This window comes from Beta vulgaris, chromosome 4 (genome assembly GCF_026745355.1).
Source record: "Beta vulgaris subsp. vulgaris cultivar EL10 chromosome 4, EL10.2, whole genome shotgun sequence".
NCBI classification, from domain to species: Eukaryota; Viridiplantae; Streptophyta; class Magnoliopsida; order Caryophyllales; family Amaranthaceae; genus Beta; species Beta vulgaris.
This window is the reverse complement of record NC_079205.1, coordinates 52,753,559-52,822,721: the sequence shown is the minus strand read 5'-3', so window position 1 is coordinate 52,822,721 and position 69,163 is coordinate 52,753,559. Positions and strand designations below refer to the sequence as shown.

At 36.0% G+C, this 69,163-nt stretch overlaps 3 protein-coding genes and 1 long non-coding RNA gene across 9 annotated transcripts; 1 reads left to right on the top strand and 3 right to left on the bottom strand.

Moving 5' to 3' along the window:
• The first annotated feature begins 191 nt into the window (after positions 1-191).
• On the top strand, positions 192-2,089 carry LOC125496288 (uncharacterized). The gene is made up of 2 exons (XR_007272957.2): positions 192-1,062; positions 1,901-2,089. It is a non-coding gene; the product is annotated as an uncharacterized LOC125496288 (long non-coding RNA).
• A 1,490-nt stretch (positions 2,090-3,579) lies between these two features.
• LOC104890827 (hypothetical protein) lies at positions 3,580-10,122 on the bottom strand. The gene is made up of 5 exons (XM_010676432.4): positions 9,252-10,122; positions 8,303-8,420; positions 7,610-7,962; positions 6,415-6,513; positions 3,580-5,770 (listed from the first exon to the last, which is right to left on the bottom strand). The coding sequence occupies exons 1-5, from the start codon at positions 9,917-9,919 to the stop codon at positions 4,429-4,431; spliced, it is 2,580 nt and encodes an 859-aa protein (XP_010674734.3). The 5' UTR covers positions 9,920-10,122; the 3' UTR covers positions 3,580-4,428.
• Positions 10,123-11,205: 1,083 nt separating this feature from the next.
• LOC104890826 (DNA polymerase zeta catalytic subunit) lies at positions 11,206-35,408 on the bottom strand. 6 transcript variants are annotated; one of them, XM_010676428.4, is made up of 23 exons: positions 35,110-35,406; positions 34,919-35,001; positions 34,378-34,435; positions 32,458-32,507; positions 32,244-32,356; positions 31,087-31,129; positions 30,203-30,271; positions 29,701-29,838; positions 29,440-29,599; positions 29,251-29,342; positions 28,758-29,156; positions 27,052-28,438; positions 25,713-25,931; positions 25,212-25,519; positions 24,603-24,745; positions 23,103-23,694; positions 21,802-21,948; positions 18,391-18,666; positions 18,089-18,196; positions 16,147-16,352; positions 13,365-13,668; positions 12,209-12,826; positions 11,206-11,865 (listed from the first exon to the last, which is right to left on the bottom strand). In XM_010676428.4, exons 1-23 carry the CDS (start codon positions 35,222-35,224, stop codon positions 11,692-11,694), a joined length of 5,802 nt encoding a protein of 1,933 aa, XP_010674730.1. In that variant the 5' UTR covers positions 35,225-35,406; the 3' UTR covers positions 11,206-11,691. The 6 variants fall into 6 exon arrangements, with proteins under 6 accessions (XP_010674730.1, XP_048497673.1, XP_010674731.1 ...); XM_010676430.3 differs by lacking the exon at positions 11,206-11,865 and having other exon boundaries at positions 12,758-12,826; positions 13,365-13,440; positions 13,554-13,668; positions 35,110-35,408; XM_010676431.4 differs by lacking the exons at positions 11,206-11,865; positions 13,365-13,668 and having other exon boundaries at positions 12,523-12,826; positions 35,110-35,408.
• A 7,293-nt stretch (positions 35,409-42,701) lies between these two features.
• LOC104890828 (probable linoleate 9S-lipoxygenase 5) lies at positions 42,702-55,225 on the bottom strand. The gene is made up of 10 exons (XM_010676434.4): positions 54,870-55,225; positions 46,835-47,127; positions 46,498-46,738; positions 46,019-46,360; positions 45,581-45,666; positions 45,346-45,453; positions 44,954-45,258; positions 44,434-44,697; positions 43,720-44,239; positions 42,702-43,187 (listed from the first exon to the last, which is right to left on the bottom strand). The coding sequence occupies exons 1-10, from the start codon at positions 55,060-55,062 to the stop codon at positions 42,954-42,956; spliced, it is 2,586 nt and encodes an 861-aa protein (XP_010674736.1). The 5' UTR covers positions 55,063-55,225; the 3' UTR covers positions 42,702-42,953.
• Between the last annotated feature and the right edge of the window lie 13,938 nt (positions 55,226-69,163).

Here is a 69,163-nt window from a genome sequence, read left to right as displayed (position 1 = left end):
ACTTAATTATACGTACGTTGTGGTCTTGTGGATCTTAATCAAAAGTCATACTAGGAATCCGTCTATTTCATTACTTAAATAATCATGCATTCATACTTAACAGTTTCTACTTTCACAGTTTCACTTTCACATCATTATTCATTTATAATCTATTTTTACATGAATCATCAATCATCTTGTTTATAATTAAAAATATACTAATTAAACTTCTAAAGTTTATAATTTTTATTATTTTACAATATTACTAATTACTAAACAAATTTACAAATTAATACTAGAATTACAAATCGGTATTACAGAATGTAGAATTATAAATTTTAAAATAAAAAAAAAGAATTAATTGTCTTAACTCTTAACCTTAACCATTTGATTTGAGAAAGAGTAAATGATCCAACCAATGAGATTTTTAAATCCATGTGCTTGGTCACTCTTGATGTTCATTGGTCAAAAAAATATGTCAAGGATCATGATTTGAGACCATTGATTAGCTAATATTAAATCTGAGCCATTTATTTCTTTAATCTCTAGAATCAGAAATCTGAAATAAACTCACTAAAATCTTAGCCATTCAATGATTCAAGCTCAAAATCCAACGGTTGATATTAAACCCAAATGTAACCCTAAACCTCCTCCCTAATCCCTACTATATAAACCTTCTTTTAAACTCAACCTCATTTCTTCGCCTCTCATTCTCTCTCATTCCCTCTCAATCTCTCATTCAGTCACTCTTTCTCGTTCTTTCCCTTTCAAACCCTAAAAAAATCTTAAAAACTCTGTAGTTTTTTTCGATCAATCTCTCTGAGTCTCTTACTCTCTCATTTTCGCTCTCTATCTTATTTTCTTCGCCTCTTTCAGATTTTTTCGTTTATCTTAATTACAGTTTACGGGTTTGTGTTTTCTTGATTTCTTTTCTAGGTTTTGGAATTTTGGTGAAGAAGTGACGAAGTGAAGAACTGAAGATCTGAAGAAGAAGACGTTGATCTGAGGAAAAAAAGAAGTGTTGATCTTCGGAAAAAAAGAAGCCAAAAAAAGAAAAAGAAGCAAGTTTATCTTTTGTCATATGTGAGATCTAGAATTTTTTATTTTTATATATTGAATTTTTCGTTTTATTTTTTCTTCGAATTTTTCGTTTTCTTTTTTGTTCAAATATTTGGTTCCTTTTTTGTTCGAACTTTCGTTTGATTTTTAGTTTTTTTTGGGTTATTTCTTTACTTGTTTTTGGGCATATGTTGTTTAATTTTTTTTACTTCTTTGATTTTTCAATTTCTGTTGTAATTTTTGGGGTTTTCGTTTGTTTTTTTAGGATTTTTGTGTGATTTTCGATTTCTGATTGATTGGCGTTATGTTCTTGGAATTGGGTGTGGGTTGGTGTTTGTAGATGGTTGGGGGTGCTTGTGTATCGTAGTTTTTTTTTGGAATTGCATGTTGATCTTTCATTTCTTCCCTTCGCGCTCCTTTTCTCTGACAAGCTGTCTTAAAATAGCACTATATGTTCTTCAGTATTTATAGTCTTAACCTTAAATTTGACTGTGAGTTTAGGGTTTAGGGATTTGGGTGGGGTTTGTTCCCAATAATTTTCAACTTTGAAGAACATTTGAACAAGCTTTGATTGATTTGGTAATTTTGGCAAAGGATCGTCAGACTTGGTTTGCAATTTATGTTACTATCATCTTTTACCAAGTACAATTTTGCTTCAATTTTTTACTTGTTGGAGGTTATCATTATATTAAACACCTGGATTATAGTGTTTAAACTTGTTATTTTTATTATTGAAGGATTATCTTGACTGTTATTATGGTCAGGATTTGTTTATATGATTTTTTTGGGTTTTTGAGTGACAATAAATTGCTCCAATGAATTCGATACTAATTTTCTTCATTTATTTGTTTCTTTGTTGTAGAAATCGGTGGGTAATTTCAAAGAAACAAGAGAATTATCACAAGATTGCTGCTGCTGATGACTTTGAAATGCATTCAGAAGTGTGAAGATATTTCCAAAGAACATACTTATCAATTTATTACTTGTATTTAGGATGCCATTTTTGTCTTCTTTTTGCAGTTCTTCAAATTTAGAAAGTATTTTTCTACTATGTATTATGTATTATTAATTGTGAATCTTTGTAATTACATTCACATTGATGAAATATAAATATTATGATTTTGTGATTTTGTTTTACTTTACCTTAAGTTTAAAGTCGATGATTTATTTAAATTTGGTATTAGTTTAAAGTTTATAAGAAAAGACTTAAAAGAAATATAAGTATCATATATGAGTTACGACTAGATATCTCGTCGCAAAGAAAGATACGAGTGACGACCATACACGTTTCTCGTCGTAAAAGACCATTTGTGACTAGATTAAGGATATTTACAATGAGAAATCTTGTCGTAGTTGACACATTTTCTTGTAGTGAAAAATTATATAAATTGATCAAAAAGAGTACTAATTTACTTATTGTTGTCGGGTTGTATTGGGTCGGAATGGTGTTGGGTCGGGTTTAGTTGGGTCGGGTGGTAAGTGGGTTGGGTCGAAATTGGGTTGGGTCACAACTGGGTTGGGTCAGAACTGTGTCGGTTATAGCTGGGTTGGGTCAGAATTGGGTCGTTATAACTGGGTTGGGTGGTAACTGGGTTGGGTGATAACTGGGTGGGTTTAACTGGGTCACTGGCGGGTGAAGTTGGGTGCGGGTTATTTTGGGTCGGAAACAGGTTGGGTCTGGGTCGTTGTTCACGGGTGCAATTGGGCACGGGTCAAACTGGGTCGACCCAACTCAGGGGTTACCAATTCCACGGGTTAAACTTGGCACGGGTGCACGCTGGGTCAAAATGGGTCGGCTTTCCAACTGACCACTCTCGACTCGGAACAGGTTGGGTCTGGGTCGCATGCGGGTTCACCCGTGGGTCGGCCCAGTTTTTGACACCCCTAATTGCACCTAATTGGACTTATTGAACTTTATTGGACCTGATTGTAACTCATTGACATGATTACCCTGTGTTTGTATAATATGGACATATTAACTTATATGCTAGTATTATAATTATGGACAAAAATTCGCACATTCTCTCACTTGAAGAAAAAGCTTTTCCATTTTGAGAGTTTTCACCCCAAAACTCTATCTTGTAACTCTCTCTACCAAACATCTCCATAACTCTCTTTTTTTTTTTCCCCAAAACTCTAATTGTCGAACACCGCAGAATTGGTAGGACCATTCCAATAAAAAAGGGGGTGGATAAATTAATAAAAGACAACACAAAAAAGAAAGTGGATGAACCAATAATAATCGGAGAAAGTACAAAAAGAGATGGTCAAAGATTATTTTTCTTCTAAAGGTAAACATGATAGATTCTAATATGACAATGCATTATTTATTTTTCTTCATGATTTCAATTAATATATTTGGAGCAGAGAGTTTTGGCTAAAGAGCCAGATTTCAAAAATCAATGATATGTGCATAACAGATCTACAATTATAGTTTCATGTTTCTGTACACGTCTTTTTTAGAACCTATTATGATCTAACAGATTATTACACTAAACTAAATGACTTATGTAATCAACTATATGAGCATGTTTATCATCATCATCATCATCATCATCATTAATGATTTGTAAAAGACTATTTCAACGTAATCATTTGCACCTTTGCCATACAGTGTCATAGAAATTTAGGACACCAAATCAACAACATTGAATCTCACTTCAATATTCTCCACGAATCAAACAAAACCAATAGTTACACGGCTTACACCCATCCCCATATTGGATCGACGTTATCCTTCTTTTGTGATGGGGAAGAAATGAAAACCATCTATCTTTTCCATTTCATGAAAACATCTTCAGTTCCTCCCCGGCATATCTCGAATACAGCTCGTCAATCTCGTCAATCCCTTCAAATACAACGTGATGCGACTCGCATAATCATGCTTGGCCAATCATTCTAACATACCTTTTTCATTTGGGAAATAAGCTTTTTGCAAGTGTTGTAGCAGTGGAATGAGAGGAGAAATCATGATTACGAGAATGTCTCAACTTTTTGTAAAAAGTGGGTGACACCCATAATTCAGCTGATGCGTATATTCAGTATTCTGGAGCATAATCAAGAACGCACCAACTTAGAGAGGACGTAAGGGGTGCACCCCTTACCTGTAAAATTGTCTCCGCGATGCCCTTATTTGAGAATACATACTCCCATTTCTCCCACATGCTATGAGGATTTTCTTCCTCCTTTTGTTGAAAGGACAGCAATTCCAGTAACGTTTCCAACTCCACAATATCACAATTTCTCCAGATTCAGTCACACAACAAAAGCATCATTGTTGCCAGCACTGAATCTCATCAATTTGATTTATCATGAAACCATATCTCCCATGTCCATGTCAAAATGCTGATGGAAACCACAACACAGGTCTAGTTTGGTTCATATTCATTATCATCTTCGCTGCCTGAGGGGCCTATCATGATCTGTCCAATTATTATCTGATTCATTAGATCTCCGTCCTCCATGACCTGTTCGTGATTGTTTGAACTCATTGAAGTTCTGCATACCTCTTTGTCTCATACTAGTGCTCTTTCTCCCATGTACATTGTCAGATGAACCCCTCTGACTACCACGAGAGCCTCCCCTCATGCTTTGTCGTCCACGTTCATTTTCAAATGAACCCCTCTGACTGCCACGCAAGCCGCCACTCATGCTTTGTCGTCCATGTAAATTGTCCGATGAACCTCTCTGACTGCCACGAGAGCCTCGGCTCATGCTTTGTCCTCCACGTACTTTGTCAAATGAACCCCTATGACTACCACGAGAGCCTCGAGAGGATCTACCAAAGTCATCATCAGAATCACTGCCCTTCACAAAACTGCCACTCTGTCGACCTCCAAACCTGTTCTGTTTTCTGATTTGGTTCGACTTCTCACCATGTCCAAGACCCCTTTCATCAGAATCATAATAGCTCTCCCTACGGTGTCGGGATGTGGAACCCTCTTCAACATCATCATCACTACCAAAAACAAGCCTATCATTTTCATCAGTGACAAAATCCATTCTTCTGGATGGGCCACGTGAAGCATTATTTTTATGACCAGCATCAGCAACATGACTAGATTTCCACTTAGGATGAACTGGAAGGTCCTCATCTGAATCAAAGTTCATATCATCATCCCCTGAACCAGACATAGATCCTTTTTGATGGAAAGACCTGGATGCGTTGGGGTAAGAACTAGATCTTGTTTTACTATAACCTGGAATATCATCGTCACTTTCAGCATCAGAATAGCTTTCACTTTCCACATCAGAAAAACGAAGTGAAGAGGCTTCCTGCTTCTGGTTTCTGTTTTGATTGTCTAGCTCATAGCTGTCAATGTCATCATCCTCATCTTCAAAATCATCAAAACCCATACTGCGCTTTGTTTGCACAGACCTTGGAGCTGGAGGTTCTTTCTCCTGAAGCCTTGAAGTTCTGCTGACCCCGTATAGGTTGTCCTGAGGCCTACTGAAGGTACCATTTTCTGGTGGACTATCCAGATTTTGATCTTCATTCATTGCACGAGCATCTGCATACTCAAAAGCTGCAACATCTGCCCCATCTGATTCATCATCATCAAAATCGAAGTTCCAGGCATTAGAAACTTGTTCCCTGTTAGGAGTCCTTTCAAGCCTTGAAATTGGTCTCTGCTGCCTTCCTTGCATCTGATTCTCCACATATTCATCAGGAGGTCGCTTATGCTCGCAGTTGAAACAAGTCATATTTCTTCTGTAGTTTAAGAAGTTGCATCTGCGAACAGATAGTTGCAGTTTGAGCAACGATGTCAGATAACTAATAAAACATCATGCAAGGGATCAAAGGAATAAGAAACACAGGTAGGAGCATAGGTTTCTAATTTTTCTCTCTGAAGATCACAAAATTCCGATGCACATATGTACCATCGCATTGGCAATCGAATTGTAATGTAATGTAGACATGTCTCTTAGCAAGTCATCTATTATTCATAAAATATAGTTTTTTCCGAAGCATCTCTGTGGAGATCTACTTCGAGAGTTTTTCATAAATGTTTCTGTCAGATTCAATGTGATTCACTGCTCTTTTTTAAAATAAATACATAAAGGACTCCTGGGCATGTAACATCGTAATTTCTTGATTATCATAATTTTGATTTATAATCTCTGCATAACTCCTGGGCTACAAATCAATTGGGGAAAGGAGGGAAGGGAGGGGGGGGGGGGAGGAAGCTGCCAGCTAAGGGAAGCCTGGATGGATTCAGAACATGGGAAACTAGCATATCTAGTTAGCTTGATGATTTAAGGGTAAAGCCACATTATGCTCAAGAGGGAAAGAGAAAGATATTAAATCAGTTATTAAGCAATCACATTATCACTAGAACTCTAGAAGACTGCAGATAATAAAGAGCAGGGACTCACTGGGGGCATTCCCATTCTCCTGGAAGCAACTGCCTTTTGGGACGTTTTGCATCACATTGCAGGCAAACAGAATTCTTGGCAAAATTCATGAAATTGCACCTGCAGTCAATGACAACCAGGATTAACAGATAACAAGAAAAAATGGAAGCCACACCAATAACTGTGGATAACTAATTTCTCCTGTCTATATCATTCATCCTTCTATTTAGTCTATATCACCAAATTTTTAGATTCAACCCAGTATCTTTACTATAGAATCATGGATTCAGAAAAAATCTAGTGGCACATTAATCAACTATTGGCAGGACTAAATGAAATTAGATTAGAATCATGGAATTAAAACTCTTCCGTTTTGTAACGGATTCTGGATTTGCCGTTCCGCGAAATCTCATTAAGGAACGCATATAAAAATCACAAACTTGTCGCCGCATTGTCCGTTCCGTAACGTGAACTCGCCGCGTTAGAACGCTTTTATCCTCGTTACATCCGCTCTTTTCAAACGTTATGATTTAATTATATAGCTGATGAAACATGATATTATGATAGATTTGATTATATTATGTTGTAACAATGCGTCAAGAACTAAAATAAGGCAAATAAGGTTAGAACATATTAATGTGATTTTTTTTAAAAAATTCACGACGCAACGGCCGCGATATATTCTATTTTTCCGTTACAAACCATTCCCGCGACAACGCGACCGTTCCCGCAACCGCTTTTTTTTTTCCCTAATTAGGATTCCAATTTACATAATTGGACATTCCATAATGAGAAAAGCAAACGTAATTTTGAAAGACCCAACATCTGCAAATTGCCACCACATCATGCAGCCAATAACATAGCAGACAATTATTCACTGTTTAACCCAAAAAAGCAAACCGCCCATTTTTAACCCAAGTTTCGCAACCTTTAAGCCCTATTTTTGCACACTTTGATCAAACTAACAAGCAAATCACTACATTAGTAATACTTTATAGGTAAACTTCAATCATAAAGTAAGAGCAGATATAAGTTGGACAACAGGAAATATAATTGACAAAGAACAGTGCCCAAATAGCAAAAATTTGATAAGAGCAGTCAGCAGAGGGGATACTTACCAAACTCGACATTATGAGTAAAGTTAGCACCTCAAACAAACTGAACAAGAATAAAAGCAGAGACAGACTTCAAACTGTAAATGAAGAAAAAGACATACTTGGGACATAACCAATCACCCTTTTTCATCTCAATGTCATCACGTCCAACTCGTCTCTTGGGCGGAGGTGGTGGCTGCTTCACCTTTGGTGGACGCTTCTTGATCACTGGAGGAGGGAGATTGGGATCTATCGGCACCGCACTTAACCTGACAACCTCGTGAAGTAATTTACGGACTATCGATTTCACAGATTTGTGCTTCAACAAAGCCTTATTTTCAACTGATCCATTTATGGGATCAAAGCCATAAGTCATAAAGACACGCATCAAATCGATTGTCCTTGCCTCATCCTCCTTATTAGTAACCAAATATGCTCTTTCACAGTTATATCTTAAACTACAGGAGCTGCAAACCTGAAAGCACATGAAACCCTTTGTTAAAACTGCAGAATGGACTGAAAGCAATTCAACATAATTGTTTCCACTCAACAGGCTCGAGTTTGATGGTAAAGCAAATAACAAACTCCAAAACTGGAATTCCCGCAAATATACAACAATATATGTACACATGTACCCAATCACAAATTGACACAAAGACAAAGACATCGATCCCGCGTACTAATTTTTACTTCAGAACCCAAATGTATATCAGTATATCTATAGCTAACTGAGCACCTCTCACAGCAGGCAACACTCAGTTCTGTTAAGTATGGAGAACTATGACTTAGCCAGTAAGCAAGTGAGCAACACTTACATCTCCTTCATCAAGATGAGCATGTTTCCTCAAAAGTTTTGCAGAAAATACCACCTTCTTGTCTGCACTAGGACATCCATACCCAACAAGTGTTTGTATATCCTGTCTCGAAAGTGACCTGAAATCAATTCCCATTCAAAACCAACAAAATAAAAAAAGGAAGAAATCCATAATAGTGCAAACTAAGGCAGCAACCAGGACTGATCCGACCACAAAATCAACCATCGCAGCATGAACAGGTAATGCAAGTTTCTTCTTTTCTTTGATACCATTTCTTCCTTTATCATTCTTACCAATGATTTAAAAATCAAACAAGCAATACAACCTCCAATTCTAATTAGTTACAACACTTTGACTTTTACACTATTCATAATACACATTTTGACCTGAAAAGTATCACTGACGGCCCGTTTGATAAGAGGCCATAACTGGTGGGAATGGTAATGCATTATAATGTAAATTTGTTCTGGAAATCCAATGTCATTACCTATGGTAATGCCTACTCCATCTCAAGATATCCATCTTCCTAAAATCTCATTACTATCCATTACCACTTGGAAAGGTGGTATTGGGTGGCAATGGAAATTTGCAAAAGGAAGCCCGTGTTTTGTGAAAAAGTTTCATTCTCATGGTCACTGACAAGAGAACTTCTTTACAATTTACACTAAATTTCATTAGCACTACCACTATTTATTACCCCTAACCAAATGGGCCCTGATATATAAAACAAATTTTAGTATGCAAGACATTATTGGATTTACATCAATATAAACTTACAAAATATAACATTTTTCTATAACTTCCACTAATACATAATTATAGATACTACTACCATTCAAAGTTGTGCCTTGGCAAGGGTAATCCGTAATAGTCAATTAGTCATAGAGTTGCAACTAATAAAAAATGGAGGAAGAAGTTTTAATCTTCTTAGAGAGCAATGAACAATTACCTCAAAATATCGAAGCGATCTTTCCCAAAATTAACAATGGCAGCATTAACAGTCTTCCAATCCCTAGTAAAATCAAACCCTTCTTCTTCAGCAAATCCAGACACATCAACTGAACCCAATGCTTCAATCATCTGATCCTCATCTTTCCTTCTATGATCAAAATAATTCTGCTGCACTAACCTCTCCATCAATGCAACCCATTCCGGCCACGGATGTACCAACTCAATCTCTCTCTTCATCAACCCTACCTTATTCACCTCCTCCTCTCTTCCTACCACCACAACACTTCCCTCTGAATTCCTCACTACTTCATTTCCACCACTAAACCCTAACCCTAATTTATCATTATCGCCATTATTCACAGTATTCTCATTAGCTTGATTGTTCTGCTTCTTTTGTGATTCCCGCCAAGCTCGAATTCGCTGAAGAGCGTCGTCTTTCTCGGCGCGCTCTTTTTCGATTTCGTCGATTTTATCGAATACGAAGCTCAAGCGAGAGGAGAGAGAGGAAGGTTTAGGAAGTTCTGAGGAAGTGGAGGTGGTGGATTGGTGTTGAGAGGAGAGAGAAAAGTGTCTGATTAGAGGAGAGAGAAAATAACGGTGGTAGTGTTGATGGTGGTAGTGGTGGTAATGGTGGCGAAGGAGGAGAGAGAAAGAAGAAGGTGCCATGAAAGAGAGGAGAGAAAAAAAAAGGGGGAAGAAGTAAGAAGTGTGTTTAAACTTTAAAGAAGGTGATTAAAACCCTGCATAAACCCTTGAGTTTTGATTCTTTGGAGAAGAGAAACAGAGAGAGTGGAGTGGAGTAGAGTAGAGGGAGATTGATGATTTAATTTGGGCCCCTATGAAATTGAAATGTAGTCCTCTTTCAAGCATGTAGCCATGTGGGTTGTGCGTCAAATCCTTCAAAATGTAGTGAACACACAACAAGGACATAAAGTAATAGGTGAAAAATTAAAAAGATTGGGTGGTGGACTAGATTGCTAATGTTGTGGTTTAGTTAATTCGTTTTGGATATGTATTTGTCTAATAATTTTATTTTATATTTTGATTGTGTAAATGGTTTATTAGGTGTTTCTTTACGTTTTATATTGTCTCATAATATCTTTTACAACTTGTTCCATTGCAGTACCTTTGACCAACTCCAGGTCTAATAGAAACAAACTCTACAACTAATCCAGTTGTAATAACAGAAGTGGCAGAATTCAGTGGATTCATAATAGGTTCCTCAAAAAAAATGATTAATGATACAATCAAATAATGCATTATGACTTGCTAAGATCCATCTAGTTGAAATGACAAATTGAAAATTGAAGTAATACTATTATTAGATCATTAGTATTTTTTTTCTCTTTTTCTAAAAAACTTGACACAAAAAAGTAGTTTGAAAATTGATGAAATTAGGAGGGATACTCACACTAATGCCTCTAGATCGCAAGAATTTGTCGAAACCAAATGTACATGTTAAATTTAGCAATTAAAGAAACAACATTAATTGTACACTCGGGTGTGCTATTGGCATTGTATGCCGAAGGTTTTTTTTTGCTCATTTGTATTGTGAATTTCGTATATTTGGATGTTTCAGATGAACAATGAGCAAAATAATAGCCTAAAACCCTTAGGTGTACCATGTTGACAGTATATTATAAAAGTTGTAAAATAAAAACCCCGTCATTTAAATAATATATACCTTTTTCTAAACAATATTCTACTATATGATACTTCCTCTATGTTTTTAAGTTAGACCCTTTTTAGACACACTTGCCGAGACACTAATTTGAACCTTATATCTCCCATTATCAATAAGTAAAAATTACAAAAAGTTGGTACTTGGATAATATGCATTGAGACGAATCTAACAAGATTCCACGTGACTATATTTTTTTCTTAAATACAAATCACATGAAATAGTGAAAGTCATGTATACAAATAGTATTAAACCAAAACAAGTCATCTAAAAAACAAAAGAAGTATTGGTGGAAAAAGCACATGAGATGCCTTATACAATTAGTGTATCCTCAACAAGGAAATAGAAAAAGAATAACCAACATGAAGAGCGAAAAACTAAGCAACGGGACAGTCATTAGTTTAACATTTGAGACATACAATTGACATCTATACATTAATACATATGCCCAATTTCTAATGCTTACAGAAAACAGGCTTCCATCAATCTTACATTAGATACATTGACAACATTCTATAATTATATTTATACACCAGGGTGATGTGACTACAGGCTACAATATCTGTACAAAAAAAAGGACACTAGGGCCAATAACATTGGAACCCTGTTGAGCTCATGTATTAAATAAATTACACATTCACATTCAGGGGAAAAGGGAAGGTGAAGACACTCCTACCTCTTGAACCTAGACATGGCAAGCATCTCTTATCCCACTCGATTACAACGCGGTATCCTTTCAGAAAAAAACCGAGCTGGTTTAAAACCACTCTGCCATACACCTAGGATAGAATCCTGCTTCAGTTGCAATATTAGAGAAAGCCAGCAGTTCTTTCTGAACTTTTCGCCTCTCATAATATACCGAGCATGCCAATGATGTACACTTGACACCACTTTCCACCAGCCAATCTCCACCTCCGCAATGCCGACAAATCTGTAAGACGCAAAGCAAATAATTGGTCCATCCATTGCAGAAAAAATTGTGGGTTTGAACATAAATGTTCATCATAAGGCAGCAGACAAAATAATTCTAATGCTGCGCATGGGAGGTCAGGTCAGGATCAGATACCCATTTTAATAAGGTGGACAAGAACCATCATATGGCATTAGATGCTATAAAATTACTGCTTATGTCTAATTCTTGATCAATAATAACACGACATACAAGATAATTCTACCAACAAGGTTGATGAATGATGAGGGCTATATGACTAAAACATAAGTGGACACAACATCAATATTGCATTGTTAGCAAGAGGGACAGCTAAAATACTCACAGCAACAAGGTGTTGGATATCTCTCTCCAACTTTGCGGTTCTTCCCGTCATAGCTGCAGCAGTAACGTGGCCATTCTTATGACATTTGTCACAAAGATGGTTAGATGCTTGTTGGACAAGTTCTCCACAGAGGACACAATGTTTTGAGGAATAGTAATAATCGATTCTAGTTCGGAGTGAATTTGCAGCAAAGTGTTTCTTTGTAGGAGGATCCCTAACTGGACGAGGCATCTCCTGGAACCACTGGCTTAAATCAGCACCGACAAGCCCAAATACACGCTGTAAAGCTGGTATTATCTGTTTTGTGATGTAATACAAATCATTCAATCTGTATGGAGAATCAATGGACAGGAGATCCTGTGGGTCAACAACCAAGTCAAACAAACGAGCACCAGGCTCTCCATGCACCACAACATAAGGCACACGCTCAGCATATCGAGGTTCTGCCCTTGGATCCACTCTCATTGCTTTAGAAGCAACAATTGCTGCTGGAGGCAGTGATGATGAAGTCCGTGTGCTGTAGGTGCCCAACCTGACCTCTTTTGCAAAAACAAAATCTTGAATTGACACCCTTCCAGAGAGGATTCTGGACCATTGGCGTTGTAGATAAGCTCTAACCTGAAGAGCAGCCAGAAGGTACATAATGCAGAGACATTCTATTTTATTTTTGAAGTAATACAAAACAGAAATTGACATAAATATAGTGCCGGTATCATGTGAGAGTAAGTTAGCATAGTCAATCATCAAAAGTAGAGGAAATTTCTATTTTCGAAAGATAAGAAAGAAAAGTCCATAAAACTATAAGAGCATTTTTTTTACTCCTTTTCTTCTGTGATTGGGAAGATTTAAAAGTGGGACATGAAATATGTAGCAACCTTTCAAGGGAAAAAATCAATCAAGGAAATATATAGTGAGAGAGAAACACATTTGAATGCGAAGTTCCATCAACACAGTTGTGGAAGTTAAATCACATACTGGACACATATGAGCATAGTTACAGATGATCAGAAGCAGTGATCCCAGGCTAGGCTTCGTATCAGGAATACCGGATGCATGATTATCTCACTTGCTAGCAACAATAAATCAACACATGCCCACGATCTGAACCCAATTTTTCCAATAATAGAAAAATGACTGAATAACACCAGCCTTTTACCTTGGAAATGTCCTGTTGTTCAAAGAAGGTTCTCAATGACTTCTCCAGGATCTTTGCAACAGCAGGACATGTGTCTCTGCGAACAGTTTCGATTCCCTTAGCATCAAATATAGGTTCGAGTTGATTGAGGCTCTCATAACTATATCCTACATATCGCTTTTTAGTAAGAAGAAAGCAGGACTGATAGACCTTCTCCATCTTCAATTTGACTGGATTTGGATTCATCGCTGTAATTGTTGAAGCTATCTCATTTCCAATCTGAAAAGCCTCTTTCAAGCTACGTCCTTTAAGCAGAACAAACATGCTGCGAAATGAAGCAATCCACGCAGGACATACAGACATAATGAGGAACGAGCGCACAGCTTTTAACTTAACAACAGAGAAGAAAGGCAAAAACTACTGGAGGACATTCATATTCAATTGTTCCTGAGCTTGCTAAAGGGGGGATTCAAGTTCAAAATATGGTTTATTGTAGCTGAACCACCAAACACTAAGCCAATTTGATTCGTGTTAGTAAATAATTTCCAAACAGAGAAGATTCTTTCAAGCATTAAGGAGATAAGTAAAGGCTTTTGCATGAATTTTCTCTCTATATATATTTACTTGGAAAAAAAATCATCACGAATTACACATATTATGGATAAATCAAACTTAGCAGATGGAATGCCTAGCAATTGGAGCGCTGATGACAAATGACAGGAATGTTTCAGACTGACCTTAGGAAGTTAGGATCACATTGGGGCTACAACAATGATGATTATTTCAAACATATTGACCAAGCTTTCAAACAATTGGGTATATGAAGGAAGAGCACATTGAGCATTGGCCAACAAAGAAACTTCAGGTTCATAAGTTTTGATGCAGAATACAAGTTCTGTTTAGGCATGAAGCCTTATAGAAAAGAGAGAAAAATCAAGAATGATCCCTTTCAAGATAAGTGCGGGTGTGAAACTTGTATTAAGGATAAGAATCAGGAAAAAAGGATATAGCATTTACACATCAAAAGAAGAGGTGTGTGTGGCCAATGTATGGGGTGTAACAAGTTCTTATATTTTAGATAAGAATACCTCAATCAGTAGAAATGATAAATTACAAAAACAGGGACTAGAAATCCAACATCAACCAAAACACGGGAGGAAAAAAAAACTCCAAGCACAGTAATGATGATATTGTGGATTTTTAATGAAAACCAAGAGTTGAAGTACAATGCTTAAAAGCATATATCAACACCATCCTCACTATATTAATCACTGCATTCTGCAATAGACTTTAACCATATCAATCAGCACACTCTATAGTCTCGTAACAAAAATACAAGCCACAAAAAAGACTGAAACACAAATTGCCTAATGAGAACAAAAGAAATTACTTGTCTTAAACTATTCAAACGTATCACAAAAGTTATCCCAGAGCATCGCCCGGGTTTCCAAACAAGTTACATCTGAAAGGGGTGCGCACCCATGAGAAATCCAACGAGGGTGAGCGCAAAATAAAGCTGAATATACAAATGTTGCCTACCGCAAATATTTGTTCCTTCTTATGTCCCGCAAAACTCGTTGCTTGACCTGATCCCAAATAGTGGAATAGCTAAGACACTGTTAAACCCTATGCTAGTGATGAAACGGCCATACCACAAGGCAAAGTCATTTCTTGTGTCTCCACTAGCTCCATATGAGTACAAGATACACATATGAAGAGGCAAAATCTCTTTGGCCGTTGTACATGTAGATTTTCACAAGTATTGAGAAACTCCAAACTAAAAACTATCACAATGCTTTACTCGCTTCGACACCATAGTCTTCCAAATAAATGTATAAGTGGAGTTCGCTAAGAGTTATAAATCTACTTATATGTGGCTAACAAAAGTGTGAGAACCAAAGAAACCAAAAGTGTAATTGCATCACACCCATCTCACCAAGTTCTAAAAGATCAAATTACCAAAACCCCGGCTGGTCATTTTTCCTCTCTTCCCCGACCCTACATCAAAGCAAGTCTCTCATATTCCTATCTAACCTCTTGTAAAATCCATTTTGATACGTAAATTAATTGAGAAAGGAAGCGCAGGGAAATATTTAATAGGCAAGTCTGAATATGCAATATAGTTCCTACAGAGAAACAAGTACTCGTCCGTTCATATAGCTTCCAGGAGACCTTCTCACACCCAAGTCTCTTAAACATCAAAGATCTTATTAACATAGCAAGAAAAGAGGTAAGACCCAAACAAACACTTATATCTAAGCATTTGGAGAGAGTGTAGTCGTGTCTCTCTACCTTGCAGGCATTCATTCTTTGGTTTCCTACATTGACTTGTTCTGTTATTTCAATAACTCCTCTACTATTAGTACTCTTGTTACATGCCTCACCACTGTTTTTCCATCCATTAATTTCCCATTTATTATTCCTCTTACAAAAACATTTCAGGCCTTTCTACTACTTTTGATTCATAAGGTAATACTGTAGATTGGACCTTCCCAAACCCCTGCTGAGTTAATGTCAAAAATTTCCATGACATGAATAATTAGAGTAAGAGATGCTAGTTAAGAGAGCGAGGGATCCTGAATGTAATTTTAAGCATCTTGATCCAAAATTACAAATTGACTTGTACAGAAGACAAGTTGAACAAATCTGGACGTCCCATCTTATGGGCCCATAAATTACCAGCAACATATGCAAGCATTAGTCTGTTTAACAGCCAGTTCATTCCCTTTTGAGCTTCCATGGCAAATATACTTTCAGCATAGCATAGTAAGACCAAATTATAATCAATAACCTCATCACTTACCTATCAGTATCACCATAGATAACTCTACCATTCCATTGATCATGAGTGTTGACAAATGAGATAGCATGTTCAAGTGTTCTACGACCGCACTGAACTATGCTGTCTGCTAGCTCTGCACAAGGCATGCGACCACTAAATCCAGCAGCTGTGTATCCATAGGTTACATTTGCTATCAGCTTTAGAGCAAGCTGTCTAGCATTAAAAATCTGTAATAAAGAATGACAAAGATCAGCATAATCTTATCTTCTTACAAAAAAATATGTACAAAAAATAAACAATTACAGCATTACTCCGTCCCATCTTTAAAAAGTAACATAAAAGAAAAGGCCAGTGAGCTTTGTAGCACAGCACATTGGTTTTTGGGATATGATTCTTGGGTATGGGAACAGCCTTTTGGTATCCTTATTCCCTTTCTCCCTATAGGTAGTTTGTTGCAGATTATCCGCCTACTTTTTTTTCATTTGGGTGAGAGATAAAGATAACTTCTCTTGGACTCTTCATTTTTTAGAGGCACCCTCATGATTGGGGTTGATGGAGCTTTTTAACTTGTTGAGAATCCTTGAATACTGGTGTGGAAGGAAAACCTGTTGTTCCTTTTACAAACACCTTCGGAAATCGCAAATATCTCGTTCCTTACCTCATACTACTTTTATTTGAAAGGCTAAGGTTCAGACATGTGGAAGCTTTTCTTTGGGTTGCTAGCAAGGGGAAACTCAATACTCACTCCATTTTCAATATAAGGTATGTAAACGTTTTTAAACATATCAAGAATTTAGTTAACTTTAGCTAAATTTGCATTTGGTAATAACAATTGACATTAAAAATGGAATTGATGATACAAAATAACCTACGATCTTATGTGATACTGTAGAAAAGGCATTAAATATTGCATTGTAGAATGCTTTATATTCCGAAACAACCTTTGGCTAAAATGCCTTCTAATTAGAAACGGAGGAAGTAATTGTGATATTTTGTGGGCTTAGAGATCATAGAAAGCTTCATTCCCTCACATGTGTACTATATTATGTCTTGTCAATGAGAAGAGAGGAAAACAATTTGTTTTAGCATTGTCATGGTGACGATTCTTTCGAAAAAGCTAGTTGGTTTTGTTGGGATAAATTGGGCAATTCTTTTGTACTTTACAGTTGACTTTAGAGGTCATTTACAGGTACAATCTTTGAAATTTGGGAGGCGTAATGGGAATAAGAACTTGTGGCAGATTGCTTTCTTTGCCATTATGTAGGTGCTTTGGTTAAAGATATACTACCTCCGTTTCTTAATAAGTGCAACGTTTCCCTTATTTGGAATAGTCACAATAAGTGCAACCAAGCTCAAAATAGTAAAAAAAGTTCAATATTATTACAAATATGCCACCAAAAAGCAAGAGGGGACCACAACTTTTTTGCTTCATCACTTGAATTACTTTACTTTATTGTGGTCCCAACTTTCTCTCTCTACATTCCTTGGTATTCCCCCACTTTCTCTATGTTGCACTTATTAAGAAACGGAGGAAGTATGATGGAATTTCCCATGTCAGAAGTCTTCTTTGGTTACTTTATGGGATCAAGTAGTGTATTTTGCATTTCCCATGTCAGAAGTCTTCTTTGGTTACTTTATGGGATCAAGTAGTGTATTTTGCTTTCTATGGAATAACATGTCGTCTTTGCTGTATTGTGAGATTGGAGTCCTTTTTTCTTTTTGTTTCTTTTGCTTTTATTCATGGACTTGGTCACCCTACTTCGCATATGATGTTTTGCTGCTGAATGAAATTTGTTTTCCTTGTTCAAAATTTTGATTCATCAGTTCTCAAAGCCACAAGCAAACACTTCTCATACTATTGAATTCGCGCAAAATTCTGATACATCATTTCTCAGTCACAACAAACTTTATCTCGTACCTATGAGTTCCAAGTAAAAGGACAGTAGAAGTGTGAAAGTTATACCCTCTGAAGGATTTGCTGTGAAGGCGTCAACGTCTTCATTGCTTCCTTCACCATAACCCTGGTTGATAATATTTCCTCCAAAAGTCGAGGTAGAACACCTTTACGCACCTAATTTGGAGTTTTATAAGAAGTTGCAAAAGTCAAAACATGCAGAAAGTCAGATAAAAAGCTCACTTGGGGAAAAAAAAGGTGCATGGAAGAAATCAGAAACAAGCCTATCATAATCATATGCTACTATGCAAATCACAGATTGATAACTGCAAGTCTGCAATTAATATCTTAGCATAACTAAACAAAATTACCTTAGAAGGTACATACATTACACCGTTTGGAGTAATCAGTATCTGTAAATTTAGATCCTCCAGAATATGCAAATCTGGTGAGTAAGAGGTAACCCCAAGAATATCTGCTTTGGCCCGGACAACATTGCCAAGGCAGGTAGAAAAGCAGAGGTTGTACGCAATTATCATGGAAGGATAGAGTGACTGAAAATCCAAAACAACAACTGGATCTGAATAGAAGCCAGATTCAGGCTCCATTACAAGAGGTATGCACTCCATCGCAGGTTGAGAGGCTACCTGATAAGACAAGCTTGAATTCTTAATAATTCTGGTGAATGCAATACTTATACGACAGACAAAAATATCAGTCGAATTACAAAAGAAATATTTCACCCTCCCAAGACTTGAAAGAAACTGCAAATCATCTGACAAGTTGACAAAGCTCATTATAGCAAACAGCATATTGGACAAATATCTCACAAACTGACATTAATGTAAACCAAGTGAGAGAAACTATGTATAGAATAGGAAAAGATGGATATACAAACCAAATAGCACTCATAATGTAATGAGGAAGGAAAAGAGCAAATGACCTTTCAATGTATAGCTAGGTCCCAAGTTTACACAAGCAATGAATATAATTAAATGATCAGAATCTGTACTCTGCAACTACATGTATAATCATACGAGAATCCCAAATTAGGAAAGGGGGGGGGGTCGTTATGGTGCTTGTTACAAGGTAAAACATCAAGGCATTGATCCTGTCACTGGATCAACCTTAAAGCATATGGAATAGTATGTCAAATCTGTGATACTCCCTGATTCCACTTGTGAGTTGTGACTGCACTGCTCCAATTAGGGATATCTCATGCAAATTGATCTAATTATCATGTTATGGAAGTCAGAAACAAAATTTAAGGGAGTTCAATTGAAGGAATAATTGAATACACGACCTCTATTTCCTTTTTAATCCACACAAATTTGACTTTCGCGTTTGCCAACGCAAAACTTTGACCCTTCATGTCTCGATTAATCGACAAGCAAAATTTATACAAATTCTAAAGTGGCAAAAATTTTTTTTACAAACTTTATGTTATGAAGATATATATCAAGATGAATCTAACAAGATCCTACATGGCTACAATTTTCTTTACATGTAGATCACCGACGATGATCCAAGTGAAGCTTGGGAATAGTGCTGAAGTGCACAATGTGTATAGAGTAAAAAGAAAAGGAGGGAGTTTAACATAAAACAAATAATGTTCAGGGTTTCTTCTGCTAACCCAGCACCAGAATGGAAGAATAATAATATGGTACACTAGTCTGCATATTACATTTTTCACAAGATTCAGGCTAAGAGCTTGTTTGGTAGCATTGGTTGCAAAAACAGAGGTACCTGCAGTTGTCACAAGTTGAAACAAAAATAGAGAATGATCAAGCAGCATGCCTCAAAAAAATTATCTTCATGCTCCGACCAGAAACTAGTTTCACCAGTTCAGCTCCATTTTTAAAATCTCTCAAGTGAGGAGTATGCCTCGGCTCTAGAGGTCCTTGGTGATAACAAAGCCAAAGATGTAATCCAGACGTTGAATGGTTTCTATACATTAGCTTAAGGAACCAAAATCAGCTTAGCTTATGCAATGAGATTATTTGAAGCCAATGTCAGTTTATCAGGATTGCTGATGAACACTGTCTAGTGACAAAAGGGCCATCATGTCAACTGTCAAGATTTGGTTGATATCTTAAAAAGCACAAACAGTGCAACTAAGATGACTATCAGCCAGATGCTAGTACCTCTGATTCAAAGTAATCTCTCTTCCGCGACCTCCACCTTAGAATATCTACATTTTGGATTACATTATATTTAAATCTAAAGGTACCAACATTTTAAATGATTGATTGTGCAAATACATGGGAAAGAAAATACTGTCCAAAATTTATCATCCTGAGTCTTTTATTCTTGAATATTTTAAAAAGTGCTGCTTTTTTTGTGTGTTGACATACATTTTAGAGACCTTTTGACATTGAGATAGGAAAGCTCATTTCAGCATGGTGGCGGATAGGATACTGGTCTGGATGACTTTGTTGTGGCCGTTTCAAATACACTAGATTTGACTAGGGCATAAACACCACTTTGATTAGCATAGTCCCAAGGAGAAAGCACAATTGTAGCTAATCAGTTATGTCAGTATTGACGAGATATAGGGCTTTTATCTCTTTAATTAGATTAGGCACAATTCTTCTAGCCACAACTTGATTACAAAACAGCAGGGAAGAAAATCGCGGATGCGGCAACATTCACGAGTGACCCAGAAGCAGCTTGTAATGGATGAATGGAATGGACCGCGGTTAATGCAGCGTGAATTTTTTAAAAAATATCCCATAAACAGATTTTTAACCTATCTATTGTGACAAAAGCAATTAACGAAACAAAGATTTAGTGAATAATTGACACAAGGATTTAACGTGGTTTACTAACAAGATGTTAGCTACGACCACACACAGAGAACTAATTTTATTAGGTTTAGGAGAGAGTCATATTACGGAATTGTGAAAATCATCAGCGAGGCTGAGGATAATTAAAGAGGGTTTATATATCCTGCTAATTATCCTGAACAGAATGGGACTAAACCGAACCCAAAACAAAGACGATATACTAAACAACATATACCGAAAAGCTTGGTTAATCCTAGCGCTAGATTATTCAAGGCACATGTCAACACTATCATAGTTAAGCAGATTTTCACTTCAAAGTTTGACAAGCATTACTGCAACATAATTTGACCATACTATCATGTGCTTGGTTTATATATATGGTGAATGAATAATGACTTCAAAAAAGAGTGCTTTATCCTATTATACATATAAACAAACACTAATTCATATACCTGACCCGACTCGAAAGTCCATGTCACGTTCTTCTCCCTTCATTAGAATGTGCACATTGTTATTTTCTAGTTGCAAGGTATACTTTCGTTTTGTCCTTTTTCCCCAATTCTAACAAGTAACGGATGTAATGTGAGAAAAAGAAACGTTCTAACGCGGTAAGTCAGCGTTACGTAACGGACATTGCGGCGAGAAGACCGTGAATTTCATTATGGCGTTGCATTACGGCATTTCGCGGAATGGCAAGTTCATAGAATGGGTGTTACGTAACGAAACGGGCGAGTTTTCATTCCAAGCAACAGAGTACGTCTATGATGGGTACGCAGATTGGTGATGCCACTTATGCGAGAAATAAGGTGTTTGACGATTTTAGGACGGAGGCATTTAGCTGTTAATGGAAGAACAGAACAATCCCTTAACAAATATTTTAAATTCTTGTTTTTTCCAGTAGTCATACAAACTTAGATATAAAAGCACGCATTGTTTAATTACAGTACGAAATTCATTGTACAAAGACATAGATAAACAGTAGAAAGTGACAAAAACCTGTTGATGCCCTGGAGAAATAAGGACATAGTTCTGTGTATGTGCCAATCTTACAAGCATGGATTCAACACGATACTGAGAGCCACGAGACAAAACAGAAAAAAAGTCGATCCCAAAAACACGAGCTAGCTCTGATGTTCGGTTTATCTACACAAGAAATACTCACATATAAGGAGCAGAACAAAGATACATAGTAGTAGAGCTGACAAAACTTGACCACTAAAACCTGACATAGATTAAGCAGGTTAATGGTAAAAAAATTGACCCATATATTTGAGCAGTAAGCATTTGAAGTAGGTCATGTCAAGTTAGTCTTCAGATATTCAACCAGGAACTAACACCTTTACCTGCTTAACTTAAACATATACAGCATTTTATAATTTTAGCACAATGTAAAGGTATGAACTACATATGAACTTATCCTTCAAACTTCCAATATAAAAAAGAATCAGAGGCTAGCAAAACATAAATGGATACAGGAGTACAAGACAATTGGACTTAAAAGTTATTTATCATCAAATTTTCTTGATATTCCAACTTAAACAGGTTAAGTGGGTCAACACAACTAACTCGTTAACTAAACCAGTCAGGCTAAGATCAGTCGGGTTAGTATCAAAGGTTTCCAACCCTTTATTTTGGGACACGAACACGAATTTGACAAGACAAGACCTATTTGCCTGCTCTACATACTGGTAGGAAAGGAAAAGTCATTGAACTTCTTGAACGGTTAACCTATGTTTACTAATGATATTTCCTTTCAGAGAGGAATGATAATGAGTTCTTTACTATGCAACGTATCCAACGGTGGTGATAAGACAAGAAGAAAAGCTTACATAACTTAAGAGTGCTGAAATCAGAACGAAATCCAGAAAAGGTAACAATCAGGGCAATTAAATCAAAGTCATGCAAGATGAAACCAAAAGGAATCCAGTGAAGGGCACAAATTCAAGGCACTCAAATCAAAGTAAACAAATAAGATGTATATAGAATACGATATACTTCTCCGTTTCATAACACTTTCAACCAAGCTTCTCGCACATAATATTAGGAGGATGATAGATAAGGTAAATGGGCAAATTAACTACAATACTTTGCACATCGATAAGAGTGATTGGGATATTAAGTGTTTAACTTATTTAAATTAATTAACTTGTTTACCTTGTATATCATCCTCTTTATGTTGCATGTCAAAGAGCTCGGTTGCAACTGTCAGGAAGTATTTAATATGCACAAGAGCGAGATGATGCACAGAAAACAAAAGGAAGACCTTCAATAAATAGAGCAATAGAACCAGTGCTTACCATATCAAGTTGGTTCACAATATCAATGTTCAATTTTGCCCTCTCCACTAAATACTCAATGCATCGGAATCTTGCTTTCCCTGGACCACTTGAGAACCATTTGTTCAACATCTTCCAATGAATTGATGGAATTTTTCGCCTTAAAACAGCTTCAGCCACTGCCTCTAGGGAATACATATTCAATTTAACTTCATTACGTGCGAGTCTCCAAACATTTAGGACTATTCTTCCAGTTACATGGACACCACTTGCATGGGTTCTGCCCCATTCATCCTCGATTATTGAATTGTCATGAGGAACAGTATCAGATACCAGAGAGTCAGTAGAGACCTCATCAGCATTTTTCTGGTCATAAATATTTAAGTTTTTCTCGACTGCCTTCGTTTGTGCAGGTATCCGAGAGATTTTATTGACTAAGCTAACACCTAAATGAGAAGCCCTTTCGGCTAAATATCCAAGTGAGCTGCCTTGAATATCCCATCCCATTAAAATATCTGGATCAAATGAGCATATTATGCTTATAAATTTGCCTAACAATTCCCTCTCTTCAGGGTAAACAAGCATCCTGCATCTGGTTATTCCATCTAAGTTTCTGCAGAGCATATAAGTAGCACTTGTTCAGAATTCCTAAAACTGCCACAATTAAACCTATCAGGAAAAATAAAAAAACAATCAATTCTTAACAAGTTGCAAATCTTCACACAAAATATCGAATGATTCATCATAGTAGGATTATAGGACAAGGTTTTATCTGGGTTTGGTTGGCTTTGGATGATGTCTCCTGTCTGATGAATCAACAAGTGCAAGAACTAATTAGGAAAGGGGAGGATGTAGCCAAGTGCATCAAGGCAGTGGATTCTGAATAGATCCTACAAATACAATTAAACTTATGAGGAAAGATAAAAGAGAAATCATTTCTTAACAAGTTGCAAATCTTTATGCAAAATATTGAATGATTCATCATATTAGATTTAGGACAAGGCTTTATCTGGGTTTGGTAGGCTTTGGCTGATGTCTGTTGTCTGATGAAGAACAAGTGCACACGGATCCTACATATACAATTCAATGGGCAAATCCCAACAAATACAATTATATTTGAAGGAGCTTGACAACCAATAACAAAAATAAACAAATGAGCTGGGTGAGAGGATAATTGGAACCCTGGGAGATATCTTAACAGGCTCATGCCAAAACAGTTTGGCATGACAAGAGTACAGTTCTAGATTTGACCTATATAGCAGTGTACCTAGTTTGATGCTTAGCTTGTTAAATTAGCTGACAGAACTCTTTACATAATATCATTCCCATGTTCCAATTTTACATCCACAAAAAGGTTTAGAGGGAGAAGGTTGAATGAATTTGTTAATTCCAGAGTTAGATAACACAGAGGAACAATCAGCACACTAATCTAATATGCAATCATATAAAAAGAACACAGCTTGCTGAAGACAGAACAGAACATGAGGAGACACTGAAGAGTTCTGGCAGTGATGCTGATACCTTCCACAATCTTTAGTTGCACCACGCAGAAGCACATAGATGTCAACAGACGGACAACTATCATTCTGGACTGCAATAGCAATGATGTTTATGGTATCATGCTGCGGATCAGGTCGAAGATCTCCTCTCGATTCTGCTTGGACCTGTAATCCATAATTACATTTAATACGCAAAAACCAGTAAAACTCATTTTAACTAGCAGGCCAAGACCACACTAGCCCTATAATTGAAGAGAAACAAACGACAATCGCTTTTGCATCTGCTGGTCTTGAAGCAATGTGAAAATGCCAATTATAGTCTATTTTGAAAAATATATATATTCGCAGGCATAATAATTTTGGGCACGTAAAGTCAGTAAAATACTAGTCATATATTTCACTGGTTTACAGGTCATTGTCGTTGGGGAAAAGACAATGCTGAAAGATACTGTAAAAGATCAAATTCATGGTGCAAATATAATCAATGTTAGACTGCATCCTTATACATACAAGACAAGTTGAATAGAATATCATGGTAAACCCCATGGGAACATATACATCATATACAACAGTTTCAAGAGCACATTTCCATCTGAAGAACATATGAAATTCAATAATTAGTGTATTTTACCTCTATACTCAACAGAGTCAGCTGTTGGCCAGCACCAACACTGGCAGGGTCTTTAAAACCAATTTGACTGAGAGGAGTAGGCTTTGACTGCCCACTGGGTCCTGAAATCTGAGAGATTTCTTGTGACAATTTTGTAAGTTTGTTCTCGTTCATAGGACTCCCTTCATCAAGACACGGTGCTAGCTTTTCATTATTTTGGCCTCCTTCAATATCTATATTTCTGTGATTTTCTCCATCAAGCCCGTCACTCATCGCCCCCAAAGGAGACAAGTTTGAAGAATCAGGTGAGGGCTTTGCACGCACATGTTCTGGAAGCAAATTTCGACATGCACATCAGCGCAGAAGATGCTAGAAACCAAGCAATAATAACAAAGCTTAATGACTTAGCCACTAAAACAACTCTCATCAATCGCATATCTTGCCTTTCTGAATTGCAAAATTACCATGGATAAAACTCTTCACTAATTAGATGTAAATAAAACAACTATTTCTCCGCTCTACCTTTTTCTTCAAGCGCTAGCCATTTGAGAACAGAATCTGTAGAAGGGGGTGAAACTGCCGGTGTCAACAAATAAGCACAAGAGCCATCATTTTGATAATGAGTTGGTACTCCCATGAGAGCATCCTGACAGAAGTCAACATAGCCCAGTGGTTTCTCCAGAACATCTACACAGGAGTCTGTAAAGAATGGGTGAACATCTTCTGGACTTCCACTCTGCACTGCAAGAGTAAGAAAGAATTGTAGAACAGAGAGAAGTGTCGGTCAATTATGTATTAAATTTAATCAAAATTATCATGCCAATGGTAGAATGTAGCAAGAAACAAAAGCAGATAAAGCAAGAAACTCTATGTTAGCCATTGACTATGCCCCTGCACAAACAAAGACCACTTTCTTTGGAAACGACAAAGGCCTGTGCAATTCTAAGTCATATATAAGATACTAATTCACAATCAAATACAGAAAGGTCATGATCTGAGCTTTTCCTTCAATTATATTTGAACAAAATAGTCTATTAGCGTCACTGGAATTCTTACAAAGGTATATTATCTCCAAATAGCTTCTTTTTCAGATCGTTAGATACCTTTTGAACTCAACAGCCAAAAGAGGTGCTCACATTGCATTAGCGAAGAAGCTTAACAGTTGACAGTGCTCCACCGAATAATAGGAGTATCATCTTTTCTTCAATTCACAGAAATAAATAACTATATATGCATTGGAATAACGGACTTCAAATTAGAAATCTGGACATGGTAATTTTATTGTAACCATGGTATCAACTCTCGGCTACACCAGCATATTTTGACCCCCAACGTAAAGCATTTTAAGCTTACCACAACTGGGATATTAGGCTGAGACAGCCGCAAACCATCCTCACAGCCTGTGAAATGCTTTCATGACCCTCATTGAGATAGTATCCAAGATTTAAAATCATGAACAGAATAATAAGCAATACCCAGTTCTAGATTCAGCTGCCAGATCTGAATCCAGAGACAGGTCAAACAGATCCTAGAGAGTGTACTAGATTCTGACCAGTTGAAAGTGAAATCTGATCAAACATTAAAAAAAGCATATGCATATACGCACTCCATGCAGAAATATTTGTCACACATCATCTCAACATCCATTATTAAGGATGTCATAATTTCACTAGAAAACCCTTTACAATGGTTGGATCCCCACACACTATCCATTGCTCTTGTGTTAGTAAGGCTATCTTTGAAAAGACACTCGAAATCACTAATATTTTAGGAAAGGTTACCAGTTTATGTAACTATTAATTCCTGAAGGAGGGGGGTACTTTATAATAATTTAAGCAGCCCTATCAACGAACAAACAAACCTGATGTTCCTTCTTCGTCAATGTCATCCTTAAGGGAGCACCTGTGGGAGTGAGCAGGAATTGGTGCTGAATTTTGGAATGTAAAATCCTTCCAACTAGCTATGGGAGGTTTCTTGTGGAAGGTCATGCTGATATATCTTGTAGGCCCTTTCTCTTCCATGCGGCTAAAGGCAGATGCAGGTCCCACAGAGCTACATGCATACTGTTCTAAACAGCCAACTTTAGCATATTGTGGATCAGCTGGACAATCAATCCCCTCTACATTTTCAGAGACCTTATTACTCACTAATTGTGCACAAATACCAGGGCTGTCTCCAAATTCACCAGCAAAATCACCTTCCACACATATCTCTGTCTTTTCCCTTGCTTCACAACTATCTAAGCACCTTGCGGGACCAGGGACATTTTGTCTCAATTCATCAACGATCATGTCGTCATAATCAGTCGACTTTAGCAATGTCTTATTAGTTAACTTCTCTGATCTATTTGCAGGGTGTGACCTTTCTATTTCAGGCATACCAACATCAGGCTCTTCTTTGCAAATTACAGAAGAATTCACATAATCTTGCTTCTCTTTTACACCAGAATCATGAGTAGAGGCAGATTGTCTAACCCTACATGCTTCTGTTCGTTCACCTATCTGTACATGACTAGAGGTAGAAAACTCAACAGCTTGAAAGTTTTCCTCCTCCGATGGCTCTAGATGAAACTCCAATTTTTTTGGTTGAAAAGCATCTCTTCCCTTTGCAGAACCTTCTTCCACCTCACGGTATCCAGGTTCAGAAGATTCAACCCGAAAGCATCGCTTTTTCCTCATCAAGTCTCGTACAGAACAACTACGTAGTGTTCTCGAGTCAACTGCACAGTAGCTACTTTTATCTGCATTCTTAGTTGAAGGGTCTGAATCAATATCACGGGTACTTTGCTGGACTTCAGGAAAAGGCAAAGAGCCCCACTGTGATTTGTGCCTCTTTTGCTTGTTATTGAAGCTTGAGCTGCAATGGGGAAAACTATGGTGCTCGGTAGACACCAATTCCGTGCCCATATTTTCAGGTGAATTAGCAGCAGGAGTCAATTGCTGCTCATCTCCAGCACCATCCATCTGGGGAATTTTTGTGTCTGATGACTCCCGACCAGTAGAAGAAGTCGTAGCTTTTTTCACGTCAGAATTTAACACATCTACAATTGAATCAAGTATATCCTGACACTCTTGCTGGGATTCATTCTCATAATCTGCATTAGCTTTCTCCAATACTTTATCAATGGGTTCTGGCAACATAGGACTTAAAATGGTCTCCCGGTGAAGCTCGTCATCTGAGTTTATATCCTCCACAGCCTGTGAGGAAGCAAGCCACTTTAAAAGTGCCACGTCCTCTAGATCTGCACCCTGAAGTATACAAATTCAACACAGTTGAGAGAAGGGGTGATCATAGCACGTAAACAAGCAAGGCAAAAAAGAAAACTAACAGGCATGACACAATTTTAAAGAGCTATAACTATAGACGCAAAATCACAAAGGGTGAAAATTAAGAAACTTTCAGGTCATTTTACACCATCAATAAAACCATGAAGATACTGAAACAGGCAAAAATAGAAAGTAATTTCATGAAAGTTGAAATCTCCCAATCCAGAGCAGTTCTAAACATCTGAACTCCCAACTACTGAGACGCATCAAAGAGTAAATAGAAAGAAGAGGATTATAGTACCTTTCCATCCACTCCTTCAGTCACCTGACAAATATCTACTTCATCCAACTCTTCTGCATCACCAGGTAATGCACTGACAGTGTCAGTAGGCTCTGGATTCTGTGGTACCATATAATTCACTATGTTTATGTCTTCAGCAGACCTCAATTCCAGACCATTTGAGCTTTGGTTTCCTATTCCCACCAAACTCCCCTCTTCTATTGGACATTGTGTCGACACCATAGATTTTACATCTTCAGATGTAGCAAACAAAGAGCTTTCTTCTTTGCTATATAACCCCTTTAGGTTGTCCACATGCTCAACACCATTTGACATGGTCCTCAAAACATCTTGAGGAGAAGGCCTGCCAGGATCAGCCAGTATCTCTGCCTCGTGCACTCCACTCCTTTCAAACTCTTCCTATGATGTAAGTGAACAATACAGTAAATAACAGCAAATGTTATAATACATGGCGTGATAACAAAAGTAAGACATTACTAGTATAAAACCGAACCTCCCATATAGGCACAAGTGACTGGACCATTCTCACATCTGAACGAGTTTGTGAGAGGGATGTGTACATTTTCAGCTGCTGATTCAATATGTCTAACAAAACATATGATGACAGTAAGCAATGAAACTGAAACAAGGGTCAGCAACCTGGATGTCATATGTTGGAGGCAGGATATACAGAATAGCATACCTTCTATGGTGGTATCCCCCTCGAGTTCACAAGTACTTTGACGTTTCACATGACTTGATGAAGCACCATGTACGGAAGGGTGTTGCCACATCCATTCATCTGGAATTGTTGAAGACCTCCAAGCGAGTGGAAATGGGTGTAAACTAGCAGTCGCATCTGCCTAAATGAAAAGGAACCCCATTTTAGTGTTTCAGATAATGGAAATAGTTAAACATTTCCAAATTATGGAATAACCATAGACCAGTAAGACAGTGACATGACCTGAGGATCAGAAGATTTGCAAAGATAACCTTCTGGACTGAAATGATCAGCCTTCTCAGCAAAGAGATCAGGCACTGGATGACGAAACTTCATCTTCACAAGATGCATAAGGCCCATACCATATAAGTTGTAGTCAACCTGATATGATTTTTAATGCAAGCAATAAAATTCAGGACAACAAAAGCAAAAAGTAGAAGGGCATAACATCAAATATTGAGCATCTAAATGCCTCGGAAATCTTAAATGAGAATGGCACATAAGCATCAAGTTGGATTACAAATTAAAAGATGATCCCAAAAAAATTAAGAATATACAGAACTGTCATTATGTTCTATATCTATTGCAGTAAAAAGATACTTCACGCGTAGTTATACACCCGTCATCAAATCCAAACCATTCATCTATAGGCTATTGACATTCTTGATTGCTCATCATCCATAATGAAAATATTATCCTACATCTTATAGAAAGTGAAATCCTCTTTTAAAGTCGCTAATATTACCATAAATTGCAGAAGGAAGGGAATATGAGATTCATAGGGCTGTAAACGCTTCTCAAAGACTGCACCACTCTGCAAATGAGATTGTATGTTTTAGTAAAAATTTGCAATATTAATTCCTGAGCAGACATAATCAATAATCATCCACTAAATTTAAGCACGCTCAGAAGTTAGAACAGGAGAAAGAACAACAATTAAATTCCTCAAAAAGTAAATCATACAATCTCAATAGATACTGCTAATTCGGTAAGATCACTATAAGCACTATAGTTTATTTCTTGTAAGTTGAAACACAAATGTGTAAATTCATTTTAAGAATCTTCTTATTTGATCCTAGATCTAATGAAAATGGCTTTTTTGCATTTTTTTTAAATTAAATGTGCATATTTTATTGTACTAAATATGCCACTTTTTTTGATGTGCATCTTATTATTCAAGAGCATATACTTATACTTTGAAAACTATAATATGCACATTTAGTACAAAAAATATGCACATTCAGTTTAAAAAATATGCATATAAATCCTTCTCGCCCTTCTCATTTTACGATCCTTCTCATGGATCTCGACTCCATATATATAATAACAAAATCCTGGTGTCAAAACCTCAAAGCAAATTAAAACTTTAAAACAAAAACCTAATGATTATAATAACAGTTGATGCAAGATAAATTCCTTCCCTAGTAATTCAAACTTTGCATAGTTACATATGCTGAACGAAGAATGTTGGCTTGTAGCTAAGACTTTCTCCAGGGTAAGTGACCATAGCATGACAGAGCAACTTTGCTAGGACGCCAGGACAGAGAGAAGGTCCACAAAAAGCTGCCAACTACACACAGATTGGTAAATTCCCAAAGATAGTTGCAAAAATATATAATGACCACATACCAACAGGAGATTAGCAGCACGAGAGACATCATGTGGGTAATACCTTTCACCCATTAAGGACAGCAAAGAAAGCGAAGCGAACAAAATTCAAGAAAAAACATAACTTTCAGCAACCCCATTGTATGTATTTATGTAATACTTTAAAGTACAAAAATTAGATTACATACAATGACATCATCACATCAAGAGATTCTCCTCAATTTCGTCACAAGAAAATTAACAACGAAACTACCAAGTCATATAAATGAAGACAGAAAGTGTTGGCACAAATGTCAAGTATTCTTTGGATTAGATTAACCACTTGACCATAAAATAGTTCATATACCAACAGCGCAAGGGTGACTATGAAGAACCTAAGTTATTTTATGCATGTTCAGTTTAATTTCGAGAGAACAGATGAAATACAATGAAGGAAAGAGATCGCGGAAGCAGTTGCGTTGGCGATATCAATCGCGTAGTCACCTAGGTTACATGGACACTTCATTATAATGGAGTGGCACGCGTCCAGCACATATTGGACGATGAAACATGTTGGACACCCCCTAATGCTGGACACTCCCTATGACGAGCCCCATAATGTTGTGTCCATGGACATATAAAGGACAGTTGTGAGACTCAATTTAGACACTCAATGACATCTTTTAAAGCTAGAATTTTTGCATAAAAAAAAGATTCCTAATAAAAACCATAAGATATGTTGTGGTGCTATCACAACATTCTGTAACAAGGTTTCGCTGAACGATGACTCCAAAATCTATTACAGCTCGGCAGAACTGCCAATATTTTATTCCATGACTAATAACACAGTAATGAAGAGATATTCCCTCCGTTTTCAAATAGATGCTCCATTTTGACTTGTACGGTCGCTAATGCACAATTTTGACCATTAATATCTCTACTTATCAACTTATAAAAGAATTAGTATCTTGAAAACATATGTCAAGACAAATTCAACAACATCTTGTATCTTAACATTTGGTTTTTAGACATCTGTAGAAGAATAAGGTCAAAGTAGTGTCTATGTGCAACAGTCAAAGTGAAGCATCTATTTAAAAACAAAAGGAGTAATAATTTCCAGCATTCCATGTCACGCAAGGGAGAACAGTTCAAAAGATGCTCAAGCACAAACTTAAATGATGTAACACTAAGAAGGATACAGATATATCTTGACAAATAGCTCCTCTGATGAATGGTAACCATAAAACTTTTTTGCACGGACTAGAGTGCAACCATGCACATGCTGCCTTTTAGAACCAGCATTGCCTTTGAGCTTCATAGATTCAAATATATAAAGATTTGTCAGTTGTTGGTGGAACAAAATGATATGCAAAGCTGTTACAAATTTTACAGAATGACAGAACCTAAACATACCTTCAAAGCTTTCTCAACAGCAAGAGATATAGCATTTTCATTTATAATACCTGTATTTGCAAACACCCCAATCATAGCATTAACACCACATATCTTGACAGAATTATTTCTCATTTTACTTCAGAATTGATGGAACAACAAACCTTAGCAATTAATAAATCATATAAATCCTTACTCTAACATAAGACCAATAGTGCAATGATGTATGCTCAAAATTTCGGATAATTTTGCTAAGGTGCCATGAGGATTTGCCAGTCGGTTATCCTACTATAAAACTTCTGGGACACGTAGTTCTCCAATGACCAAAGTTAACAAGTAACCACCCTTCACTAACATTATGTTTCATTAGCATTTGCAGAGGGACGGGGATGGGAGTGAAAACGAGGGTAAGATGAGAGGGCAGAAAGAGTGAGCTTCCATTTTTCTTCCAGATCTTTCTATGATGGAGGGATGTGATTTATTAAACGAGGAAGGAACATGGAGCCTTCCAGTTCCTTTCCTTTTCCCAATTCATATCTAAACAAGGGGAAAAGGATCTCTCATTTCCCCTTCCATCTCTTCCCCATCAAATCTAAAGGAACTCCTTCAATCAGCAAAACAGCTTCATCTTATAGGTGAAATTAAAAGCATAGTGATCTCCAGCAACAGGTGATCAGTTTCCTCTGATATCACACAGGTAAGTAAATCCTTGTGATACCTAAATGAAACCGTCCAAAACATCTCAAGGAATATTTTCTATAACAAGTCTTTTGGACAATTATAGGGGAAAAGAATATCAAAATAATTATGTTAGGTTCACCAGAGAATTAAAACCCAAATCCCCCAACACATTTGAACAAATGAAAACCTTTCAAGCCATCCAAACAAAAACCACCCTAGTTGCCATAACCACTGCCTATTAATCTCATCTCACACAAATCCTTTCTTCATCACACAAGCACCAACCACAAATTCCATAGCCACTTCCGTACGCCCACATTTACACTCAATTACACTTTCTCCTTCTGTGAGCATCATTTTTCAGCAGATTCAGTTGTTTGAAGGTTGAATTCTTTCACTGTGTTCCCTACTCAAGGGCTTTAGTGTCCAAACATGGCTCCCAATGGACTGCATCATTTTGCGAGTGAGGGAAATTGAAAATGCAAAGCTTAAACCTTTTTGTGGAGCAGATAGGTCAGCATCTCTCTCTTAGTTGAAATTAAATCATAACTGATCATATTCCTTCAATTCGGCCTTGGCCATTCCCGCCAGCACAGCCAGTAGATTTCATGTGGAAAGGTTCAGTCAACTAACCTACCATTCCTGCAGTGACAATGGCCAAAAGGTGAAAGAGTGATTGGTCTAGGCAACAATGGCATGTTGTGCAATAGCATTAGAACAGTCTTTGGCTCTACAGAGATTTTTCTAGTTCATCATTCTTTTACCTGTTCTCCTCCTGTGACAAGTCCTAGATAAAAAAAAACCTCCTCTACCTCAGCTAGGAGTTGCAAATTAACTGATGCCATCAGAATCAACTTTATGGTGATCAGTCATTAAAAAAGGATAGATACAAGACGTTGACACATAGAACCGATCAGTCCATTTAATATGGGAAGCTGTTCAAATATGCAAGTTTTCTACTCGACTTATCAAAGAAACAATAAGTCAACTCTCTAAAATATCAAATTTGTTGCAAGGCAAAAAAGCAATTTCCTAATACATGCATTTGAACTTGTTATTGAACATGTAGAGCCCCCAATCTCCAACAACCAAGAAAATGGTTGAAACTTGAAACAACGTTTCAAGTATGAGATGAAAATAGAGGGAGGGAGCGTATGAAACATGATTTAAACTGAAGCAATGTTCATTGAACATATGAAACATGATATAACTAAACGAGCCTTATATTTAATATGCATAGTTAAGGACTAAGGAGCATACCTTCAGAATTGAATTGAAGTGGTATATCTGAGCAGGGAACGTATAAATACGGTAAAGCCTACAAGATATTTCAAGAGCCAGCATGCCACAATTAGCGAATAAGTTTTCCAAATGTGCTACCATTAATTAAGGGTTTAGCATAATTTTTAGAAAGTCTAAACCAAAAAAAAAATCCAATTTATAATTAAGGCTTAAAATCCTAATATTGTGAAAAACGATATCGAACATTGTTCGACTTAATCACTACCTTACTGCTAAAATTAACACGCTTGACCGTTAATTGATCAGTTTTTAGTCTTTTGTCAGCCAGGAACAAATTATAATGTCCAGTACACCCTAATTACTCAATTTTCGAGCCGTGCGGTGATTAATTATAGGTCAAATCTTTTTAGTTTAGTAATAGTAAAAATATACAAAAAACGAGATAAAATTTTCCATAGCATGTATTCCACTGAACACTTGATCATCCAGAAATTCCTAAATTCCAAAAAATTACAATATAAATAAACATATAAATCGATTAAAACTCAGAAAAGCATACTCGATGAACATGAACACAAGCCTTCTGACCTCCAGGAGTAGCGCCAAAGATTCTTATAACAGGCACCTCCTTCACACTTCCACCTGCAGAACAATGGAATTGAAAAACCCTAGAAATTTGTCCATATGATAAAATCGTATTATATAATATATCTAGGTTTTTTAGAATTCGAAGTTGAAATTTCAGGAAACCTTGGAAACTGCTGTAAGAAATGGAGATATCGGGAATTGGAGGAGCCATGTAATAGTCGATTGAAACAATTCGAACGCTGAATACCTTTGAATCTTCCTGTGATACTTCTTCCATGGTTGTCTTACTTAGTTTCTCTCTCCTGTTTCTAGTGCAGGTTAGTACTGGTCATCATTTTCATTTTTGGTGCGAGGAGGAGAGAGAAATTTGAAATTCTGGGAATTTAGGTGAATGTAGGATCATTTGGCGCGGGGTTTAGGGTTTTTATACTTTATTGAGTAGTTTGCCCTTTCGGGGGTGTATGATTGTAATTTCTAATTTGTATCATATCCGTGCAGGGTAGTATGACTTCTCTTGTACACTTCTTTTGCCTTTTTTTTATTATTATTCCTATCAGTAATTTTGTAGTTTTTCGGTTTTCCAATGATAATTTCGTGGTTTTCTAATTTCCAAACATGACCTTGTATTTTTGTTAAATTCTCAAACGTGAATTTTTCAGTTAAATTTTCGTTATATATAACTGTTAATTCAATAAACGCATATCGAAATGTTTGTGGAATTCAAATTGAGGAGAATCTAATATTTTTTTTACAAATTTCGACCTCGAATTTAACCTACAAAGGACTAAATTGACCCTCAAAACCTTGAACTGGCTTTTTTTGGCTCATTAAATAATGCACGCAAATCGAAATATTTCTGAAACGCAAATTATTCTGAAAAAAAGGCTCTATCAAGATTTTAGGGGTCTTTTAGCCCTTTTGGGGTCAAATTTGAGTCGAAGTTTGCAAAAAATGATCACATTCGCCTCAATTTGCAATCCATAAATATCTCAATTTGCGTGCATTGTTTTGACAGTTAGATTTAACATAAAAAAATTCATGTTTGGGAATTTAACAAGAGTGCAAGGTCATTTTTGGGAATTGAAAAACCACAAAGTTACCATTGAGAAACCGAAAAACTATAAGGTTACTTATGGGAATTTCCCTTTTTTCATAATGTAGGCCTGTAGGGTGTGTTGGTCAATCAAGGACCCTTGGATTCAATAATATGACTTCTTATCTTTTACTACATGGAAGACCAAAGTTTAGATTTTTGCGGGAATAAAAAATTTCATATTATTAGAGTTGAGGGTTGGGGGCTTGTTGGGCTTAGGGTGAGTGACCCTGTGTGAAAACAGTCCAAAGGAATTTCTTCTTATCATGGGTTTTCCAATCAGGGTCCAAAAAAATAGGTGAGTTGGTCACATTTAATTCTTGACAATTCTACTTAGGTAGGGTTCTTTTTTTACTAGATTAATGAAAATTCATAATATTTATTTTAGTTCAGTTGAGACAAGTTCATATCAACTAGTTTTCTCTCACAGTTTCAATTCAGACAAATCAAATTCACTTAAATCTTAAAGAACATGGTATGGTACATCAAGTATTTAAATATCAAATTGCCAAAAAAACAAGTATTTGAATATCATGTGACACTAACTTATTGATACTTATGTTTGGTATCCTCTAAGGTAATATACCCCCACGTTCCTTTTTTATTTTCAATTTTTCCTTCTTAGGAAGTCCCACAATAACTCTCAAGTTTCCATTATTAACAATAAAAACATTTAATATGCCGCTAAACTCAATTCTTATTGGTCAATGTTATATAGAAAGTGAAAATTTTATAGTAAATGACGTTTTTTATTTTATTTTTATATTCTCAAAGTATAACAGTTGTTTTTACTATATAAATATGATCTTTTGTCCTCTCTTAGATCATTTCACACCTTGAGAGAATTTTCTTAGAGAGAGAAACTCTACCTTTTTTCTGAATTTTTAGAGAGAAAGTGTGTGCTCGTCCAGAATTCGTTACCTTCACCGATCGTCCGAGTAGCTCATCAGGTATCCCCTTTTTCTTCTTTGTTATCAATTCTTTACTTTTGTTTTTGAAATTCAAAAAATGGATTTCTCTTCGTTGAATAATCCCGGCCGCCTAAGAGTTGATCTTGACACTAGAACGGATATTATGGCCTATTCTAGAGTTGGGCCTATTATGGCATGTCATGTATTTTATATTTGTGGACATGGACGGCAAAATCAGACGACCCAGTCTTTACATGTGCAGGGTAATTTGGCACGCGTCAAGCAAACTGCTCATCTTAGACGCGGAGTAAACCTCCCAGCCTCCAATTTTGAGATGGAGGTGTCAACTGGTAGAGTCCCTAAGGACGGGGAGCGTGAAGTCCAAAGTGTCAAGCCGACACTTGAGCCCTCTTCTCCTGGAAGCGTCAAAGAGGAAGAACCTATTCAAGTGGCTTCTGAGGCTAGTCCGTTCGGGAGAGACATGGAGGTGGAAGAGATCAATGAAGTAGAAAGTGAATCTAGTCCCTCTAATGACTCGGACGACCCCTCCACAACTTCTTCCGAAATTAAAAGACGACTAGGTCCTCTTTATGACCCTAGGTTTATTCTAGCCAACAATGGTTGGCTAGGACGGGTAGGTACTGACCTTAGACACTTTTCTTAGGCCATTCCTATGCCGGTATATTCTTTTGTCTTGCTGGATATGGATGATACATTCTTAGTGCTCCGTCTAGCCATTTTGCCGTCTATCGGTTCTCTTTCTCTCTCCTCCACTTTTCCCCCTCGAAACACCAAAATCCCCACCCACACACCTTCCTAACCATCACTAAGATCACCCTCACCACTGACTCCACCATCACGTCCAAACCTTCACCAAAACACAGTCATTTTGAGAAGGCAAGTGTTGGGGACTTGGAATTCGATGGACGAGTTGGATGCACAGGGTCGCGGATGTTGGCGGATCCAGTCCAGACTCGGACGGCGTGGTGGAGCCACTCGAGGCGGCTGATGTGGGACTCCAAGGAAGCGCGAGGCGGAGCAGAGGACAGAGAAAGTGAGGAGGTTTTCTATGAAGATTTTTATTAGAGTCCAAAAAGATGGTGAATAATGGGGATATAAATAAACACTAAGTGGGTAGTGAGGGTTTGGTGGTTTTTCATAGTCAAAGTTCATCTTTTGGCATTTCAGTGGAGGGTTTTTTTGATGTTTTTGGAAGCTTAGTTTTTAGTTTTTGAAGAGAGTGACTGGGTTTTTTGCGATGTATGTGGTGGGAATATAGAGGCAACTGCTTAGTTGCTTGCTTGATGCATTGGAAAGTCGTGAAACAATTTTAGTACAATTGAACAGGGTGAGTGGAGTAGATGGCTAGTGCCTAATGTCGGTGAATGTCAGTTGGCATTGCCGGTTGAGTAAATTAGAGGAGAGAGAAGGAGGTTGTTAAGGGTTGAGAGTAGGGAGTAGAGACGATGGATTAGAGAAGAATATATTAAAAAAAATAAAAATTTAACTTGTTTAACAGGTTTCAAGTCAAAAGACTCATTTTAAGAAGATTGGGTGTCAAGGTGGGATTATTTTGGAATTATTGAAAGGTTGGACCATTTTAAACAGACCACCCAAAGGTGAGATTATTAGAATTAATTTTTCCTTTTTTTATTGAGGGAAATGCTCAACAATCTAGTTGTTATTTGTTAGGAGTCTTTAGGACCTTTAATCTCAATCCAAAACTTATATTATTTATAAATATTTTTTTTCCTTAAGCTTTCCTATTTCCTTACACTAATTATTAGGCTAGGCTGCCTAATTATAATATTAAAAGTAGGCAGCCCATGCCCAATTCTAATAGAGAAGCCCAACCACAACCATTGTCATTTAATCCAACATCTTTTTCTTTCTGCTCATTTGCTATTAGCTTAGGGCAACAAAAAAAACTCACTAATTCTCATTTTCTCTCTCCTCTGTATTTCCCTCTCCTTTCTTCCATTGATAATCAAGCATGGTGGACGGCATGGAACATCTCATAGGTCACCTTTTCCGTGTTCGAATCCCTAAACCAACCAATTGCATCTCTTTTTGATACTCCGGTGAGTTTCTTTTGGATTTTCGTTGATTTTTGTTGTTTTCTTTTTTTTGTTTCTTATCGTGAATTTGAGCAAATGTGTTGAATGATGATGCTGTTTTTCTTTTTCTTATCTCTGTTTCTTGAGCTATTGAATTTCGAGTTTCAGTTACTTCCTAATGACGCAATTTTAGTAACATTTGTTTGTCAATTTCAGTTTTTCTTTTAGATGAACATTTAATTTGCGAGTTGAATTCTTTATGGAATTGTTAATTTGCGAGTTGAATTCTTTCATTCGTGGTGATTTTATTGAATTGTGATCATTCAAGTAGTTGAAATCTGTGTGATTTTGGTCCTGCATTTTGTCCATAATGTTGTATTTGTAATGATGATTTGGTTAATTTTTGAGAATCTTTTGGAGTGGTTTTGTTGATTCTTATACTCTGGACACTTGGATTAAATATCTTGGATTAAATTTTGTGGATTGGTGATTATATTGCTGATTTTGAATCATCATCAACTTGCTTGTAATTTTCCATCTCTGATTTTTAGTTGTTTGTTGATGAGAGATATGAGAAGGTGAAACTTGATTACTTGCAATCAATAATCCTAAGGTAATTTCGAATTATATTTTTGTTAAATCCTCTGTTTTTCGTCTATGATTTTCGAATTTTTCATCTGATTTTGAGTTGCTCTGTTCCATTGTACTGCATTACATTGTTTGTTTTTCAAAATCTATTTTTTGTTTTTTTTGTAGTCACCACCACAACAGTATCACCAACGTAACGACACTCATTCACCAGGGCGTGACAAACAACGTCAAAAGTTTTATGATTCTCCATCACCTGAGCATGAAACAAAGTTAAAGAATGCTAGATTGTTGTATCGTTTGAATGATTATAGTGGTCACATGATGATTTATGTTGGTGACACAATGGTTATTGTTGGTCACTAATTATTTTTTTTACATTTAGGAATTCACACATGTAATTGGAGTGACATTTGTTCGTGATTATGTTAATAAATACATTTGATTCTTTCCATTTCACATTTGAAGTTTCTCAGCTTAAATATTCAGTGGATATATTAAATTGGGCACCAATTAGCTTAAATTAGGTACCAAATGAATTTAAGTAGTCACTTATTAAAAAAATATTTTAGATGTTCATCTTTGTGTTTTTTAAATTAAAGTAATCAGCAAATTAAATGAATAGGTGACTAATTTGAACAAGCATCAAATGGATTAAAGTAGTCTCTAATTTGAAGAAATCTAAAGTCAGCATGAAATAGTGACTAATTGGTATATCATGGTCTCTAATTGACATATAACAGTCACTTAAGAACATAAAACTTACTGATCAACATAGCTTGTGATTAGAACCTAAAGTTGAGTATCACTTATCATAATTTTGCAAAATAACAAACCTGTGGTAATTGTTTTGTTTGTACTTTTACTAATTACACAAAGTTCTACTTTTGTTCAAAACTAATTAATCATCATTGTTAGTAACCAAAACAGTTTTTGTTCAAACTACTTTCTTGGAGAGGATCTAGTTGTTGGTTCGGATTCCTTCACATAAGAGTTTTGCTTCGTGGGAGATGATTTTGCAGAACTACAGTGGTTGTGTTGGGTACGTCTTGGTGTCTTTTCGATCTCCTGCAAATTAAAATGCTTGATTAGCTTCATCTACTTGCTTGGTGGGAATTTGAGGTTGTTGTTTTTGTGGCTGTGGAATCAGATTATACAGCAGATTCATTTACAATGAAAACTAAATGATTCATATGCTTACTAGAAAAATAAAATGGCTACCAAAGAACTTAAACTGGTCACATAAGGAAGTAAACTAGTTACTTGATGAAATAAACTGCCAGAAAATTAAGCATCTTTCAAATAACAAGAACCCAAATGACAATTCATTAGGAGAGTGGTATGTTGCAATGAGAACTTGTTTAGCCTTATAGAAGAATTAGGAAAGCAATAAGTAATTGAATTTTAAACTTCTCACTGAACGGATAGAAAATTGAGTTAAAGTGGTCACAAATAAACCTAAAATGGTTACTAGATGAGTTAATGTGGATACTTAATGCCTGTAACAGTTTCATTTGTAGTCTTGTTAGTGTCCATATATTATAAAAGAGTCTCAGAAATGATAATAAAAAACTAATCAACAATCAAAATCTTAGCCTATAGTTATTTACTAACATACTAGAGAAATTTATGCTTTAATAGTCATTTATTGACATTTGACATATAAAGGTCACTAATTGGCATATAATGGTCACTAATTGACATTTAATAGTTACTTCTCAACTACAAAGTTACAACTCAACTTTACTTCAAAATAAAATCTAAAGTTGAGTACTCTCGATGAAAAATCTCTCTGATGAGGAGAAAAGTCAGAAGCTCTGAACATTGTTTTGCAGAATAAACTCAGCAACACCTAAAAACTTAATCATCAATGGATGTCCGACAACGGTTGTCCACCGACGAAACAACGAAAACCTTCATTTCTAGGGTTTCCACTTCCCGTCCTCCTTTCCTACTTCCTTCGCTCCACTGTTTTCCCCTCCACTCTGGCAATGTCGTCGAAATTCACTTTCTCTCTCCAATTTATCCTCCTCAAGCAAACTCTTGGTGTAGCTCAAATCCACTAATACATCCTTCACCTTATTCAATCTCTCAATTTCTCCAATCACGACAATTTCAACAGATCCCTCGATCGAAACGACGCCAAAATCAGTCGAAAACTTTGCCGCAGAATTTCGCCGGTCGCTCCATTCCCAGCCGTCGAACTCGATGCTATGTCGAAGATAATCTCGTTGAAATTTAGCATCCTTGTAACCGGAGAATCGAAATCGGAGAAGGTGATGATGGGGCTACTATGGAGGATTTTCCTTGGCGGGAAAATTCCACCATTGAAGAGAATGAAGAGTGGAGACTTGAAGAAAGGAGAGAGAGAGGAGAGAGAAATGCGCAAGAGAGATAGAGGAGAGAGAAATGTTGATGTGGTTTTTTTGATTTGCAATATGGGCTGATTAGCTCATATTGTTTGAACTTGGGCCTGCCTAATTATAATGTTATAATTAGGCGTTCTCTTGCAAGACGAGCTGATTTCCTTATGCTTATAATTATTTTTTTGTAAACTCTTTTTTTATACAACTTTTAAGGGCATTTTTTGGGGCCCTTTCGAAAACTCGTGATAAAGTGAATTTCCTCTAGGCTGCCCACATAAGGTCACTCACTCAAAGACGGAGAGACCCAACAATATTGAAATTTTTGCTTCCACCAAGATTTGAACCTTGGTATCCTATATGGGAGATAGGAAGACATACCATTGGACTCAAGGATCCTTGGTACTTTTAAGGGCATCTAATATCAACTTGAAAGCATTTTCTGTATCAATTTTAAAAATTAAATACGATTCTCAAGTCTTATAATAAAGACGACGACTTTCTCCCTTGAGATAAGGGAAGGTTTTTTTTTTTCCTTCTTTATATTAAATAGGGAGTTTTTGTTTTAAAAAAAATTCGCCACATATCTATTATTGATTTTGAGTTGTACCACCTTTTGAATTTTACCGTGTTTTACATTATAGATGGCTAGAGTTGCCACCAAATGACCAATTCCCCCCAAATTTGCATCTAAATGGGCCTCAATGACGGGCTTTTTTATATATTATCCCTCTTCCACCTTATTGTTCTATGATTTCCTAATTACAAAATAATCACTCAGATTTGAGGCATAAATCATATACTTCATATATATGAATCATGAATACATTCGTACATAAATGTTTCAAGTTTCAACAATAGAGTATAATCCGGTTCTTACCAGAAGCCATATGTGCTCCATGCTTTTATTATGACAAGTAAAGTGAATATCAACCATATACAGATATCAAGCTATATGCCTGAGATGTCAGAAATGCAGCTAACTTAAAAGGCTTCAGACTGATGTACTGTTAGGAATTCCCCTGCCAGTTAGTCCTGCTTCACTTGAAGGATAAAGCAATGTGTATGGTAACTTCACCGGACCAACTCGATTCTTCCACCTCCCATCTTTGTTCCTCTCTACGATCTTATCTTCGATCTCCTCCACCTTCTTTCCAAATCTCTCAAATGCTTCTAATGGTGCACTATCTGCAGTCCATTCACGGGTTTCTCTCTGCCCAAGGTAGACCTGTTTGATCATGTAACACAGAAAATGTGAATGCAAGTAATAAAATCAAACTTGGCATCTGTTCAGTATCACTTCTTCAGATTTTAGTTTTAAAGTATTAGAACTTAGAAGTCATATGGTATGGGTTATGTGATAAAGAAAACAATTAGTCATTGACTTATAGTTGTAGTAAATTAATCATGTTTATTTCAGAAACTTAAAAGTGACAACAAAAGACTCTCATCATCAATGTCTAGTTTTTGATTACAAGATAATTAGTCTTATGACATAACATGTACAACTAACTTAAGATAAGTCATAGGCCTACTATTCATATACTTATTTATAAACTAATAACTAAAAACTTGAAACATTTTTTTGGTTTCCATATTTTTGTTTGTTTTCGAAAAACTGGAAATGATTAACAGAACAGACGCGTACTGGTTCTAGTTTCCACAATGCTGTTTCACTTCTCAAAAAAACTGAAGAATAGAAAACCAAATAATAAAATCAGCAAACACTCAAATTAGTATCTAAAAGTTTATAGTGATACCTCGTCAGTAGGATGTCGAGACAAAAGCTCGATTAGTGAGATCCCAAGCACACTTTGGAGCTTGCTTGAAATGGTCCTCAGGAATATAGTGTCAGGGTTTTTCTCAAGTTCTTCATACTCAGGAGTATTTGGTTCTGGCATCAATCTCCGGCTTATAGTTGGGCGATTTGGGTGGTACCCGGCATAAGGGTACTGCCCGAAATTGACTGCTGCATGGAGGGCAGAAGCAACCCATATTATAGTGGTGCAAGTTTCAATTAGTTCATCAAATGTCTTCAATTCTGGCCACCATTTCTCATCCTTCTTATCACCATGGCCTTTTTCTCGGATTTCTTTCCACCACGATTGTAGTTCAATGTCGTTAGTGATCATGTCATCAGACTTGTAGTAAAATGAGCAATAATCTTTCACCCATGTCTCGATTGCTGACCAAATGTCTAGTGCATCAACAGCATATGGGTAGTCCTCAATCAGTAGTTTGTAGCCATAAGGGCTCTTTGAGTCTTTCACAGCCATTCCCCTGTTTATTAACATTGAAAAATATTTATGTAAGTTTTATTGTAACCTCATATACGCAAGATTAACTGTCAATTACTACTTACTAGTGTCTATGTAGTAGACTGTATAGGTAGTATATCATAGTGCTTTTATTAAGAAGATACTTTCTGATAACAAATACATGAATTTGGTTGAAATAATTGTAATCAAATATACCTCTTGACGAGATCCCTAGGGACGGCTTGTTCAGTAAAAATCCAGTTCTTGTACGTTGCTGACGACAACTCCATGGAATACTGTCTTGGAAATACAGTTTTCTCAAGCAAGCCTTCAGCATTAAGAAGTACCTGCCTTGCTATTGCATTTATATCCATAGTGTAACGGAAATGAGGGTGTAGAAGCTTATAAATTGGGTGGAGCACACTAAGTTGTCTATTTGATGCTATCACAAAAGGCTCTATTACTGCATGAGTTAGCATCCTGTTAAGAACAGAAAACATTTGTAGATGCACACGATAAGTCACATTGGCAGCATCACTAAAATGGAGCAATCTTTAGAATTCTTAGTATAATGTGTAGAAAATCGCCTAAAGTTTCAAAGCATAGGTGTATATTTTAAGCAAACCAAAACAAGAGAATGCCTATGAAATATGACTCATAATTAGCAGGTAGTTCAATGTAAATTACTTTGATTCATGTACGGTTTATATCAAGATTCTTAGGACAGAAGTATTACCAGTGGCTGATGAGTTGATGGTGGCCAGAATCATTAACAGCAACATAAGCTTTGGCTAGCTGCCAAATTGAGCTTTCAACACCTTCATGTGCTGGTGTAAACACCTTGCTAACAGCACCCAATCCATCTCCATCTGGATGTGGTAGACTCAACTCAATTGCTAAAGGCGTCAAAGTTCCATCATCTTTTAAGAAGAGAATCGTTCTCGTGGCATAGATCTTCGAAGCAGTGGAGTTTATATGCCTCACATGTGGCATCAAAGTGTCGTGGTGATCTAAAATGAATAGCTTGTTTTTTTTAATTGCCTGTTCCAATTAAACACAGAATTTGATTAGTATGAAAATCATTTATAATCTGCATTTTGCAACAAAATGTTTGTGTTGAAAATTTACCTCTTCTACAGTTAATCTACCAAGGTTTTGCTCAAGGTGTTGTTTGGTGATTGAGCTGTTTTGGTTTCCATATGTTTTTGGATCGAGCTTGCTAACAGGAGGAAATTCCTGCATGATAAAAGGGAAAGTTTTGTTTAGATAATAATAAATAAATAGCAACCCATAATTTTGTCATGCATTGAACTACTTTCCCTTCAGATAAAGAGAAAACAAACCAACTTCTCATGTATCTTACCTCAAGGCGGCGAATGACTAGAGGATTAACTCCAGCTAGCATTTCCCTTGCAAATTCTTCATCAGTTCTCCAAGCTGACTTATCCTCTGTGACCACATCATAATGTGTTAGACCATGCCAATGATCATATTCATGGACAGCGTATAACTTACTCCCTCTCAGTGGAGCCAAGTTAACATAGGAGAAATACAAGGAGTTCATGGAGGGAAAAGGAAGAGAGAAAAATGTGGGTGAATGGATGTAACTATGTGAGTCCCAACTTCAAATGAAGCGTAGCAAGAAAACGGAACTTACTAAAAGTAGTATGGTAACGTAACATTAAAATGCATATGTTAATCGAGCTCTAGGATGGATGAGTAATAATATTGAAGATAAAAGATAAACATAAAAATAAGAACACTTCTATTTGCACCAGAGCTATCTTCATATTGTACTTACCTTTGATTACATCAGGCATTGGGAATTTCAGGATCGGTGCACCATCAGATTGAAGGAAAGCTTTTAGGAATTCAAATGGAATACTCTCTTTTATCTTATTAATGATATCACTCTCTGGTAGCTTGACTCCGCCTTCATATAGATCAAGTTCATCTTGGAAACTATCAAACTCATTAGGGTTCTTGTCAAATATAGACTCCAGACCAGCAACAAAGTCCTGAGACAAGGACTTGAGAGCGTAACCCAGGAAATCAGACATTTTCAAGTGTCCGAATTTCTCATCTCTTGGAACATAGACGTCTAATCCCTTCACAAGGGGAAGCCTACTCTCTGTGTTGGGATCTGCAAACTCATAAAAGATATATTGGGTTGTTGACAAGCACAAACATAGTTATTGATAGTACATATATGAGGTTACTCATAATGCTACGCCATCATTAAGCGTACACAAGTCGCATGGGAGACATGCTAGATTTTACCTGTCTTTGATGGAGGACGACTAGTCCTTCCCCTCCGAGGATAAGGAAATTCAGCAGATCCTCCAAGTACAGGGCGAACATACTTTGGACCTTTATCCGGATCTCCTAGATCATTGTAGTACGCATAGTCATACACGCGATCCCATTCCTCTAACTTCCCTTCTCCATTCCCTCTCAGAATCTCAAGCTCTTCTTCACGATACTTTCTCAAAGGTGCTGGTGTTTGGTGTGGTAGATAAGTCTGTTACACAACACATGTTTAAACAGCATAAACTCGTTACATTAGAAAATTCATCACTTTATATTACAGCTGAATATAAAGAAAACAAATAACCACCTTATTGCTGAAAAATATGCGATCTTTCGTGTAACGTTGAGTTGGGTAGATCCAAGAATTACAAACAAAATGGATTTTACCAATATTATCAGGGGTGTCTTCTAAGGTGACAGACTTAAGGTAAAACTGATTTTGATGCTCATTTCTTATTACTATTGCACCAGGAACACCAATATCTTCATCCCAAGCAAATGTAATACTAAAAGCTGACTCCCCAGGTGTTAAACCAGTGAAATTTGTGAGCCAATCTCCCAGATATGAAGGCTTGCCAAGTTTCCCTTTCGATTCGTTTTCTGCAAATTAACCATATAAATCATCAAGCTCAAAGTTTAATAATGCACAATATGAGTTGCAGATGATATGTCAGAAGAACAAACTGGTAGTAAACAGAGAAATTAAGGCATGTTAAACAAGCTTACAAAGTACTTTTCCAAAGATTATGTTATTTAGTTTATTATTTGTGCATGCGTGACTGGAGCTATAACATATTCCTAAATGTTAATAGTAGTACGTTGTAATAGGATTTTGGGATAACTTGGGGAATATAGGGGGGGTTTTCAAAAATAAAAAATGCGAATTTTCGTGTGTTATAAGTTATAATTTATAATAGTTACAAATAACGAGTTTCTCTGAGAGAGTTGTTAATCAGGCATAATTCTCTTCACTTAGTTATTAATAGTTAAACAAAAGAATTGTCAAAGGACCAACTCAACCAAAAGCTTAAGCTGACGGTTGAGGCCCCAGGAATATATCTATACTCTATCACGCCCCCTCACGCAAGAGCCCTTTGGGCTTGAAGTGTGGATGCAGCACAGACCTTCCTCATACCTGGCGCTAAATATTCCACTGAGAAATGAGTGGTAGATGAGATTTGAACCCGTGATTTTTATGTCACACTGACTCCGATACCATGTCAATTTTTAGATTATATGAAAATGGGCCTGGATAACCCAATAAGGAGGAGGAGAGTTTAGTCCACTTACAAGTTAGGAGGTTCCATCCTAAAACCAATTGGTGATAGGAGGAGTAACTCCTCATCTTATAAAGTGGTTTATTCTCTCCTCTTTCTCCAATGTGGGACACTCACAAGTGGACTTTCAATGGGTTTCAACACACCCCCTCACTTGTGAGTGTCCTTAGAAATTCAGAGCTAACTGAAAAGGTCAGGTAAATCCTTATCAATGTAGCGATCAAATACCCAGTTTAGACGAGACCCGTAACCTGAGCTCTGATACCATGTCAAAGGACCAACTCAACCAAAAGCTTAAGCTAACGGTTGAGGCTCCAGGAATATATCTATACTCTATCAAGAATTACATAAGAAATATAGACTTTTACTGAAAATAATCAATTGAAATAGTTTAGATTACTAATGAAGCATTTTCCTATCATTATATTTATACAGTATTGATGTTTACTGATTAAAACTGATATTTAATTATCAAATTAGACTTATGATGATCATGATCAAGATGGATTTTTATAATTTACATAATCTTTATTAAAACAGGAAAAGTTTGCACTTAATGTTTTAGGTGGATTAAAACATAAATTGAGACAAAACATAAGTTTACTTGATGAATCGCACCCATTCAACTCCCCTATTCACTCTCATTGCCCTAGGTGCAAATTTTGTTTAAGAAACTAATAAGGACGATACAGTATTATGGTGAATCCAAAAAAAATATGAAGTGGATCAAAATAAAATCAATAAGTTATATTGGCTTTTAATTTAAATTTTACAAAAAAATGAAGTTTATCGTGAAAAAATTCCAAAAAATTAAAATTTCGGTGGGTCAATTTTTTCTAGGATGAAGGTGCAAGCATTGTATTACTCAAGAGACAAATAATCTATAAGTACATAAGGTGAGATTTCCGAAGGGTAATGACACTACCGATATTGCTCTACGTTAAAAGGGACTATTCTCGCAATGTGATGGTGATAAAATTGTCATCCCTACACATACTCGTAAAGCTATCAACTGAACAATGCTCAAAACTCTTACAATATAAAAAGAAAACTCTTACAATGCTCAAGAGAATCAACTAAGATCATATCCTTTAGGTGGGTCAATTGAACCATACTCGTAAAGGTATCTTTGTACGATGTACTTTATCCATTTCTTTTTAAGTGACTAACTTCTCTTACTTGAAAATGTCACAAGTGACTAACTTCTCTAGATATTAAAAAAGTGGTCCCAACTTTCCTTATTTAATTGTTTCACCTACTTATTTTATTTAATACTCAAATTTGAATGGTTAAACAGGTGTCTCAACTTTCTATCTCTACCTTCCTTATTTTCCTCCACTTTATCTCTCAGCCACTTATAAAGAAATGAAGGAAATATATTATTAAAACACATGGACGATAATTGCCCATTCAAGTGCTGACATGGCGTCACGTCAGATCTTGCATGACATTTCTCTAGGAAATTATCATAATGCTTATAAGAGGTATGAAACCCTATACCACTTAATTCAAACGTCATAATCCTAACACCAACCTATGGTCTCTTAGGTATTTTTTCAAAACTATGTCAGAATGATCGACGCTCTCATAGAAAGTTGCATGATTGAGCAAACAAACGGAGGTTATGTTGTATTGTCAAACTGGTTCATAGTTATATCGTACAAGAACTTTATTTGATCAAGTTACATTGTGTTTCGTTCTTCTTTAATATCAATTGAAGTTGTCGTCAATTAATGAAACTTATGTTTCTGCTTTACAAAAAAGAAAAAAAAAACAACCTACAATCTAATACTTGTAATAAAGTTCCAATGTCAATAACTAAAAGTCCTTTTACCCAATTTAAAATTTTGAATATTTTATAAATTCAATTTTTTTTTAACTAAAATTAATATAGAATATTACTGTCCTAAATTTTGTAATGGTTCGTGATAATAACCCCATAAATGACATTATTTTCTCAAAACTTAATACACAAAAATACCCATTGATATCATTCAAGCCCAATAACTAGGTAAATATATCATTTTGAGCAGTAGTGATCAAGATGCATGACCATAGATAGGTTGCAGTGATATGTGACTTGTCCTATTTCAGCGTTCTACCCAAAATTTTCCAATTTTGCTTGACGCTGAGTCGCTGACATTTTTGTTGGGTCTTTGTGTGGTAGCCTGGTAGCCAGTAGGACATTAAACCAAAATACAGTACACCACAAGCCACAGCCACAGGCCCACAGCCAGTATACCAATATTTTTTTTAAAAAAAAAATCGATACGAAGAAAATTTCTTGGTTGTCCTCGTACAAGGTCATATCCGGAGACTCATTACAAGTAGACACCCCCAACTCCCCTAAAGATTCCAAGCAAATGCTTGAGGTAGAAATTGAATCCTAGACCTTTTTAAGGAATATGGGAAAACTTACCACTTGAGCCAACTCCAATTCCTCATAGTATACCAATATGCCATACTTTTAAAAACGGTTTAGTACAATTTAAGGTCTGTTGAGGATCATTAAAATTTTCCAGTTTGTGGTTTTATGAATATAAAAATGATATGATATAAAAGGTATAATAAACTTAACATTAGTCATATAATATTAAATATGTTAATTGTGCAAATTTTGACAACATAAAATTAGAAATTACATTTTTGGTTTGAGAACGTATTGCGTCGGACTCGTCCGACCATAATCTTGGTCGGACGACTTTCAGGTGGTTCCAATTTTTTTCAGGTAATCTTCATTTTTTTTCAGGTGGTTCCAATTTTTTTCAGGTAGTTTTCATTTTGTTTTCAGTTAGTCTTCTTTGTTTTTCAGTGGGTTTTTGTGCTTCAGTTAGACTTACTTGGGTTTCAGTTGGTCTTTATTCTTTTTCAGGTAGTCTATATTTTTCTTCAGGTAGTCTTCATTTTGTTTCAGTTAGTCCATTATTTCTTTCAGTTGGCCCATTATTTCTTTCAGTTGGCCCATTATTTCTTTCAGTTGGTCCAACTGAAAGAAAAGAAAGTCCAACTGAAAGAAAATAAAGACCAACTGAAAAGAAAACAAAATACTAACCTCTGCTTTCTCTCACTTTCTCCTTCTAACTGAAAAAATTCAAAGCCTTGGTTTTCCTCCAAATTTAGTGTTTTCATATGCTCACTCCACTTTCATCTATCATCGTCTGTTGGTCTGAGTGTTCGACGCGTCCCATGAGAACGTCCAAATACCCCAGCAATAGTAGCATCGCATCGCATGCTTCGAATTATGAAAAGTAACAAAGTAGCATGATAGCATCAATCATCATGGGATCATGATAGCAGCAATAGTAACTTTCAAAATAGTAATATGACGCGTCTGTTATGGTTTGGTAGGTTGTGAAAGAATTTGGGGGAAATTGGAGGTGAAGAAGAGATGTTTAAAGAGGAGAGAGAAAGATGATGGGTGAGACTGAGAGGAGTAATGAAGATTGCGAAGGAGTTGCCTAATTGCCATGAAATTGAATTGATTGTGGGAGTAAGGTAGTAGCAGGATGCCCGTAAAAAAAAAAAGTAAGTAGCAGGATGAGAGGAGAGAACTGGGCTCAGCCCGTCTGACGAGAATATTGAGTCAGACGGTCTGACCCAATACTTTCACGTTTGGTTTTCATATCTTTGTCTTTAGTTTTATCTAAAATTGGAAACTGTAAATAGAAAACGAAAAGTAACATGCCCTAGTTGTTGTTTGACTATATCTTTCACTTTTTTCAATAAGCCTTAATTATACTTTGTCAATAATAATTGGAAAAATTGTTTTGAATAATTCAACCTTTGCGCATTTTTTTATTTTAAGTCTACCTTTTGATTATTCTTGATTGAGTTAGGCTTGTATATCTGTTTTCTTCTATTGAATTCTTAACATGTTTGTAACTTGTTTAGTAGCTTATTTATGATATGTGTTACAATGTCCCTTCTTCTAAAACAAGCGAGGGAGGCGAGGGTGGGGGTGAGACATTGTAACACATCTCATAAGTAACCTACTAAACAAGTCACAAATAGGTTAAAATTTAATAGAAGAAAATAAACATACAAGCCAAATTCAATCAAGGATAATAAAAAATTAGACTTAAAATGAAAAGACCGCGTAAAAATTGACTTATTTAAAACAATTTTTCCATAATAATTTACTTTATATTATATGTTGTTTGCGAAATTTTGACCTTTGTACTATTTGTATCCCATTTTTTTAAAATATGAATTTTTATAAGTTTTATTAATTAATTGATGTTTCATTGACACGTGTTAAAGTTAAATTGTTGCAATTAAAAAAGAGTAGAAGAAATATAATACTAGAGCCTAGGCCCTAGCTAGAGTTTTTTTATCTGCCCTAGAGCAACTCCAATGGTAGAGCAAAATAAAAATTGGCTTAGAGTGCCACATATATTTATCTAGCTAACTCCACTTTAAGCCAAAACTCCCCTAATGGTTAGCCAATATGAGTAGGTCCCACTTGAAGTAATATAGTTTCTTTTTTTTAGAGAAGAGTATAGAAATTGTTCACCAAAATTCCCACATGGACCCACAACTTTAGCTCAAGCAAATTGACTAAGTTAAGCTACATTGGCTAGCAAATGAAATTTTAGCTACTCACTCCAATGGTTGAGCTAATTGCTTAACTTTTTATTTATTTGCTAGCAAGTCTCTAATGTTCACCATTGGAGTTGCTCTTATCAAGCTTCATGCGTGCTGGAATGCCTTGAGTCTATTTTCTAATACTTCGAATGACCCAACATGAGTTTAGGTTATTAAAACTTAAAAGGGTATTATATGACCTTCTAGGCTTCTAGTCCTTCTATGCGTACACAATTTGTATTATGTATTATCACTCCTCAAAAAATAATAAAATCAATATCTTTCTTGTTTGTGGTCTGTGGATGTAGCTGCATTGTAAGTGAACCACAAAAATTTATGTGTTGATTATTATCAACTTTTTCTTTGCTTGTCGATTAATTTTGTCATAACAATGTGGATGAGAACCTGCCTAAGAACAAGTGAAGTTATCTATCCTCTATGGCTCTATCTAGACAGAGGAAGAATATCCATCCGTTTATTAGTGTTTTTTTTTCCTAGGACGAAGTAGGATTCTGGCGAGTTGCTTTTATGGGTGCCTACTGTAAAAGTGATGAGTGAAAGGGGGATCGAGGATAGTGACAATATTATCGCTAGACATTTCGTAGGATGCACACCAATCTAATTGTCTGTTCTCTTCTCCTTCCTTTGTTTCCCTTTGAACTTCGAAACACAATAAACAACTTTAAAAAATAACCAAACAATTTTACTGAATAGGTTAAATTAGTCACTGAATGAATAAAAGATTATGATTACTGAATGGATTAAACTGATTAATAAATAAATTAAACGAATCACAAAATAATTTAAACTAGTCATGATATTAAGAAATGTAGTTTGTTTTTTTTCTTGATACTTACTTCATTCGGAAATAAGTAGCATACTTCTATCTTTATGTTAGTTTTCTTATAGAAATATTTGACGTCTCTTAGAACTTAGAAGACTAATTGAAGGAATGACACCGATAGTGACTAGAGAGGGAAGACATTATAATATTACATATAAGATTGTCAAATATAGCCAATTAATACACGTAAACTCGCAGATAAGGAGGCGTTTAGCTGCCAGCCAAAAGTTTGATGTACATACAATTGAAAACGTGATAATATAGAAACATTCTGCAGACAAAATAATAATTAAAAAAAGCAAACAGAAAACATCTGTGGTCACTCACGGTCGCTATTTAGCGGTTTAGCCATCCATTATGGTAACAGTGACTTTAATTAAGACTTTTATAAGGCCGGTAGAATAAGTTTCTAGACTTGATCCTATTATCTTTAAGATCGGAAATGATGTTAATACTATTGGACTATCAGATGTTGCTCTTCAAATTAGTATAATTGGTAATACGAGAGGTCGAGGGTAACCGACAAATACAAATATTATACATATACATCTATCAATAAATATTTATATAAAAGATAAAGGTGTTTCATTTATTTTATGAAATATTAAGTACTTTGTGTAGACAAGATTGTGTAGACAAGAATGACGCCATGTTATTCACTTATTTGTAACAAGTTCTTGGATCGGGACGATGTCCAAGATATTTGATAAGACTTCATGATATACTTCTTTTGTTAGGACTTTATCATTTCTCTTATTTAGAAGTTTTAATTAATTGTTACATATTTATTTTGTACAATATGTTGTTTCTATCTTTCTTTTTATCACGTATTCCTCTTTCTATCTGTGTCTGTATCTTTCCTATTCATTAATAAGTGTGTCTCCTCCCCTAAACGTAACTATTAATAAAGAATGGATGAAGTAATTTTTGGTTGATAATTAACATTAACATATACCTACTACTGTTTTAAAAAGTTGAATTGGTGGAGTAGTGACATCGTTTCTCATTTTATATCCCTACGATTTAAAGATCAAATTTCATGAGACTCATTTGAGAATTCCCCTATTTCCCTCAAGTGTGTCCTTTCTTCTTATCTTAAAAAAATATATACTACTATTTTGGGAAGAATGAAACATGTCAATTTTTTGCTTCTAATTGTATTAGTAAAAAAAGGAATTAGTCATTTCATTTATATTATTATAGGCATATAAAATATTATGATTTAAGATATTCTTGTTGTTAATCAATTCTCAATTTTTCTTATGTTTTGTAATGTAAAGACTTATGATGAATACTTTAGCAAGTTTTTGATAAGATCAAATGAATATCATTGATATGTTAGCTTATTGGTAGGAGCTCTATGTTATATATCTCAATTTCAACTATTAAATCCTTTAATTTGTTTTATTTACAAAATTTAGAAATCTTGATCATTATTTACTAAATTATGAAATTAAATGTTTTTACTCACAATTATAACCTAATTCTAAACGTTCTTCTTTGTTGAATGTAACATAATTATAAATGTTGAATCAAAATTAAATTTCCATTCTTTAATCTGTTTAAAAAGTAGAAATGTTACACCTTTATGATAACTATTAAAAAAAACTAATGCAGTAAAAGAAAAAGTTATTAACCTGGGTCGGCATTGACAGCACTAGCAAGCTGAAAGGACACTTTTTTACCCAGCAATTCATCAAATCTATCAAGAATTGATGCAGTAAAATCATTGAAATCCAGTACATATTTCTTCATCAACACTACTCTGCCCTTTATCTCCTTCTTCTTAGTAACATTTCCTGAAAGGGCATCTACAAGATTATGAAGCATTTTTTCTCTTTCTTTTGTTTTTTGTTCTTTTCGTTTTGGGTTGTGTTGGTGATAATTAACTTGGTTTATATGATTGTAAAAAGCTATAAATAATAGATGGGTATTTGTAATGGGAATTGGGAAGGAAAAGTAGGTGCCTGGATTTATTAATGTTGTGGAAAGTCGAGAGTGGGTGAGACAATTAATATATATATAGGATGAGGAGCTAGCTCATGTGGTAGAGCACTTCCCTCTGATCCTTGAGGTCAGGGGTTCGATCCTTACCCCCGACATTATGTTGGGGTATTTCCTTAGCATGCTTTACCAGCCAATATGCTGGTAGTTCCTACAAGGCTAGTAGCCTTGGTAGGGGTTAGCCCTTGGGCTGACTTAATTTCCCAATCAAAAAAAAATAAAAAAAAAATAAAAAAATAATATATATATAGGATTTTGCTATTTGACGTTTTAAAATTTCTTTTTAACATTTTGAATACAATATTTTTTATATTTTAATGTATACTTTTATTTTTGTCTCTCTTTCTCTCCTTCCCTCACTTCCCTTTCTCCCTCCACACTAGGGATGGGCATGGGTCCAGGACCCTACCTGGACCCTGTTGGACCCGACCCTAATTTAAGGGTCTGGGTCCAACTTTTTCAGACCCTAAGGGTCCGGGTCCGGGTCTGGGTCCAAGTGAATTTTTTAGGGTCCGGGTCCGGGTCTTAAAATTTTGGACCCAGACCCGACCCTTAGACCTTAAACTTATTTAATATATACATTTTTATATTTTTCTTAAAAAAATAAATTGATTTTCTAAAAGACTAAAACCTAAATTAAACACCAAAATACCCATTCTGAACTCTTATGTAAGTTATATTTGTTTCGTTTTTTGTTTCAGTTTGTATGTCTGTGTTTGTTTCGTTTTTTTTCAGCTTATATGTTTGTGAATTGTGTTTGTTTCGTTTTTTTTCAGTTTATAAGTTTGTGTTTGTTTCGCTTTTTTCAATTTTTGTGTTTGTTTCGTTTTTTTTCAATTTTTGTGTTTGTTTCATGCGAATTTCAGATGATTATTGATATTAATAATGCTGAAAATTTGGCAAAATAAAGAATTTAGGCCTGGACCCTCCAGACCCTCTAGACCTCCAGACCCTAAGGGTCTGGGTCTGGGTCCAATTTTTTCAGACCCTTAGGGTCCGGGTCTGGGTCTACAAAAAAATTAGGGTCCGGGTCTAGGGTCCACCTGGACCCGACCCAGACCCTACCCTTGCCCATCCCTACTCCACACCACACTGGCGCCGCCACACCACCATTGAGGCTGCCTATTCTTCTTCTTAAATTTTTTTTTGAAAAAATACGGTAAAGCGTTCAATAGACCCCCTATTACAGGTTCAGACGCCTATCATGAACGCATGTGCTTGTAATGGGGCGTTCATGGTGGACACTTTACCATTTTTTTTTTAGAAAATCAAATTTTGGATTGTTGACGATAATGTCATGCTCGTCAAAAAACTGGTGGTGCCTTCAGTTGTACAATTCATAGTGCTAGTGAAAGAATAAGGAGAAGGAGAATTGAAGGAAAGAGGAGAAAGAGAATATACAAATACTGTATAAAATAAGTATTCAAGGCGGTAAGAAGAAATTTTAGGGTGGCATTTAACAACTGAGTAAATATATCCTCCATATGTAAGTGACAAGTCATGTCAATCAACAAAAGTAAAATTAGCTTGCAACAAGATTTGAACTTGTGACCTCTTGCAATTATATATGACACAATTACCATCTTAACCGACTTTTAATCATGGTTTAAGTTTCCACATTATTATATTTGTACCTTTTAAATGTTGAGTTTTTCTTAATATATTTTAATGGGAATGGAAAAAAGTGTGTATCAAATTTGTAAGACAGTACCAACCGGAAGCAACATCCGGGCCTAAATACTAGTTTTGTTCTTAAAAGATTGTTTTTTATGATATGATTTTTCACATACTCTCGGTATTTCCCTAATTCCAAAACCCATCTCTCAATTTCGCACAATTCTTTCTCTCCCTATTTGATTGAAATAATACAATCCTCACTTTCTCTCTACTTTCCATCATCTTCCTCAATTTTCCCCAAATCAAACTACATACTCGATTTCTCTGCATTTTAGCTGAACCTCTCAATAGCAATCTCCGCTTTTGTGGACTTCGAAGAGAAACACTGAGTTTCTCAATAAGATCTCATTGAGTTCAGCTTCCCAAGTCCCCGAGTTTACTCTCTCGAGACCATCGATTATGACAGTCATGCCGCTGATCTTCATGCCATCGATAAGGTATTTTTGAATATCAAGTTTGAGTGGGCTGAAAATCGATTATGCGCTTAAATTTTTGATTTTCATATCTGGATTGAAGTATTTTTCTCAAATTCTTTTCAATATCCGGGCACAAAAACAATTTGAGTTGAAGTATTTTGTCTCAAAATTTTTAAAAGTCTAGGCACAAATTTGAAGTTAATTTTTACAAAATTTGATTTTTTTTCCGACCGTTTCTACTGTATTTTTAACTTGAATTAATTTCAACCATATTTGAATGAAATTTTAGATAAACTACAATTTGAGTTTAATTTTCTTAGAAAGAATAATTCTAACACATTACATGTTCGTAAGATTTATCGTAATTTGAGTTTAATTTACTCGAACATAATACATATTTTTAAGTTTACTGAACATAGAACATTACACATACTTTTATTTTCAATAACTAACTGCATACCTGAATAAAGTATCCGCAAATTTGAGAATGTCATGAAGTTATAATCTCTGAAGAAAATTAATTTTTTCGTGGTGTTGGGGTTTGTGTTATCGAAAAATTTAGTTGAGTTGTCTCTGTAATGAGAATGTCGTGTATTCTATTTTGTTTGTTATTGTCTGTGGTATTAATGTTTGGTAAGTTCTTGATTATGAATTTTTTTATTGGCAAGTTTATGTGATTGAACGTTATATGAGTTGATTAGGTTTAATAGAGCTTTCATTGATTATTTTTTTTGCTAAATTTATGTGTGGAGTTAGGGGTGTGTACCGGTCCAGGATCGGACCAGAACCGACCAGACCAGAATATGGGATATTCTTAATCTGGGACCGGACCGAAAAAATACTATTCCGGTCCGATCCTGGACCACTTGGACTGGATTTTTTTTCCAAAAAAAATCTTTTTATTTTAATTAAATATATTTATAAATTATATACGTTAAAAATTAATAATTTTAATATCAATAATCCTAAAAGAATAAATAGTGGGTTTTTAACTTTTTAACTTTCTACCTTTTATTTTTTTTAACATATAAACTTTTTTTTTTACTAAGATAATAGTAATTCCGGTCCAACCGACCGAGACCCGAATTTTCCGGGTTTGGACTGGACCGAAATCCCGAAATTCGGCGGATCGGGGACCGGAGCGGAATCGATCATGTTCAAATTTCGGTTCGGACCGGTTTGTGCACACCTCTATGTGGAGTTGGTTTTGATGAATTGCGGAGGGCGGAGGCTGTATTAGGAAATGTATAATGTAGTACTCATATTTACATTGTGGATGGGCAATTAAGTAAATTTCTAGAGCGACATCATTGCTCCCCCTTGACTTATATAATAAAGAAATAAAGATATTGTTGCATGTAATTAATAACTGTCGGAAGTGGAAAATTTTGCAAATAATAAAAGGGGGAGGAAGTATAGTATAGATATTATCCAAAAGATCCCATGTATACATTAGTGGTGCTTATATCAATTGGTTTATAGTTTTTTGGGCCCCTTGCTCTAGGTTGCCTTCGCATAAGATCATTTACCTAGAGCCCAACAAGAATCCTAATCCCCACACGGCCACACCCTCAGTAATATTGAAATTTGCTTCTACCGAAATTTGAACGTTGGTCTCTTATGTGGGAGATAGGAAGTTATACCATTGATTAAGTAAATGGTATATGTATTTTGAAATGTGTGAGTAATTTATAATATAACTTTTTGCAATCTTATTTATTCGTAAGTTAAGATATTAATGGTAAATATTCTCTAATGACAAGTGTATAAAGTATATGACAAGTAACAAAGGTTGAAAGACAAAAATGTATAGATTAAAAGAAAGGTCATATATATGATAAGTGGACAAGACGTAAAGTTTTCATGAAAGAAAGAATTTGTAAAATGAACAAATGGACATTGAATCAAGCTTTGGTTTGGCAATAACCGGTTCGTACGTATGATCAAATGGAGGAAAAGTCAGGAAACTCTGTTTTGTTACGGAATTTGCTGGTATCAACGATAACATTAGCACTTTATCTTTGATGAGATATCATTCTCGACATCAATAAAATAGAAGCAAAGCAAAGAATTCAACTTTAACAAAAATTAAAGTGAGGAACTCAAATATCTTTTGCTTTTTCATCGAACTCTACTGTAGTCGAAGGCTTTGAGGTTTGGTCAAGTACTTTATCTGCAATATAGAAGCATGTACACCACTGTGGCACTGTCTAGTGTCTACAACACTACCAACCACCGTACCGAATTTGCATTTATGAAAAGATGCTACAATATTTGATTTTGCTTTCTTTCAAAGAGGGTGGAACCGTGGAACTGTGGGAGTAGGGTGTCTACTTGGCAATCGGGTCGTTTAAATTAGGTTTGGGTGTTTAATTATTTTTGAATGGTGTTGAAGCTATGATGTATAGCGCACACCACATGTGAGTGTCCCACATTGATTAAATAAGAGAGATGGGTTCACTTTATAATGCAAAGGGGTTACTCCCCTTATTGCCATATGGTTTTAAAGGTGGAACCTCCTTTGTGTTGTGAAATGGACTCTCTCTCCTTGTGGTGGTCTGCGACCCAGACCCATATTTAACAAATGGGTCATTCAACGTACTATACTATTATTACAATATAATTATGGTGTGCAATCGGATTCATTTGGTTCTTGTCATTTTGGGTACAAGAGAACTTAATTTTGGGTCAATTCCGGTTCATTTCGAGATATTAAGTCAACTTAATTTGGGGTCAGCTTCAGTTAATTTCGGTATAGTTCGAGTTTAGATTGAGTTTCGGTTTGTCGATTTCAATCTATATCGTGTCTCTAGATAATTATATTAATCTGCTATCCAGATGTGAATCAACTTTAATTTGCCAGTTTGTGATGGTTCTTGTCATTTTAGGTGCAAAGTCAGCTTAATTTTGGGTCAATTTCGGTTCATTTCGAGATATCAAGTCAACTTAATTTCGGCTCAGTTTCGGTATAGTTCAAGTGTAGATTGAGTTTGGGTTCGTCGGTTTGGATCTAAATCGTGTCTCAGATAATATAACTAGTTTGGGTATTCGGATGTGAATCAACTTTAATTTGCTAGGTTTGCGATGGAGGGGTGTCTCCTGTTCCTATCTTCATCTAAATTTTTTTATCCCATCTCCGCCTCATCACTGAGGCAATTATATTATCCAAAATTAACACCGTACCGCTACAACAGGTTAAAAAATAAAAAACGTTTCCATTGCTTACTTTGGTACATATACAGTATACCCATGTAATAATCCACCTTACCCTTAGATTCAAGTCTTAACTTCCTCTGATTTTTTCAATTACAACTAATATGTCAAGCTAGACTCGGTTTGGGCCACTAATAACAGTATTAGCACTATTCAGTTTCATGCTTCTATCCCCTCCCATATTTTGGGTCCATGCTATATAATAATATATGGCCATGCACCTTCTTGTATTTTAAATTTTGCCTATAAGAGCTGTCCAAATCCAAGCTCCTAAGAGAGCTTTTTTCTTTTAGCTGTATGATAATGAAGCAGGATCACATAGGGAATCTAATTCAAGTGACGACAATCACTTTTTTTTTTTTTTTTTTTTTTTTTTCTTGAGGCATGATAACAATCCCTTAATTTAGGACATATATATTTTTGTTATTTCAATTGTGATGTTTTATACTTCATGGATTCCAAAATACATGTAATATTTTTCTAAAAGAATCTCACATAAAGTAGAAAAGTGTTACATTTATTTTAAAATGGTGGAAATACAAAGAATAATAATAAATTGTTTTTATTGATAAAGAGTTAGTTTCGCTTAAGGAATTCATTTGTGTATATGTTGTTAGATGTGTTTTTGTTTGTAGAGAGTTGCAAGATCTTTAATTTATAATCAGTTTTTTTTTTTCAGCAAAAATTTATAATTAGTTGTTACTAATTAGTTCATTATGGAATTAGAGTAAATGGAGGGTCTTACAAGGCCAATGACTAAGTAGCACGTTTATTCCCCAAACTACTTCACCATGAGACACGATTTTCGCTCTGTAAAACTAGTATTAATTATATAATTTATAACAAAATTACGTGGTGTTATTGAAACGTAAATCATTGACGTTTATACCTTTATATATTATTTTTTTTGATAATTTGGTGATTTCATTGATTGAGAAGGCATTTCATCAAAAGATTACACGTCTAAGGCCCAACTTTTTATTTTGGAGCCCAATCTAGCATGCTAAACTCCAAAGCTCTTTTTGAAGATAATACAGTAGTACAGTTCAACTTTAAACAAAATTGCAGGCCCTTTAATCAAATCCATGCTAGGAACTCATCTTTCCTTGTTAATCCTTGCTTGGCCAACATGTCTGCTACAATGTTTGTGCCTCGACTATACCTTTATATTATCTCATCTAATTTTTCAAACGAAAAGAAAATGAAATTTATCTAGGCCTTGAGGCTTGAAGATTACTACTTATTATACCATATGAGTAATTGAATATACTTTCTTCGTTTCATAATAAGTGAAATACTTCTCTCTTTTATGTGAGATTTTTTAGAGAAGTGTTTCACTTATTATGAAACGAAGTAAATATATGTTCAATTCTTCTCATCAAAAAGGAATAAAAAAGAAAAAAAAGAAGATGTTCAAATTTCAATAATCCATCTTTTTATAAATGAATGGCATAGAGTAAGCCACGAAGCTCTTTCAATCGGATAAATAAAGTGATCAAGATAGCAAATAATATTGTCTGTGACTTATTTTATGGAACTTGCCGTTGAAATAAATTGTGGAATTTTGAAGAATTGCAAGGTCGTGTTCACCATTCCTCAATACTCTTTATACCAATTCATTGATTATTGCTTGCAAGCTAACAGAATTTTGAATTCTGAAGCAAAATCTTAAAGGTTTGGTAAGCTGTCTCGCATTGAAGTTATGCATATCTATGTCACTATGTGATTATGTTGTAGCAATATGGTGTGGCAATTTTTCGACCATCAAATTAAAGTGAAGATAGAGCAAATAGTCATGGCGAGCTATACCAACGTGCATCATGAGTTATATAAATATACTTTTAACATTCTGTATGATTATTAGGGACCATATGTATTTAAATGTCATCTAGCTAGTATACCGTGTAACAATCATTCTATGATGATGAAAGGTGACTTTTATGATATTCTTAAAAATTCTATTTTATGCAATTATTAATATGTTATAATCTTAGATATTACCCTCCCTATTATCATGATTTTTCTCTTATCTTTCTCAAAAATGTTTTAGATTGGTTACTGAATTGACGTTGTTTTTCTAAGTTTTCTCTCCTTATTAAAAGATAATAGACACTTCCTTCGTAACGAAATAGATGTTACACTTTTCAAAACACACTTTTCTAGGACTCATGTGACAAGAAAGAAATAGAGAGATTGTTACCTAAAAGAAAGTGTAACTATTTTGTTACAAATATATTTAGAAAGTGTAACATCTATTGTGTTACGGATGAAGTATTTCTTAAGTTATCAGGTAAACCTTATGTATATCTATCTAGACAGATCACAAATAAATTAATGTTATCTTAAAAGAAAATTTATTCTCATTCACCTCTTTAGTTCAATTAGAATAATATAAATTTATTAGAACTTATTTTTATAGTTTATCTAAGGAACTTTTTATTTGGGTAAAATTTTGTGAAAAACGCTTTGTATTTATTTGTGGTTGTGAAAAAGCACTCTATATGACATTTTATATTGAAGTGAAAGTATTGGGTCAGACCGTCTGACCCAATATTCTCGTCAGACGGGCTGAGCCTAGTACTATACAATTTTATTTTCGACTTCCCTCCACAAAACCAGCACCTCAATCTTTTGAAAATTTAATTTTAAAACCCAAAAATCTTGACGGCGGAGGAGAGAGAGTGAAGAAGTTGTGGCGTAACAACCGATCTTTACGGCAGCAATTGCAAGCATCTGACGCTTTGTTCGAGCTGTGGCAAAACTATGGTGGAGAATCGTGCGAAATGCTACGAATGTGGCGCTACTCTCACTCGTTTGATTCGTGAGTATAATGTGAGGGCGAGCTCGAGCAATGAAAATAATTATTTTATAGGGAGATTTCCGACGGGATTGCCGAATTTCTCTAAGAAGAAGAGTGCGGAGGATAAGTGGACTTTGCAGAAAGAAGGGCGATCTTCTTCCTTCATCATCAGAAGTGGTAGTGCTACTGGAGTTAAAGGGGAAGAGAAGATGATTCCAGGTATTTTGAGTTGGTTTTTTTGGTTTCAGTTGGTTATTGTTTTCTTTCAGTTCGTTATTGTTTTCTTTCCGTTGGACTTTGTTTTTTTTCAGTTGGACTTTGTTTTGTTTCAGTTGGACTTTGTTTCGTAATATGTATACCAACTGAAACAAATAATGGACCAACTGAAACAAAAAATGGACCAACTGAAAGAAATAATGGGCGAACTGAAAGAAATAATGGACTACCTGAAAGAAAATGAAGACTACCTGAAAAAAAATGAAGACTACCTGAAAAAAAATGAAGACTACCTGAAAAAGAATAAAGACCAACTGAAACCCAAAGTAAGTCTAACTGAAGTACAAAAACAAACTGAAAAAAAAAGAAGACTAACTGAAAACAAAATGAAGACTACCTGAAAAAAAATGAAGACTACCTGAAAGAAAATGAAGACTACCTGAAAGAAAATTAAGACTAACTGAAAAAAAATTGGAACCACCTGAAAGTCGTCCGACCAAAGATTATGGTCGGACGAGTCCGACACAATACGTTCTCTATATTGAAAGACATGCCTTATCACTAGATTCCATATAAAGTTTTCAGCAATTGACTTTTCCTTTTCATCTTCCTCCTCTAGTGTGGACATCAGTGACATCACACATGTTACAATTTATTATTGTTTTCCCTCATTTGCTAAACGACGCTCTACAATTTCCTACTAATGTCCTAAATACAATATTTTTATACTACTTCCCTAAACCCTCCTCCAATTTCAAAAGTTTACTTCCCGCTACACCACCACCACCACCACCACCACCACCACTATCTTCTTCTCCACGACACCACCAACACCACCGCACCCGACACAACACCACCACCACCACCATCTTCTTCTCCATGGCACCACCACCACACCTTCTTCTACACGGCACCACCACCACCTTCTTCTCCACGACACCACCACCACCATCTTCTTTTCCACGACACCACCATACCCCGACACACCACCCCCCTTGTTCTCTTCTCTGTTTTTTTTTGTTTTAAAAAAAAAATCAGAAAAAGGGGGTGCCTGCCAAGGACGCCTCCATCGGTGGTGGGCGCCCCTTTTTTTCTGATTTTTTTTTTTTTGAAAAAGGGAGGCGTCCTTAGCAGGTGCCTCACCATGTGGTGGAGCGCCTACCAAGGACGCCTCCACCGGTGGTGGGGCGTCCTTGGTGGACACCTCCACCGGTGGTGGGGCGTCCTTGGTGGACGCCTCCCTTTTTTTTTAAAAAAAAAATAAAAAAGGGAGAAATAACAGAGAGAAGGTGGTGGTCTGTGGGGGGTTAAGGTGGTGGTGGTGGTGGTGGTGGTGTGGCGGGAAGTAAACTTTTGAAATTGGAGGAGGGGTTAGGGAAGTGAGTTAAGGGGAGGAGAGAGAAAAGAAATGCAAAGTATATAAATACAGTATAAAAATACCGTATTTAGGGCATTAGTAGAAAATTTTAGGGCGTCGTTTAGCAAATCCCTACTCCTGCATCTATACACAACCTTTTTTCGCATTTTTTTTTCTGGTTAAAGGGAACGATAAATTGACTAGAAGATAATCTAAAAGAGTTACTAGCTTATAGAGTAAGCATTCATTCAATATAAACCCATGTGTATAGTACATTCAAGACTAATTTTTTACTAATTTAGAATCCTCTTTCTTTAGTACATTTTACTCATTTGGATGATTTCAAATGAATATTAAGAAAAAAAAAATTACATTGGATATACCATACTTATCACAATACATCCATGTATATGATAAATTTTTGGCTCAATAGCTCATCAACAAGTTTAGTCATATTCATAAATAGACAAAGACTAGATTTTTAACTACAATAATACAAAATTTTGTCCGTTCTATCAATAATATAAACTTTTGACTATTTTCAAATAATACAAATTTTTGCCCAAATTTTCTTTAGTAGGACAATGTGCCCTTTAACCTGTAAAATAGGTAAAGAGAAAATTAAAAAACCCAAAATCTCTTTCTCTCTCCTCCCCTCCCCTACCAACTGAAACCCCACCCTCAACCTCACCCTCACCCTCATCCACTCCCACCATGAAACCGCCAATCCCAACTATCCCAGCCTCGAAAACTACCCCTTCCACTCTCTCACCCCCGAAATACACCAAAACCAGCCACCCCACCCCCAAAATACACCAAACCCATCCACCTCACCCCCAAAATCTTCGTTGTTAGCGAAATCTTCTCTAGCTATCGATATTATCCGCACTCTTGCACTTAATACTTGCACTATTACGACTACTACAATCTACAGAGAAAGGTAAATTCGACCTCCAAAAGCAAAACGTATGAAAATTTCATTGAATTTGTATCCTCTTATTCTTCATATATATGATCGAGATTAAGAGCAGGCGAAACCTCCATTAACGCGCATTTGAAGCTTCGAGACAGTAATACTCCATTATTAATTTGTGGTGTTTGAAGGAAGGAAGTTTAATGTATGTTCAATGGCGTTGAAGGTGAGTGGTATAGTGATGCGGCCATGGATAAGTTTTCTCTCTCTGTAAGTGTGTGTGGTGTGGCGGCAAGGGGTGGGGGTGGTCGTCGTTGGAGGGGCTGAAGTAGTTTTGGGGTGGGGGAGGGGATGAAGTGGTGGGGGTGGTCGTCGGAGGGGATGAAGTGGTTTCAGGGTGGGGGTGGGATAAAGTGGTGGTCTGGTGGTTTGGATACTGGTTTTTTTTTAGGGGTACTGGTTTAGTGAAGGTGAAGGAGAAAAGGAGAAAAAAATGAAAAAGTTATGTTGTTTTTTATTTGAATAAAAATTTAAAAACCCAACCAATGAAACAATGACACATGTCCAAGTTTACTAGTTTATTAGGTTGCATCTGGTTTTAACCCACTTCAGGAATTTTGTTACAATGTTTGTATTATTAAATAATAATGGATTTTTTAACTAGAATAATACAAATTTTTGCCCGTTCTCTTGCAATAATACAAACTTTTGATTATTTTAAAATAATATAAACTTTTTCCCAAAATTCTCCTGGTAGGTCAATACCGGTTGTAACTCGTTGTAGCAGGTCTCTATGACACGTGTCATTATCTTATTAGTTATTTTTAATTTTTTATTTCAATTTGAAAAACAAATAAACAACATTTTCCTCCAACCACCTGAACCACTCCAACCACAACTCTCCCCCAGCCCCTCCTCCACCACCAAAATCACCCACCAACCCCACGGCCACCACTGAAACTAACCCCCAAGCAGACAACTCCTTAGTCCTTCCTTCTTTCTCTCTATTGGAATGTTCCTCTCTCCTTCCACCCTGAAACCATCGCCACCACAGATATGTTGGTGGTGCTCACTCCTACTGAAACCATATCTCTCTCCTCCCCAAACCCACCCCTTCTGTTTTCTCCAAACGTACTTCAAGGGAATCTTCGAAAATGTTAAACACTTCCAAGTTACGAATGTGTATATGGCCATCTAGTATGGAGGACTGGAAAGCAATGAGGAGAGTCCCATCTGACGTGAAAATAAAAAGGATTCAGACACAACAATTATTAGATTAGGCAAAGTGTGCACCATGAAGTTCAGAGCAAACGAAACTCACATATTAAAAACAACAATTGGAATTTAAAACAAAGTACAAACACAACCCATAAAGTAGAGAAATAAATATATAGTGTTTGAGTTCTAAAGCTGAATTCTTAAGAATTACGCAGACGGATTTGTGAATTGAATAAGTTTTTTGAGAGAATACCCTGTTTCAAGAGTCGGAAAAGTGATAATTGGAGATTCCGGGATGTAAACGGGTATTTCACTGCGGAAGAAATTAAACAGTCCGCCATTATTGCCTTCTCTTGAGCTTTATCTCTCCCCAAAAATGTTGAAGGTTCTTCAAGATTTTGAGACAAATGGCGGACAAGTGGTTCATTTTACATCTGACATCGACGAGATGGAAATCTAATCGACGAGAGGCCATCACTCTACGAATTTCGTGGTGGAGATTTAGTGGTGGTGGTGGGGGGGGGGGTGAGGGTGGACTGGTGGTTTCGTCCGTGGGGGGAGGGGTGGGGTTTCAGTTGGTATGGGGAGGGGGGAGGAGAGAGAAAGAGATTTTGGGTCTTTGATAAGTCATTTTTATATATAGTTTTAGGTGCATTTAGGTTGCATTTTAGAGCATTTAGTTTCATATTTAGGTTCATTATTGCATTATATTCTTAAGTTATGCTTTTCTACTCCTATTCGGTATGTTTTCTTGTTTTTGATGAATTTCAGGCATTGAGGACGTATTTGTAGTATTATTAGCTAAGTTTGAGGATTAGGAGCACTTGGAAGGAAGCTACAATGCATAAGGATCGTCATGAATATTTTATAGTACGAGTTTGAGCGAAAACGAAGCGAAAAATCATTAGAAGAAATGTGAAAAAAGTTATGTCTACTCTTTGATCATAACTTCTGACGTGATTCTTAAAATCGAGTAATTCCAGCAGATTTGGAAACTAAACTTGAAAATCTTTCCAACGATAGGTGGCACGACCCGAGGAGACTGCTAGTCAAGGAGTTATGCCTTTCGGAAGATTGCACTGATTCTGCTGGAATTCGTCACGCGTACGCGCGGATCACTAATCCGCCCATTAATGATTTATTTAAGACTTTCCTTATCTTGTAAAGTTACTTTCCTAGTCGAATACTTCCTCCGTCCCATAATATAGTGCTTGTTTCTTTTTTACACGGTTTCCAAGACGTAACTTTGACCTTTAATATCTTTAATTCTGTAATAATAAAAAATATAAAAATTTGATATTATGAAACTGCACATTGAGACGAATCTAACAAGATCCAACATGAATATGTTTTTTTATATATAAAAATCAAACCACAGTCCACAAGTTTACATTGCCATTAACCACAAACAACAACAAAGGAGCATCCAACAACCACAAAACACAAATCAGATCCCATGTCTTGGCAGGGACTCAAGGGGATTTATAAGCACAACATCACAAACATTACACAAAAGTACATTTCCACAACAAAGGACTCAAAATCAAAAATTATCAATGAATATAAACTGAATATCGCAACATAAATTGAAAGTGAAAAGTTGTGATCAACAAATTAAAACCTCAGGAACTCGAATGAGTAATGAGTTCCTCTGCGCAGCAAGAGGAAAGAATGTTGATTCGGATCCATATCTTCATCGTCTTCAAGACATGGACTCATGGGGATCTCCGGCCCATCGTCCTCAAATTCCACATAACTACTAACCTTGAAGAGCTTAAGATTCCCATCATCATCATCAAAAAACATGTCAAATTGCTTACCCACCTCTTCATCAGATTCAACCTCAATAGGCAACCCCTCATCTTCCTCAAACGAAGCCTCAACCTTAATCTTAGCTTCTCTTTCCCCTTATTCTCATTCACAACAACCGAAGCCTTCCCTTTACCCTTTGGATCTTTCTTTACATCTTCATCCCGTGAAGCACAAACAATCGGTGGAAAGTTGTTTTTCGTAACCATAAACTTCTCTTTTTCCTCTTCATCCACAATTTTCGCACCTTTTACCCTAAATCTAAGAAGGTAAACCCCAGATATAGTATTTGGTTTAGGAGACTCATC

Bases quoted from the DNA above. Each gene is read 5' to 3' on its own strand.
- LOC104890827 (XM_010676432.4), bottom strand. From the start codon at position 9,919: ATGGCACCTTCTTCTTTCTCTCTCCTCCTTCGCCACCATTACCACCAC. The intron at 6,514-7,609 runs GTATGTCTTTTT...CATTGACTGCAG, and splicing joins GGTGATTGGTTATGTCCCAA to GTGCAATTTCATGAATTTTG. The intron at 5,771-6,414 runs GTGAGTCCCTGC...ATCTGTTCGCAG, and splicing joins GGAGAATGGGAATGCCCCCA to ATGCAACTTCTTAAACTACA.
- LOC104890828 (XM_010676434.4), bottom strand. From the start codon at position 55,062: ATGCTTCATAATCTTGTAGATGCCCTTTCAGGAAATGTTACTAAGAAG. The intron at 47,128-54,869 runs GTTAATAACTTT...GTTAATTTGCAG, and splicing joins TGCTGTCAATGCCGACCCAG to AAAACGAATCGAAAGGGAAA. The intron at 44,240-44,433 runs GTATATTTGATT...GTTAATAAACAG, and splicing joins CCTAGGGATCTCGTCAAGAG to GGGAATGGCTGTGAAAGACT.
- LOC104890826 (XM_010676428.4), bottom strand. From the start codon at position 35,224: ATGGAAGAAGTATCACAGGAAGATTCAAAGGTATTCAGCGTTCGAATT. The intron at 29,839-30,202 runs GTAATATTAGCG...AAATCATATCAG, and splicing joins CCTTCCTTCTGCAATTTATG to GTTGACTACAACTTATATGG. The intron at 21,949-23,102 runs GTAAGCACTGGT...TTTCTTGTGTAG, and splicing joins TTGTGAACCAACTTGATATG to ATAAACCGAACATCAGAGCT.